The sequence below is a fragment of the Sinohyriopsis cumingii genome, chromosome 2 (assembly GCF_028554795.1).
Source record: "Sinohyriopsis cumingii isolate HCF-2022 chromosome 2, ASM2855479v2, whole genome shotgun sequence".
Lineage (NCBI taxonomy): Eukaryota > Metazoa > Mollusca > Bivalvia > Unionida > Unionidae > Sinohyriopsis > Sinohyriopsis cumingii.
In genome coordinates, this window is record NC_142962.1 from 105377826 (window position 1) to 105449914 (window position 72089).

The 72089-nt window shown below is 35.7% G+C and overlaps 1 protein-coding gene across 1 annotated transcript; it reads right to left on the minus strand.

The window, feature by feature from the left end:
* Positions 1 to 1359: 1359 nt before the first annotated feature.
* On the minus strand, positions 1360 to 33208 carry LOC149805547 (neo-calmodulin-like). Its single transcript, XM_089936400.1, has 5 exons — positions 32983 to 33208; positions 19957 to 19987; positions 19351 to 19494; positions 3714 to 3959; positions 1360 to 2166 (listed from the first exon to the last, which is right to left on the minus strand). The coding sequence occupies exons 1-5, from the start codon at positions 33025 to 33027 to the stop codon at positions 2126 to 2128; spliced, it is 507 nt and encodes a 168-aa protein (XP_089792526.1). The 5' UTR covers positions 33028 to 33208; the 3' UTR covers positions 1360 to 2125.
* Between the last annotated feature and the right edge of the window lie 38881 nt (positions 33209 to 72089).

Sequence of the window (72089 nt, forward strand, 5' to 3'; positions counted from 1 at the left end):
TCCTGTTAATCCTTTGATTTCCCAATACTGTAGAAAGCTATGTGTTTGCGCCCTTGATCAGCATTATTTTTTAAAAATAAAAATGATTTCAAATTATCAACAGTTACGCAGAAAATGAAGAATTAAAATTCTCCGTTTATTTGAGTGGACTCTTTATCTTATAACACCTTGACTTGTGCATTTCAATAATTGCCAGAGTAAAGAAGCGTGCAAGTAGATGAGCATATAGCTGTCTCAAAATGAAGCATCGATTCGTCACTCATGTATGTTATTTTTCCAATCAAAAACAGCATACATTTACACTGAAACCTCGGGTTTCTTTAATGGCTTTGACATTTATACGGAATTCAAAAATTGGAATAATATTTTCTGTGATTCAACAATAAACTGTTGACACATCAGTACAACGCTGACTATTACAGACGTCATCGCCTTCCATTTTGGATTTTCATCGGGATTTGAACTGTAATTCACTTATGACTTTTCATTGATATGATTTGAACTGTGATTCACTTAGGACTTTTCATTGATATGACTTGCGTTTTAATTCTTGGACTGGTTTTGGATTTATTTCACAAAAAATAAGTTCTTTTTTTCTTCATTTTTTTCACTTTTTATTCACGGGATATAAACTGTTTGTTAAATTTTACAAAGCTCGTTGTCTTCTCTCTTTTCTGTTACTTATTTTAAGAGCATAGACTCGTAACATGTATTACATGCAGGCAGATCATGGCAACGGTCTATTACATAGGGACAAATCAAGTCAATGATCTATTACATGGGGGTAGATTATGACAAAGGTCTATTGCACTGGGGGGGGGGGGGCAGATCATGGAAACGTTTATTTCCAGGAGGCAGATCAGAGGCAAAGGTCGGTTACATGGGGACAGATCATGATAAAGGTCTATTACATGGGCGCAGATCGTGACAAATGTTTATTTCAAGCAGGCGGATCATGACGAACGTCTTTTACATGGGGTAGATCACAGCTAGGCTGCAGATTATGCGGAATGTTACAAGATGGTTCGGGACTTATCTTGTCTATCCTACTGTTGAAGCCTTTGATAGGTAGGAACACAATAGCAATATTACAATTAAATGTACATTAATCTAAATTTTCCCTGCCTTCTCACCAGAGTTTCACAATGCTTGTATTCCATGGGCTCTGTTAGAGATCGAAATTATATAACTTTACACCTTAGATTAACGTACACAGGTTTGACATAAAAATATCAGATTACAAAAGTCAACATGATACCATATATATATATATATATATATATATATATATATATATATATATATATATATATATATATATATATATATATATATATATATACACACACACACATACATACACGAACACACCTGAGTAGGATTAGTATGTTTAAAACATATACATTCTAAGATACGTGTACGTTAACAAGTAAATACACAAATTATAAGGTTTAAATTAAAACCTCAGGCATGCATATGTCTGGAAAGAAACTAAATAGTGCGTATAAGCCAGATAACCACACAATAGTTGACAAAATACCTACATTCCACCTCTGTACCCTAAAATATTGTCCATTATTCAAACTCCGTTGGTTTAGGACAATACGTGATCCGTTAGGTAACGACACCTGGTTTACTTTCTGGCACTGATGACTTGCGTCAAACAAATGGTTAGACATCTGGCAGTTCTTACAACATAGCATGTATAAGCTGATTTTTTTAATAACTTCATTATTTAACTATATTAATAATGTGTGAAAGTTTTACTAAGTACCGAAACTATATATTAAATAAAGTGATATATTTTTATAACATGAAGCGTCGTCATCTAGAACATGCTGTGCCTAGTTGTTTCGGCTTGGATGATTCGTTCATTAATTTTGCTAATTAGTAGGCATGGTTAATTTGGCTTGACGATTCATTCATTAATATAAAATTACAGACTTTAGTGGAACATGTCGTTAGTTAGTCTCTGTTCAAGACAGGCTCGTTGTAAGTGCTGTAATATGCAGAATGAACAGACGCGATATAAAAAATATTCACAACGACCCAAAGATCAGCAGACACACCATGGTTGAAGCAACTTTTCGGAAGTGTCTTATTCCAGGGGATTCTGGGAAGTGTTTTATTCCAGGGGATACTTGGTGCACATCAACCGGACAAATTCTGAAAGAATCGAAATGGAAAGAGACATAAAACATCCGAGAACTTTGTTTATAAAAGATATTTCGAGGAATCACATACTGTATGTACTAATTTATAGATAGAATCAAAAGACAAAAATCCTGTTCTGTCCTTGCATAATGCACCTGCAGATCGGGGTTTAAGTTGTTTGTTTTACTTATTATTCATAACAAACTGCACAGACTCAGATCTACGGGCACGTTATGCGACGGCCAATCTGGGTCATCTGAGTAATGACGGTATATTGTAAAATAATGGTTTTGTCAGCGCTTGGTATTTCTTGCACGTCAAGTAAATCCTATTTGGATGGCGAATAACATAAAGCAAACGCCATTGTTCCTGCGACATAAGCAAGTCACGAGTGTAATGATTTTAAAGAGATATTATGCACTCCAGAGGGATATGTTATCCTTCATATGACGATAATATTGCGCAAAAGCGATACCAACTAAAAAAATGATTTTAAAAAAATGCTTAAAATGGTATCATCTTACAAAATCTATTTTCCACCAATGTTAAGAGACTCGACATGTACACAAAATCTCCGTCTAGAGATATTACTAAAAATAATTAAAAGAAATAATTTTTACCTATTTCTCTATACTTCGTTTAATTATTGGTCGTGATTCTTCGTACTATTTTTGCGATCAATTTCTTCCTTTCTTTCTTCTTGTGTATTTTGAAAAGCAACTGCCAAAGTGAATGCTATGTTGGAAGTATTTATGACAACTTCAAATGGCATGATATCACGAAAAATATTCCTACCATGTATGAAATAAAGGTTTAATAAATTCTGGATATGTTGAAGTAGGATTAACATTTATTTCTGAGGAAACTTGTTGTTGCTAGAGAGTTTGTTTTGGTCACCATATCGGTTGAACTCAGACCAAGTAGAATAAAGCGTTAGCCCAGTTTTAGTCATGGAGACGAAGTGTTGCGAGAGACGCCAGTCGGACATACTTGATACAGAGCACTGGTTCTCAAACTTTTTTTCTGCACGGACCACTTGAACATTTGCGGAGGGTCTCTGCGGACGACTTGATGATCTTTCTCAATGCTGATTGTACAATTAGCTAACTATTGTAAATCATTACACCAGAAATGAACTTGAAAAGGGTTTGAATACCTCGGATATAGAGCATGCTACGGACAACAACAAAAACTGTTCCAAGTTTGTTTAAGGAGTAAAAAAAAAAATACTGACAAACGGAAGATGGATGAAAAACAGTTAACGGACATACATTGGACGTATGTTAAAATACATTCACCTAGATGAGGCTGAAATGCCTATAATTAATGATGAAGTGCTAAAACAGTGTATATCTTTGATTTCTATATGCATTTATACAGTAACGGAGAAATTAATGGAGGAGTGATGGACGTATCTATGCTTGGATTGACAAATCCTTGATGGGTGGAATTTTTGGTTCTGGAAAGTATATGTGAATGCGTACATATAATCTTTAATGGTTGATTGATTGGTTGACTGATTGATCTATTTATCGATCAATCGATTGATTTACCGATACCTTCATAGTTCATTCTACCATCAAAGTCGACGTCCACTTCCTTGATCATTTCCTCTACCTCTGCTAGGGTCAGTTTCTCTCCCAAATTTACCATACATATTCGGAGTTCCTCTGCGTCAATATACCCATTGCCGTCCCTATCAAACATTCGGAATGCCTCTTTTAATGCCGTCTCATGATCTTCGTCCTCGAACTCTCGCCTTGCCATAACGTCCAGAAAGCTCTCAAAATCCAGCAGACCCGTATCTTCAATTACACAGAAGATTAGTGAATTTTCCAATCATAATCGATATCGAAATATGCTATCGATAAAAGGAATTAGTATATTCTTACAAATATTTATAAAACTTTAATCTGCAACACTTAATTGAATGAAATTGTCTTTATTGTTTCCTACGACACTTATTAGGCACGGTAAAAATGTCCTCGAGTAAGAAAATATGTTGTTATTTGCTATACAGTAGGCCAATTTAAAGTTTATGGTACAAGAATGTATCTTCTCGCATCCCTCACACCCACCCACCCCAAAAAGATATTTGTAACTTGATGATAATGCCATGGAAAGTGTGGAAATTTTTACACGAATGCTTTAAAATAAGTAGACCTAAATCGCCAAAGCAGTGTTCTGAAGAAGCTTTATTAAAATTTGAATTTGAAGACCGGTTTCATCGCAAATGTAGTAAGTAATCATATAGCAAGTAATGCGCCTTTTCGCGTTCGTTCCAAAATAGCGATTCATATTACAGAATCACGGAGTATCAAGGATCGTGTGCCGATTGTCAGGAATGTTAGTGATTATAATGGCAGGTAACGACCGATGCAGCAATGGTGTATGAACCCGAGTGTTAGCGTTTGTAATGGTGTCGACCGTTATATATATATATATATATATATATATATATATATATATATATATATATATATATATATATATATATATATATATATATATATATATATATATATATATATATAACGCGTTTTATGTGAAAGACAAGTGATAAGGTTTTGAATATTGAATTTCATTTGAGGAAGGATTATCTGTAATTGAATGGCATTAAATTTGTTGTTCATTTGAATTTCACCTTTTGTGTATTCAGTAATTTAACTGTCGGCATCGCTGACTGGGGGCTCGGAGCTTTGCATCTCTATCACTACTTCAATTTCTAACAAAAACGAGCCAGGGTGGGTCGTCTGTAACAATTAAAGATAATACTGGGAGCACTCCACCCCAACCTAAGGTACTCCACGACGAGACCCTTTTACAGTGGGCGCTTCGTCCGGGATCTGAATTAGAAATAAATATTATCTTTGCGATCTAAAGTTTATTTGTTAGGAAGTAGCAGTGAACAGTATGAGATATTTTCATCCTGTGTATTTGAATTTGTTCGAATTTTCATCTTGTGTATGTTATATTTTGATATTTGCATGCTTGGTTGATTTTGATTACTTGCAGTAATTGTGAAGCAAATATCGAACAAATATCTTACTGTGCGAAGTTAGTTGGGTCGGCAGGTAATTATTTGGTTAGAAACGTTAACATCTGTCAATTGTTTAGTAAGCTGAGACAAGGTATCACTTATAATAATAACATGGCTACTGAAAGACGGATGGTTAAGGAATTCCGTACCATGGCCGCGACAGATCTCGGCTACGAGGGAGATCGCCTATCGGCGTTTATAGAAGAACGAATAAAAGAATGGAAGGCTGGAAAAGCCGCCGAAGAAGAAACCAGAAAGAGATGGAGCTGGCCCGGATAGCGGCGGCCACAAAAGAACGAGAGCTCGCTCACGCTCTCGAAATGGGAAAGATATGGGTAGAAGCTAGGGCTAACGATAGGGACGACTCCCGTACGAGCCCTGGTGGAAGCGTACGACCATTCATCGACCACCGAATGGTGCAGATAAGTATTCCGCGATTCAATGACAAAGACGAGTCCATTGACAATTTCCTCGTGCAATTTGAGAAACTCGCGGCCTCTCACAAAATTCAGCCGCAACATTGGACGATCAACGTCTCAGCCTTTTTGCAAGATGCCGCTTGCGAAGTTTACCACAACTTAGCTACCGACGAGGCTGATGACTACGATGCGCTCAAGAAGCCCCTTCTTTGCAATTATCGGCTGACTGCCGAAACATACCGTAAACTGTTTCGGGACTCGATGAAAAAGACAACGGAGTCCCACTCTCAATTCCACACCCGCGTTCAAGGGTTAATTGAGAAGTGGATGAAGATGGCCGACGTCGAACGATCGTACTACGGGCTAGGCGAGGTCATACTCAAGGAGCATGTTTTCAGCACGTACCGTCACGAGCTGATAGTCTTTCTAACAGAGAGAGAACACCGGACGCTCAAAGAAATCTCTAGCATGGCGGAGTGGTATGAGCAGGCACACTCGAAGAGTGGAGGTTCCGGGGGCGCGGACCGAGCCCGACCCACTGAGTCGCGCCGTGTGTGGGAGGGGGAGCCGGCTGTCTGTAACCGTCCGGGCGACAGGAAGGTCGGAGGGGGATCCTCAGGCAAGGATACCACCCACAGACCCGGACAGGCCTCACCCACGAAAACCGGACTTGCAGGTCGGCGAGGGCTGCCGACGTGTTTCAACTGCAAGCGCCCGGGACATTTTGCCAGGAACTGTCCCAAGGGCAGGCAGACCCAGGTGAATGCCGTTGCTAGAAATGTGTGCGAGCCGGAGGCAAGCTGTAAACCAGCAAACCTTGCGTCCGCAACCGTCAACAGAGAAGGTGCGACCATCTTGTACGACGTTGGGTGTAGCGTTGCAGTCCTTGTCGACAAGAAATACCTGAAGCCTGAGGACTACACAGGGGAGTTAATTGAAGTCCAGTACGCAAACAGCACGCGTGACTCGGTGCCAGTGGCTGTTGTTGACCTCGATTCACCGTACGTGAAGGGGCAAATTGAAGCTGAGTGCTTGGCTGGGCTGTCACATAACGTCATACTGGGATGTCGTTATGTGTTGCCACAACCGAACCCCGAAACCTGCACACCGATGCCGTTGAGTGATGGGGAAGCCAGGTCCAAGAGTCGATAGATGAAACCGACTCCGATGGAAGTTACGTCGACACTGATCAGTAACGTACTTCCGGCCGAATTGAGGCAGCCTCAGCAGGAAAACGCAACTCTGGCGCAGTTGCACAAATCCTCTGCAGAGGAAACAGAGAAGGAAACTCCGAATGGCGCGGTGAAGTTTGCGTACAAGAAGGGGATCTTGTATCGCCACGCCCGGAAAGGCAGCGAACACTTTAAGCAAGTCGTCGTGCCGAAAGAGAAGTGAGCCGAAAGTGTTAAAACTCGCGCACGAAAGTCTCATGGGAGGGCACATGGGAATTGCCAAGATGCGTAACCGTCTTATCAAAGAATTTTACTGGCCGGGGGTCCAGGGAGATGTCAAGCGGTTCTGTCTCTCCTGTGACAAGTGTCAGAGAATGGCACCGAAAACGGATCATCGACACGTCCCCTTGTGGAGTACCCCCCCCCCCCTTCAAGATGAACCATTTCGACGCTTCGCGATGGACTTAATCGGACCGATAAAACTCGCGTCGTCGCACGGAAATCGGTATATTCTAAAGGTCATAGATTACGCTACACGCTATCCAGAGGACGTGGTGTTGCGTAATATTGATTCAGAAACCGTTGCGGTAGCGTTGTTTGGGATTTGGTCAAGAGTTGGAGTGCCTGACGGGATCCTGACCGATCAAGGGACACAATTCATGAGTCGCGTGATGGCAGAGGTAAACCGACTGATGTCGATTAAACACGTCACGACTACACCGTATCACCCCCAAAGTAACGGACTGGTCGAACGGTTTAACGGGAACTTGAAGAACACGCTCAAGAAGCTGTGCGAAGGCCTCCCCAAAGATTGGGATCCGTACATTTCTGCAATGCTTTTCGCATATCGGGAAGTACCCCAAGCGAGTTTAGGGTTTTCTCCCTTTGAACTCTTGTACGGAAGGACCGTACGTGGCCCAATCGCCGTACTGAGACAGCTGTGGACGGACGATCACGCTGTCGAAGAGGTACGTACTATCAATCAGTACGTCGCAGTTTTGCGAAACAAACTGAAGGAAGTTTGTTCACTCGCACAGGAGAAGCTCAAGCGAGCGAAGTCGCGTCAAGCGAAGTATTACAACAAGCGCGCAAAACCACGCCAGTATGACGTAGGCGACAAGGTATTGTTGCTGTTTCCCCAAGAACACAACAAGTTGCAAGTTTTTTGGAGGGGCCGTAAGTCGTAACCGGGAAAGTCGGAGGTCAAACCTATTGGATACGACTACCGACTAAGGAGAAGCTATACCATGCCAATCTCCCTAAGCAATACCGGGAAAGGGAGACCGCCAACGATTTTGTCACCGAGGACGCCGAAGGCGACACGGAAGGGGCGAATACTGTCCCAAGCTGTACGTTAACGAGGGCTGAGACCCCCTCGGACGTGGAGTGCGACCCTATGTTGACGACGGTACAGTGGGAAGAGATAAAGACGTTGCTGGCCGGGTATTCCGATGTGCTTACGGAAATACCTGGGAGAACGCCACTTGTCGAGTTCGGGTTAAGTTATTTGGACGGACGCGTGCGAGCACTCTTTCCAAAGCTAAAGGATACGCTTACATCCGACGCAGTTGTCCGCCTACTAGATCTGTCTAAAGACTTCGTGCTTCACATTGACGCATGCGACACGGGACTTGGAACAGTACTGTTAATAGGAGCACGAGGGAACGATTTTCCCTGTCGCGTACGGCAGTAGGAAATTGTCTGCTGCCGAGAAGAGCTACTCTGTATCGGAGAGGGAATGCCTCGGAATCGTGTTCGGAATATCACGGTTCGAGCGGTACTTGTATGGGCGCAAATTCATACTGGAAACTGACCACCAACCCCTTGCCTATCTCTCGCAGGCGAGATTGTCGAATGGACGTTTGATGCGATGGTCGCTGTTCTTACAGCAGTACCAGATGCAGATCAGATACGTGAAAGGAACAGAGAACGTAGGCGTTGATTTCATAAATAGGAGCGCTGAAATGGCATAGATCGCTCTGCAAATAACCGTATGTTGTGTGTATATTGGTGTCCGTAGTCAGCGTGTAGCGTGGCTATGATTTTTTCTTTTATTGCATGTATAACGCACATTTCCATTTGGAGCAAATTTGGGGGAATAAAATCGCGATTTTATTCTCAAGCGGGGGGTGGGTGTCACGTTATAAGTATGGAACAATAGCCAGATTGCATCATGTATATGCTAGACTCTGAGGCTAATTATTCGCTTCATAAATGTTGCGAGTGTAAGCCGACATCAAAAGGATGGGGGGGGGTGAGTCGTATATAACATGGCCATATGAACTTGTTACTGGCGCCTTATTCTGCTGAGTGCAATTCACAGGTAAGTGGCATGAATTGCCGTTGTTGGCTCAAAGGAATCTCAAGTGGGTGTCGTAAATCCACCCTTGACAGACTGCCGTGGAGGGGGAAATGTCTGCTAATTATGTAGACCATGGGTGAATCGACATCCGCACTGAATTGAACAAGTCGTGACCACCATTGGAATCGCAAGTTTAAATCTAGTGTCTTGAAACTAAACACCAGTAGTCGCTAAACCATCTTGCGTGAATTACATAAGGAAGTTATAAGCTACTCCGACGTCATTCGAAATTGGCGGGAAACATTGTTATTCTGGGAATTACAAAGGAGCTTCAGAAAGGATGCTTTTAGGGACCGGAGGAGCTGTAGGAGACAGAGAAGGGAAATACCCTGGTACAGTTGGTCTCGAGTCTCTGTGAGACAAGAAAAGGAGAAAACAGAAGTCGAAGAAGTGGAAGGTTAAAGGACGTGGTTGTTGGATTGAAGGGGTACTGGGTACCAGTCAAGAAATACTGCAGATGAGTAGAAACACAGGACAGGAGGAAAATCTATGACACTAAGTCAGATATGAAATAGGCCGTCACTTGTTCGAGTGAAAGACGAGTGATAGGGTTTTGAATATTGAATTTCATTTGAGGAAGGATTATTTGTAATTGAATGGCATTAAATGTGTTGTTCATTTGAATTTCACCTTTTGTGTATTCAGTGATTTAACTGTCGGCATCGCTGACTGGGGGCTTGGAGCTTTGCATCTCTATCACTATTTCAATTTCTAACAAAAACGAGCCAGGGTGGGTCTTCTGTAATAATTAAAGATAATACTGGGATATAAAGATATATATGAAAGAAATAAACTGACAACGAACAGTGAGAAATGAAACAAAAGGATCAACCTTCATAGATCTGATTGGATGACAAAGAAGCTGTACAGAAGTCCGGTCGCACTTTCATTGATATAACACTTACTGCAATTGCTCACAACCCCAACTGGAGTTCCCAAACCAGGAACGAAAAGGAATCTTACTGGATACGCCGCCTTAGAACATTGAAACCAAGCGGTTTAAAATAAGAAGAATAGATAAAGAAAACTATGCACAAAAAATTATATTTTGCTACCGACTAATTTTCTTTTAAATAATTCTCTAAATATGCTTATTAGCATATGACTAATGTAACAATGAAATATCCTGGATATAATCTGCGCTTACATAAATTTACATACAATAACAAATGTCCTTATTGCTCATCAATTTCTAGGTCAATTCAAATATTTTCCAGTATCAGCAACAAGCTAAAATAAACTAGTTGAAACATAATAAAGTTAAAGGTTGAATTCCTGTAGAAACAGCCTTGTAAAGTTTCGCAAACATAACCGTTTTTCTGTTTTATTTGTTTGTCTTGTCTATCTTTTGTATTTGTCTTTGAAAAAGACTCATTAAAGAGTCGAAAGCGGGTCGCTAGCTTTGTACTAGTTTCGCACTGTTCGTTGTCAGTTTAGTGCATTTATCTTAATCAATCCCTGACTCACGTGATTCCCTTGCTGGATCCAGTGTACTTGAAAGGATTGCTATTCGCCACATGGTTTGTATTCTTTACATATATATATATTTTATACCAAAATGTCCGCTATGCAAAATAGCATATACATATATATATATATATATATATATATATATATATATATATATATATATATATATATATATATATATATATATATATATATATATATTAGTCGGCATCATCTACTAAATATATAGTTTAACAAAATAGCCTGGATAATATGAAGGGACCAGAGGTTAATAAACTCCATTATTTACCTCCACTCGGCACAACATCTTACTGCAGTATGGGCGTCCAGAGAGACCTACCATTAAACAAAGGGCGACATTTAGGGTTCATATCGACATACATTGAAATAACTGCTGTCAAAAGGCATGGAACACTGGTAACCAGTTTGCTTCGACGAAGTTCTAATCCGTTCGAGATAGGATGGATACACGATCTACTTGTAGATACAGTGTAATAGCGTGGAACCAGATTTGCCGTCTCATAATGCAGCTGCATGTCTAGATCATCACATCACATTCAATACGGCAATGTATTGAGAGCAGCCACGGCTCTATACCAAGTCCAATCTAATTGCAAACAACAGTAACGCTGATCTGCTGTCGCATAATGCAGCGGCAGATCAGGATCGAAATTGTTTGTCCAAGAGATTATTCATAACAGACTACATAGATCCGGATCTGTTAACTCATTATGCGATGGCAAATCTGGGTGATAGCAATTTGCAGCTTGATCTGTCTTAAAAGGGAGTACAGACGGTCTATTAATTCCTCCTGCTTATGTTTGACAGAGAATGTGTTATGTACATGGACTATATAATCACTGAAGGGCGATTATTTATAATCCTTGACACCTTTGTATCTTCCAACCAAAGGAAAATGTTGGGGTTTAATTATATTCCTGTCAGCACAATTTATACTTAATCATTGTTCGTTGTCGTTTACGATATCGCTTTTCATAAGCCACATTTAGCTACGTTGGGATTTTTTCAAACCAATAACAGAAGAAATGTGTGAACGCGTGCAAAAGAATATATATATATATATATATATATATATATATATATATATATATATATATATATATATATATATATATATATATATATATATATATATATATATGAATGTGTGTGTGTGTGTGTGTGTGTGTGTTCCCATTTTTCTGGTGAATCTGAATATCAAACCAAAAGCGTTCTCGTGGTACTCTCGGCTAATGAAACAATTAAACAGCCCATGGCAGTGTGATGTTGGAACAAAATATCAGCAGCTATGTCGCTAATTACTGCATCGACACTTCCTTGGGGCACGTGAGAACTGATTTATTTCGAAATCCCTAATGCATCTAATTATTAAGGTGGGACCAGAAATTCGATGAGTCCGTATTTCTTAGTTATTGTCTTAGATATTGCAGTGTTTCTAGCTAAAACATGGAGACATACTGTTACATCCTTTGCGCTCACTGAAAACTCTTTGCATGATATTTTGAAAATTACGGCTAATATGATCATACATTCGGATTATATATTTTTGTTTTCTTTCTTAAGATTTGGATTCGTGTCAGGCACTCTCATGTTAAACAATTTGGAAGGTTTGTGTATCGATTCTATATGGATTCATTATTTTATTACACTGCAAACTTAACATCCTGTAAACCTTCTCGTTCAAGTGTCTTAATGTTTTACAAAATGTGCAACAATATATTATTTTTCTTACTTTTTCCTCCAATTTAACAAGAAAAGATAGTTACATCTTCAGTCAAATTTAAGCCATGTTTCATTGCAAGATCATAAACTAACCGTGATACTTGCCCCTCCATTAAAGTCGAGATAGCTGGCACGAGATACGAAGGTATGATTGAATCCATAATAGAATTATCTTTATTGCTTTTAATACCTCCCCCCTCCCTATTTTAAAAGCGACACAGACGTGAAATAGACAATTGTTGTAAGCAGCCTGTATACGAATGACAAAGTAATGTCCCTTATTTTTATCCTCTAGTTACATGTTTTCGACATGAATTACCCATATTACAGGTAGCACTGCAGGATGAAAACAGTGGTCTGGGTTTTGATTGCAGGTTTAACTACATTAATTTAATTACTTACATATTTCATTTATTTTATACTTTTTCGATGCATGACATGGACTATAAATTCAGATATACCAAGACTAAATTTTACTTGCACTAAGCATTAATTTATCCAAAATTCAACGCAGGCTATGTTGCATTTTCTGAAAATACAATGCAAGCAACATTTTCCACTATTGAACTAATCGTCTTGGAAAGTCAGAGAACAAATATGAATGATTTTTTTGGGGACTATAGTATGATATCATAACAGGTTATTTCTTCACGTAGTGTTGTGATACGTATACAATACTTGTTTTTAACAAAATGTGTTCGTCATTTCAGCTCGAGATATTGTGGAACTTGGTGTCGGCAAACATCATTAATCAAACTATCGTGGAGATTATTGGTCCTTGACTGTCTTCCAACGAAAAAAGTGTCATATATTTTATAAGGCGACACATGAATACTAGAACATATTTATTCATTTTTGTTTGCATGGTGGCAATGATTCTAAAGGACACACGGTACCGAAAAATGGGAACCAGCCTGGAAATTGGTGAACCTAAAATAGAGTATTTATGGGTTTCGCTGACCAGGATTGGTTAATAATGTAAGGAAAAATAATCTTTTGCGATTTTATTCTAGTTGAAGTGATTTTTTTAGAGACATTGTTTTATTGGTGGAATTTCAGTCCTTTAACAGTCTTGAGTTTGGAACACTCATTACTAAAATTAGCACCGGTCTCTTTGGTGCGGAATTGAAAGAACAATTGTCAAACACCTGCAGGTCCAGAAAATGCCGCGGCTGATATCCTTTCCTCTACACAGAAGCTGACATCCAGGTTTCATCTATACTGATAAATATAGGTTTGATCATGAGCACTCAAAAAGTTTAAGTTATTGAATTTTTTATATAATTGTGTTTGCATAGGTTTACTATGGGAACCGAATTAGTACCGTGAGTCCTAAAATAACCTGCTCCAGGTCTGAGTAGCCACTGGCATAGGACTTATCGTCACTTGGTGAATTTGTGTGGTTTCCTCGGGAGAAAGCTTCACATGAATTGATGCACAGCATTGTGTCTGCATTTAAACTCGGCCAATATAACGTTCGGCGTATCGTCTCCAATGTGATAAGTAATGTCATATGTTTTCCCCGCAGAGGAGAATAATGATTACATGCGAGAACTGTTTCGGTAAGTGTTACTTTTACACACATTCGTATATGTAAATTTGACACTTATTTTCAAATTTTCGCTTTCGTGTGGAATAGAATTCTCTCATTTATAAACTAAACCTAGTCACAAAATAGAACATCCAAACTTGCATCTGAATTATTTGGCAAATTCCCGTTTTTAGAAGATGAAATACGCCCATGTATTGAAGGTCCTTTATTTGTTCTGATCCGGGTTTTTTTATGGGTCGGTAGGTGCAAATTGTCGCCTATTTTCTAGTGCACATGTCTGCAACAATTTCGGTCATAAATTTTGCATGGAATTTTTTTACAAGGTTTACATATTTGTGGTGACTTATAGCTCAGCATATTTGTGTATATCTCCTAGTCTGAACACCTTATACAATTGATGTGTCAGAAGTAATGCTTGCCACCAACGCTGGTAAAAGTCGGACGTCTTGTCTGTGAATAATACTACTAAGCATACCTTCACTTTCATGCAGTAATTTTGTTCAGTTGAGTATTAGACATTTTCCTGCTTGCCAAGTGACTATCTCTGCAGTATACACTTTCCTGGCCAAGCATCCCTCTCTGTTGCGAGTCCGTTTGCAACTTTGCAATTTAAAGGGTTGTTATAGACGACGATATTCAACTATCTGAAGATAAACGAGTTTTTTCCTTTCATAAATTAAAAGCTTGTTCACGGCAGGGAGTCCGTTGAAACTCAGAGAGTCTTGAATGACACCGATAGGCTGCGTATCGTCGACATTGTGAGCCAATCTCATCCTTAAGGAAACTGCGTTGAAGGTCCGGAGATGAGAACAATGCTGGTTAAACACTCACATAACATTAAATTGTGTTATCTGTTATGGAAATGCATCAAAATCAATACAGCTACTGAGTTTTCTAAAGTTACTAAAACATGATACCTTTCATTATTTTTCTTAGCAAATTCCAGTCTGTTGCCCTTTATGGTCTGGTAGCTTCTTGCATAATACCCTGGTCTAGCATACCTGACACCATACCTTCTAATCCCACCATTTGTTTAGTAAACATCCATAATCTCTCTGCCAATTGTAACACGATTCCGGTCAACTTGTATTCGGCGTTTGAGAAGGCCACAACAACCCAATTTACCATCTTCCCATATGAAAGATCTGGATTTTCAGCCAAACTATGTCAACACATTTGTTCTGGTCATCATTAAGGTGGTCCTTCTAATTGTAATGGTATATTTAAGTTTTGTGCAAGGTTCCCTGTTTTGATTTGAAGTTTCGTTGTCAAGTCCCATTCCGGAGTAAACTCTGTCATTTTAAAAAAAAAAAATAAAAAATACCACCCCTTAAAGTCAAGTTAAAACTATAAAGCTAAGCTCTACGTATAAACTTTACTCCTAATGGACCATTGATTTCAAAGGCCGTATCAAGCCAGTTACACCATTAGGAAGTAACGAGTTTTTTATAATATGGTCAATGTTCCTACTTCGGATGGGAGGAAGGAGGGGGAGGGGAGGGGACAGTTAATTCCTATGATGAAGGTAGTTGAGTCGAATTAAACTAAACAGGCTGCTTCCACAGCCAAGAGTTGGTTCTATTATCATCATCAAGTCAAATATGTTAAATAGTTCAGCCAATCAAATTATTTTTTCACCAGTTTTGTCATACGATATGTTTGTATGATAAGACTGCATTATTTACCATTGTACAGAATGCTTCATTAAAACATTCATTAATTCAAAATTCCAGTGTGAATTAAGTAACCATATATACGTCATATATTTCCATCCGGTATGTTTTCCACAATAATGATGGAAGACAAAGAGGCACTAGCTTGTATATAGTAAATATTTCTCTATTAATGGCCTGCCGACTTTCCTTTTAATGAAACATTTATACGAGTGGTATATCAGAGATACTGCGTACATACTATGCATATATTTTATTTATATCACATATAAATACACATGCTTGCATTTCCAGCTCAGTTGAGATTGACAATAAGCAACTGTGTATTCAAGGAATGAATGGAGTGTGCACAACTCTGTCCTGTGTATCCGTATACAAAATGTAGTTCTTAACCCTTTGCAAATAATCGCAAGTTTCTTTGAATATTTTAAGTTGCTTCTTTTAGTTTCTGAACTTCTATTTTCATTTGTATTGGTTAAATAAATGTAAGGCACATTTACGATTAAAACAAGAAAAATGGTTTAAATGAAGAACGTAGAGCACTACAAATATAGCATGGCTAACTACTTGAACACTGAAGGCGATGGTTTTAGCATTGCGGCTAACATACTTAAAGGAGTTTGAAATTGAAAAATAGCCCGCTGCCTTACCAATCCACACAATGATGGAGAACGTTTAAGGGAGGGTAGAACGGCCAATCAACGTTTTAATATTAAACAATGTTTTACAACCTTATTAGTAGTTTTTATAAAACATGAAGACATAGTTAAAAATAAACAAAGCACCATATAGATAGATTACACCACGTGTATTCTTCAAATCTGGAGGGGCGATTGGAACTCTTCAAATCTTGAGGGGCGATTGGAACTCTTCAAATCTTGAGGGGCGATTGGAACTCTTCAAATCTTGAGGGGCGATTGGAACTTTATATCACTAGTACTGTGAACACTGTATCAAAATCTCATGGAACATTTACACCTAACTTACGAAGTCCCAGGTTATTGTTGGTTACTTGGTGCAAGTTTAGTTTTCCTTTTTCTCTCGATCTGTATCGACGTAATATCTCCCTTGTGCATGAGAGAGAGAGAGAGAGAGAGAGAGAGAGAGAGAGAGAGAGAGAAAGAAGTGAATTGATAAGAATTCGTTTCCAAATGTCTCACGATACACGTTGAGTGTATAAATCACAAGAAGGATTAGAGAGTATATATTTTTTTAATTTTTAATTTTATCTATTTATCGTACGTTCTTTCTTTCTTTCTTGCTACTAGAACGTATATTATAGTCCGTCATGGCTGCATCTAAGACGTTCCTGAAATTTGGAAATGTGATGGTACATGGACAAAGGCGGGAATGGTGAAGAATACCTTTTGGATCTCATTATCTTTACGACTTGTCCGCAAAATTTCCTAAATTTCCTCTCCAACCCACTAATATGATACTATGCAAGTACGTGAACATGTTTCTTCATGTTTTGCCTGAACTCGTGATGATACAGCGTATGGCAAATGCATGATTTATCTTTCTCTTTCTCAACCGGTTATATTATAATCTTTTTTTCTGTAAGAACAACTGTCCCTTGCTATCACTACCTGCAAAAACCTGTCAGTTCTATTTCCATTTTTATCTTATCACTCATCCACTGGTTTTTACCTGCCTTGTTAAAGCTAAGTTAGGATCCAACAGAACAAGAACACTCATAAATTGCTGTCTATATGTCATCACGACTGACTCGCCAAGATTATCGTTATGTGACGCAACCTAAGCCCCAGCACACGTGGCCTCTTTCATCAACCATGCTCCCGGAGTGATAAATGTGTTACGAAATTCGGGCAAAGTAAAATGCGGGTCTGTTCATTACCGACAAATAATTTTCTTTTTCTCTGAAACTGATTTTTTTTTAAAATCAAATTAAATGTTGTATGTAGAAAACATTGGTACAATGTGGTCCATGGTGGAGAAGGAAAATCAACTTTTAAGGGAAATCACCGATCCTAAAAGGGTGAAAATGGTCAAAGCTCGTACAGTTGATATGCAACTCAGCAGTTTACCACGGATATTTTTCTGCTCAGCCACAACCAAGAAAACATGTCTAAAGACGAAATTTTTCGCTAAGCATTGTCTATAGTATATGTAAGTAATTTCAATGTTATTTCTTGAGCGCGAAAGTGACATCATGACTCAAACGTAGATTCAAAAGCACTCGAACGTACACTAAAATGACTCACATGATTCAATAATCCTGTTATAGGGAACTTGTATCTAATTGGTTCAGCATCTTGCCACTTTAGTAATAGTATAAGCTTATATTAGAGCACGCGGATATTTAAAACAATTTGATAACAAGCAAGATCCATAGATAATAATGGGGTGATATTGTATCTGATTGGCTGAACCTGTTACCACTATAGAGGCCATAAGTTTTATTCAGTTTTGATAAAACATGGAATACAAATGAAAGAATTCCGATTTCACGTGAATCCCATGATGAGCGAGATTTATAAGTCAGAATGAAGGGATCATAAATAATGTGGCTTGTTTTGTTACTGCTGTTGAGACCATGTATAGACCGAGTTTGATCAAACTCGGTGAATTGGTTTAAACCATTGCGTTTTCAGATGAGTATAACTTTGAGCGAGATCCAATGATACAAATGAAGTAATCTTGCATGTAATTAGGATTCTATATCTACTCAGTCTTTGTGGCAGAAAATCACGTGGATACACCAATGTAACAGAAAACAAATTGCGCGAAAACGTAAATGTTATTTAAAGCTGCGTGGAAATATCAATGTGGCTGAAAGCTGGTAGAAACTTCAATGCGGCAGAAAACTGCTTGGAAACGTTAATGTGCAAGGAAACTGCGTTCTTATTTCATTGTGGCAGACTGCGTGGAAACTTCGATGCGGCAGAAAACCGACAACGTGGAATAATCAGTGGGGAAAAATTGAATGGAAAATTCATTGTTATACAAACGGGTGTGGAAACATCGATGTAGAAGAAAACTGCGTGGAAACATTAGTGTAGCAGAAACTAACTGCGTTGAACCTTCAATGCGGAACAAAACTGCGTGTAACCTTTAATGTGGCATAAAAATGGACGTAGATTTAAATATAGCAACAAACAAAAAACAAAAAATAAGGCATTAAAAAATCAGCAGGACAAACAACTGCGTGGAAATTGTGAAGTTTCAGAAAACTGTGAGTAAGCTTCAACACTACACACAAACGCTTGGAAATACCAATGAGGCAGAAAACTACATGAAAAGCCCAATATAACAAATTAAGGAGTTAAAACTTCAGCGTGTTCTACGATTAGCCTGTATGGTTCTTGATCGACCGATTCGCAAAATGGCGGAGAATGATGAAAACCATACCCCAAAAGGCTATTTAAAGTAATTTTAAAGCGATGGAAAAATATTTAGTTTAATACCATATAAAACTTCTTTTAAAAAAAAAAAGTTTATTTGCAAATGCCATGTTCACAGGGGACCCAGTGCGTAAATTCAAGGAGCCCCACCAAAATGATCCGAATCAGGCTCGCGTTTGCACAGGCCGTTCCTGTCTGTGTAAATTAACTTATGACATGAAAGTGTTGTAAAGCGTATATTGTAAGGCCCAAGAGTAACGTTGGGCGAAAAGTTTGGTCGTTGTTCCACAAATACTTCTCCATTCTGGATAAGTGCAAGAAAGAACCTAAACAAAGACCCCAAAATGTACCGAAATGAGAAATGGAAAGGAAAGCTCAATTGAGAAGTAAATGTTCTTACCTTCAGAATCTACCTCATCAATCATTTCCTGGATCTCGATTTCAGTAGGGTTGTTTCCGAGTGCTCTCAAGACCGCTCCCAGTTTTTGAGTGGATATCAGCCCGTCGTTGTCCTTGTCGTACATTTTGAACGCTTCCTTGAATTCTAAAAAAATGTGATTATACCGATAATACGTCAAGTTTAACTCACCATAGAACCCAGACCTTTCAACAGCGTATTTAAACTGAAATATACATCATTTTTACAGAGGATTATTGTCTTGTATTGTCATTGTATTTATAACAACTTCTAAATATATACACATGTCATTTCTATTCATTTAATCGTAGTATTAGAAACTAAAATCGTGAAAATTCCTCAGCATATTCACCGACAACCTTGAGACAAGCTAACTTGTTTACCAGATAAAATGCCGTTAATGCATTTTACCTAAAATATATTCCTTTAGAAGCTTCAGTCAACAGCTATGGTTTTAATTGGTCAAACTTTATCAAAAAAATCCATAAAAAGTCATATTAGTTTAAATGAACGGTACAATGATAATGATATAAATAATGTTTCATTTCGAATGCCCCATGTTGTAAATGGGTCTAATAATTTCCTTACCTCTTATTTTATCATCTGTAAGTTCGCCTAGCTGAAAAATAAAAAAAATAGAACACAAAATAGAAACAAATTATTATAAACAGTGACGTGTTTCATATTTGATTCTTACGGCAAATAAATACTAATTCGCACCCACAACGAACACATCCATAATGATCGTATCCACAATCATCACATCCATAATGATCACACACACAATGATCACACACACAATGATCACAACCAGAATGATTACACCCACAGTGGTCACATCCATAATGATCGCACCCACAATCATCACATCCATAATGATTACACACAATGATCACAACCAGAATGATCACACCCACAGTGGTCACATCCATAATGATCACACTCACGATGATCACACCCACAATGATTACATCTATAATGATACACCCACAATGATCATAATGATCACTACTAGAATTATCACACTCAGTGGTCACATCCATAATAATCACAATCACAATGAACACATCCATAATGATCACAACCACATTTATCATTCATAATTATTACACCCACAGTGATCACATCCATAATGATCACACCCACAATGAGCACAGCCATAATGATTACATATACAATGATAACATCCATAATAATAACACCCACAACGATCACATCCATAATGATTGCATCATTCGGGTATTAGTGCATCATTTCTAGATGTATTATCTAAACAAGATTATTTTTATTATGCCTTAGACTTTTAGAATTATTTTGATTAAATTGTTACATATATTTGATTTAATTTATATTTTATTTAAGTTGTGTTTGATCTGATTTGATTGTTTGCGGGTTTTGGACTCTTTTTATTCTCTTTACATATGAATATAATGTAATTTTGTTTACAATGAATTTTATATTTTCCAGAAAATTCAGTTTGATCTGAACGTTTCCATAAAAACCTAATAATAGAAACACTTGTTTCTATTTTTGACTTAGTTCCTGGCCTTGATTGAGGGTCAAGTAAACAACTTTTTTTCTAGGAGTAAAATGATTAGGAGCTGTGTGACTTACATGTTAACATGATCACGTCATCCTCTTTTTCGCAATTAGGCATTTCCGAAATTGCGAAATACGTAGTATTAATAGTGATGTTTAAAGAAAGAGATCTGAGAGTCCGGCTTTTAAACACTTGATGTCAAAAATTTTTGAGTTTTTGAGTTATATGTTAATTCTTCTTCTGATTACTTGGACTCTAAAAGATTAATTCGTTTCTCTGGAAATATTATTGTATTCATACAGAACTCTTGAACAAGGACATTTCTTGAAAATTTTATTTGGATTTCCAAAACCGGAGGATAAATTATTGTTTGTACAAGAAACTATAGACGTCAACACGGTGCAGGATATAGCATACGTCATCGCCTTCCATCTTGGATTATTCGTCAGGAATCGAACTTGGAATCATTAGAACATTTCAGTATTAGGACTTCAAAAATTTTATTCGTGGATTATTCTTGTATTATTTTGGGATTTGATTCTGAAAACGTAAGTTCCCATATTTTTTCATTATTACAGTATTTTTCCAGGGAAATAAATTATTTGTTATATATTTTAAAAGTTTGTTGTTTTCACTCTTTATTGTGTTACTGTTTATTCGAGCCTAAACACGTAACATAAGAAAATTCATTATCCGTCATTGTTCATCTTAACCTGTAAGCAACAAAAGCATGAGAGAAACTGATCGGCTTAAAACTTACCTGGGGTAGTTCGAGTGTCTGTAGAAGATTGCCACACGTTTCTTAATGTTTAACAAGTAATATATGCGAGATGAACTGTAACCATATGTGTTCATCTAGTGCCATGTCAAAAGCGACTATTACTGGTAATAATAACGCAGGACGATTTACCAAAATGGCGGAATCATCTGTTTCAAAAAGGAGGTAAACCTAACGGGAACTTCAGCATACACGCACCTTGACAAATTCAATAAATATATGTCATCAAAGCAACTCTCGGACATCGATGTTCGTAAAAATACCTAAATATTCCTACCTTCTTAATGCATATATTCCTGGTATTATACATCATTCTTCCTACTCTCAGTACTGAGATTCGGCCAGCAGTAGGCACCACGTAGAAGAACGGAAAGATAGACAAAACAATTCCAGGCTAACTGACTGGGCTAAAATGACAATAACCTCGAACCTAATCTCGACGTCCAAGACAAGGGCGCGCGCTAACACACACACATTCACTCACACACACACACACACACCCTATATATATATATATATATATATATATATATATATATATATATATATATATATATATATATATATATATATATATATATATATATATATATATATATATATATATATATATATATATATATATATATATATATATATATATCACGCTCATTTATTCAGATTTTAATGTAATGGACAGGGTTAGTCCTGCTATCAACACAATAAATAAAATTATTTTGTGATAACGTAGACGTGATTCAAAAGGGCTAACATTCAATTTGATGCATTATAAAAGATTTACATGTAATATTAGCTAAATTCCCAAGAAGACATTCTGGTAGGAAAAAATGTAGGCATGTATTTGTTTATAGATGGCGCGTTAGAATGCAATACGAGATGTTCTGTAAGAAAAGGAATGTATGGTGCTTTTGTTTATAGACGGAATGAAAGGAAAGGTTCGCTGAAATCTTGGTATTACGATTGGCTTGACAAGCATATGTTCCAGTTAAGCCTCCATTGCAAATAACTAAAGCAAATAAATAAAGCGTTCGGGATGCGAAAACATATCGGATGGATTCCTGAAAAAGTCATTATGTCTAAAAGGTTTTTGAATATATTCAATATATCAATGAACTTTTCTGTAAATATTTTGCAAGTGCGAAATGCTGGCAAACGATTTATGTCAGGAATTTCTACTGAATTAGAAGTGATGCAGTTTTCTTTCTAGTTTATTGTAATGGTGGTTACTAGGTGATTGGGAAGCATTGCTATGTTCAATTTATGTTTCAGAATCTTTTCTTACATTATAATTCTTGCAATATTATCTCCTGAAATCCATTCCTATAATTTCTTCATCACAATTAAATTTCAAATAAAATTCAATGTTTTGTTCTGGTCCACGGTTTTACGTTCTGAATAGTCTTTCAGGATACGAAGAGCTAAAATTCCTATATCATCATATTTGTTTCCACGTAGCTGCCACAATGTTTGTCTCGTTATTCAGGCAAAGCGGAAAGTCGATCTCATACGCATTTAGGGGTCAGGATGAAATTGAAATTAATAATAGGAGCTGGAACGGAATGTTATTAGTATCTAGTCGTAATGCACATATATTATTTCATCGGGACAAAAGGTCACTAGTATATTAACGATGATCTAGCCCTCAACCACGAGTGAAGAAACCAGTTCTTAGCGGAATATCATCGATCGAATATGCAAATATTTCAAATGAAATTGCATTAACATCGAAACATTTAATTTTATGATCAACACGAAGTTGTTTAACATTAATTCAATTAAAATATAATTTACATTTTAGCACAACATAATTCTTATATATTATATGAATGCCATATTTATGGTGATATATGTCTAGAATTTAACCTTAGATATTTATTTAATAGGAATTTCAATAAGCAGAATTTTTACGGTGGTAACAGTTCATACTAGCATAAATTTTCCAATGATATTGAACCATATTCGAAAAAGATCATAATTCGAAAAATTTGACAATTTGGTTGCTAACCTACGGTTAAACTTAACAGAATTATGAAGAAACCCATCCAAGAGGAGAGTAAATTCTAGACAATTTTGTTTAAATTGTTTTTATTGACCCCATATTTATAATAGTACTAATTATGTGACCATATGGGACCATGATGTAGGTACACTCATACAAGGTGTATGATGAATAGACCTTTTACAGCTTTAGTAGTCATGAACAAACACAGGTATACACAGGTATACGCCTGCTAATATTACTTTGCTTACTATCTGTTGGTCTGTCGTACTTTGGTTAATATATTGAAGCACAGAGTTCATATTAACAAGTCATACACATATTCATAAGTTTACATTTCTTTCATAAATATATGGGATTTTTGTAAAACCTTTTTAAAACATGTACGCGATCTATTATTAATTGTATAAAGGAATATATCAGGAAAAGCAAAAGAAGACTCGAAGTAGAGATGAACATAGGATATGTGGGCATTCATATACGTAAAATGGAGCATACATACTTTTTAGTCACAGTGATTAAATTGCTTTTTCAAAACTGATCTCAGTCACCTGATTCGAGTCAGTTACACAACAGTCTGTGACAAGTGTCATGTGACACCTGATTCGAGTCACAGTTACACAACAATCTGTGACACGTATCCGGTGACTTATAAGGTATATAATAAAGAAAAAATACCTTCGTCAGGTGAAAATTAAAACCCCTTTTTTCACAAAGCAGCAGACTGTGAACAAGTGATTATTCGGTAAATTGTTTGCATAATATCCATCAAACCAAAATTTTCTCCATTTGCAAATTTTGTACAGATTTTAATTTTTGAAATTAAAATGAAATTTAAGTAGCTTTATATAGTTTGACCAATTGGGTTTGTTGGAATAATATTTACGTTTATAAGAAAGTTGCACTGCTAAAAGAAAAAAAAATTTCTTACATCATCAGCCTGAGTTCTCTCTTTGATTCCAAAGATTACATTTTCCTGCAGAAAACAAGGTTATAGCTGTGGTATTCTTGATCTACAGATGGAATATTGTTTCAGCATGTAAGAAACACAGATAATAAATATCATCTTTGACAATTGTGACTGTTATAAGTAAAATAACTTGGCCAAGTATGTATATAAAGTCTTTAATTACATCCATTTAAGGTCTTGGCAATGTGTGATTTTATTTGAAGTATAAAATACGGATGCCAATCATGTTATTCTAAATTACTGATCTATGCATTTAATCTCCTTACTAAAGGAGTTGGTTTTTCTTCCTTTTCAAATAAATTGTAGATGAAACCTTTATATCCTTTATAGATTTGTTGGCAATGTGTTCCAAGACATGTATAACATATTTATGGAAACTACAATTCCAACTGAAATTAGATTTCTTTTTACAACATTTTATAGCTGTTAGTTTGCTTTTTAAATCCTGGGAAGTTAGCTCTAAGAGAGAATCTACTTTCGAAGCTGTAAAAAATGTATTATTCAGAACCACCTTCATTAATGCAATTACTTACATATATGAAGTCCATCCGTGATCATATTTATAAAATTACGTTCACCTTCTATTTTAACGCTGTATTATACAATACCTTCTTTTGCAAACAATATTCAGGTGAGATACGTTTCGCTGACTCAAGTAATTTTGAGCAAACGCCAAATCCGAAAGGGAATAAGATCCATGAACACAATCTGTTCCATATCCAGAAATGGTCAATATTTGGAACTGAAAGTTGCGATTGATTTTCTCCCTTTGGTTTATATTTTGCTTCATTCCACACAAACTTGTCAGAGAATGTATTAAGCAATAAAGTTACCTATTCAGGCTGATGCGGTAAACTTATTCAAATGTATTACTAAAGCAATTATTGGTTTTTTCTTTTTATGTGTATAATAATTCCATATTCTTTGCTATTAGTGATTTTTCAATTGTATATCAAACTAGGTTTTATGGCTATTTGGATAAGATGGAAGATACAAACAATAACGGAACAGTCCCCTAAAGCATATGGCTGACTGTATCAAAACTCTACATTCTTGTACACAATAGCTGATCGGATTTTGATTAAAAAGGAACTGAAAGGCTTTTCTTAAAGTTAATGTCAGATATCTGTTTTCCTCATTTAATGCCAGATATATGTCTTTTATTTAAAGAGAGATATCACTGTTAATCAGACACTAACAGATAAACATTCCTTGATCCTTATCCTATAGATAAAACACCTTGGTCTAAGAAAAAATTCAGAATAGTTTCATAAGTAGGCTGTCAAATGACATTTTTATATCATTATCGCACATAACTTTCCGTCTTTCTGTCCATCTCTCCCTCTGCGCTTGCATGTAAACAAGATTTTGCTATAGACAAAATAAGTGCTTAGACATATGATGCTCCAAATTTTAGTTTCACAAAAGGATAGTAACAGCGGATGATCAACGTTTAGGAATAGCTTCAATGTCTTATGTTTTCCATTTTTGGTATCTTGCTTGAAATGCGTGTTTCGTTTGTGCTAATAACTACCTCTAAACTTTTTGAGAAATAGATTCTAGAATGGTTAAACTCTGTCAGCATGGGATTCCAGCCCGAGTCAAAGCTGAGTTCGATAACGAATTTTTAAATTGTAAAAAAGTCAGAAGTCGCAAGGACCTAAGTCCGAGCCTTATTGTGAGTGGTTTAATGTTTTAACGACAGTTTGTTTGGTAATGTCTGCATTACAAACGTGCATGTGAGTGCGTGGGCGTTATCTTATTATACACAATGAATTCATCCTGCAGTTTGTCTGGACACTTAAAGTGAAAAGTATCATGTAAAACCACACGTCAATTATTTTTGTTTGCTTTAGCATATTATTATCCATTGAATGTAATATTGTCTGGTACCGTGTGGTTTGCAAATATTCCTTGTTAATGCACATAACCGTTCTATTTGATTTGCAAAAACACTTTATTGGTGATAGCGAACATGTGTGCTTCGTTAAACTGTTTTATCCCTTACCATTGGGTTCAAGTTAGTGTATCCAATTTCTTTCCAATGTAATATTCTTATTTTAAAATTAAGCTTTATACCTGTATAATAATTCCCCCCCCCCCCCGATCTTCATCGGTCAACCCATTTCTTCTTTGTCAAGTGTTTAGGGCACACAGAGAACACAAACATTCCTGAAGATTCATAAATCTTTAGTCATGATTTCTTCTACACGTCTGTATGATATATTCGATATGTTTCCTACTTCTCAGACAGTAAAACGTGTCGTCCTTCGCATATACTTCCAGCGAATCGACTTTTATCTTTTGAAAGAGATGTCCTTTGTCTATCTTTTTTCATGCTATTGTGCAGTCTTTCTACCATCACCAAAACGTTTCGTCTATAAACTGATTTCTAATGGCATCCGAGTGGGATTTTATCTGTGTAAACGAGTTTCCTAATTTTGCATACAAGTGTATAGCCGATTTCTGTTCTAAAACGGTTTCATTTATCATTATTCAATCTAGTCTACATATATAAAATCGAAAAAGATGACGTTAGTAAATGGGCAAAGTTATAAACTTAAAAATGATGTCACGTCCTAAATTGGGGTGTTTTTGTTTATATACGGGATAATTTGCATGACTTTGGTTTTGCTTTGTTTAGAAGAATTTGCAGTTGTTGGATAATTTTTTTATGAATCTTTATAGTCATAGGACATACTAGCAGCAGACTGGCACAATTAGCAAAGTCATACCTTTAAAAAGAACTAACTTTGGAACAAACAGGCGGAGGATCCGTGGGACGGAACCCCAAAACGGGTCCTAGAGGGCGTAACCCACTAAAGCTCTTGCATTTTAAGCCTATACTTTGTAAAACTTTAACCGTCTAACTGTCAAGAAAACTTGCTCTTGGAAACGTTCTGGTTGTTTCGCGCTCAGATTTATGAACCGCCCCTATCAAAATATGCATGCACGTACTTGGTTCCTGATATCTTCATGTAGACTCGTGGATTTCTATGGAACAACCTCAGGCTATTGTCGAATTATAGGTGCTTCGTCAGTAATGAAATAAGGCCTTAGAAAGTATAAAGTAGATTCGTCGTCATCATAGTCCTACAGGTTGCACAAATACTCACGAAAGCGAAGGAAAGGTATCGAGCATGGATCGGTATTTGCCCTCTTTTGATCTTCCACCAAATAGGTTCATAACGCAAAGGACGCCTTCCTCTGAAGTGTTTGAAGTGTTTGGCTGTTCTTATCAAAGATGAGTGCATTAGCTATTTTGAACTGCATAAGAATAGCCTCAAAATAATATCACAATACTGCGATTTTATAATATCATAACGTCTAGTACGAACGCATTAAAGACGAAGACTAGAATAAGATTAAGTGGAGACAAAATACATTGACTTTAACAGTGATTGCCATGAATCTGCTTCACAAGTCAGACTATCCACATCTCTTTCTCTCAGACTGAGCAACACTATTACGTCTTATCCACCATATTGTATGGCATTCGTTATAAATCTGGCAGTCTGGCACCCTGCCTTCCTGACTAACTTCATAATATAGTGAAGAACGGCAAGGTTCTAGATCAATGGTAAATGGGCACTGTTACGAAATACCTGATATGACACGTCTGATATGTCATAGACGCCCGGATAATCAAGGTGACACATTTGGTACACCATAGCTTTTAATTTCTTAACTCTTTTAATGATGTGCGCATGGTAACGAATACGCTCGGGTCGTCTGCGCACACGTGCGAATTACCATACCAGGCTACATGTTTTAGGCAATAGGTACATATTACAGAGAGGGTCATTTATATAACACTTGTATTTTTAGAATTTAGTACCTAACCTTTTCCAAAATAAAGTTCTTAGTGTTCCTGACTAGGGACATTTCTTTCGTAAACAACAGAATGTACAGCTAAACTTTTCTCAATGATAGAGGATTAAATAGCCAGATTATTATTAATGTAAACATGATTACAACGAATGTGAGTTAAAATGTCTTTATTCTGACCCTGGACATTTCTAGAATGGAAGTTTCTATTAAGTGACACTGTACTTGCAGAAAATGGTAATTGTGATCTAGGTCAAGTAGAGGATTTATAGTCTTGTTTTTATAAAAATGACTCACTGTTGCATTAACATCTTGTAGTAGAATCAGTCTTATTGTTGTGCTAAGTTTTTCATTTGCAAATTATTATGCACTGGAAATACAAATTGCACATCAATAATATAATTTGACTGGAGCATTAATTTGGAATTATAGTGAATTCAGACAAGAACATATTTTGATTATATTAATGTGCTACATCAAATACTCTTAGCACATCGCCACTATCCAGGCAACTGGCAAATTAACACATTCCAGGCTACAGGAACATCAACACATTCAATGTAAGAACAGTTTTGGAATACCACCTGAATTTAATTGGAACTTTATACATCTGGACTTGTGATAGAACTTTTAGGACCATTTGGGATTTAATTCACAATACTGTAAGTTATTTTTAAAATTTTCACTTTTGTATTCTAGGGAAGTAAAAACAATTGTTGAATTTTACAAAACTTGTTATTTTTCGCTCTTTTCTGTTATTTAGTTTAAGAATATAGAGTCCGAACAATATGCATTAAAAAAAAAGTTCACGTGGCACATCCTAGGCAAATGCTGATAGCATAGCCCATTAGAGGTTAGAAACTGTGTATGCAGAAAAAAATCGACGGTGGATGTTTCGTTAAATAAAGTAAATCGCTATGGTAGTAGAATTTGAAATATATACAATCATACAGGATTTCCGAATTTCGAAAATTTACCGAAATGTCTGGCAAGATTTTCAACACTAATATTTAAAACTTGAGTTCAAAATTGTCTCTTGTGCCCCAAACAAATTTGAACTTTACAAGCCATATGAAATCTGTGTATTTCATACTTTGGAAACAAATAATTCGTGTTATTCTACAAATGTGCTAGAACTGCCTTTTCTTGCTGGCAGGGAATCGCTAATTCTGGTTAATTATTTATCACGCCTTGAAATTCTTTATTCTTACAGATGAAGAATTTCTAAAGATTATTCAAATAATCCTGAAAATTATTAATAGACTGTTATTTTCTATGCATATGTCATTTTGCAACACGATCTGGCAGTCTTAAATGACGCTAATAGTCATCAGAGACAAAGAATTAACACCAAGCGAATCATATCTTCGAATGAAAGCAAAAATCGAAATAGCAAATCCTGATTGGTTGAACCCAATGACGAAATACTGGTAAAATTATAGATGCACATCAAGAAAGACAATATCGAGTTCATTGAGTCTTTGTTCGAATGCGGTTTAGGTAAATCACTGTCTATTATACACACAGTTTGATACACGACCCCGAAATCACATATGGCAACAATTAATCTATCCAACATTTGCCAAACTCATATCTGTAAAACGTCTTCTTACAAGTGAAGAACGAATGCACTAGTGTATACTTATTAGAAACATAAGCCCAGACAAGATAAAGTCCTAATTTATGTCAAACAAGAATATATTGCCATTAAAACAACAACAACAACAAATTTTAAAAAATGCTGTATTGACGAAATTTCAGATGATATATCCTTAACATTAAATGTGATGTATGATTATATGGTCATACAGTCCTCATATCGATGTTATAGCTATATGTTTGACAGAAAAAGGTTAGCACATTTTGTTTCTATCTCTCTACATCAAGCCCACTGCCTCCATACATCAAACCCCCTTCTTCCATACATCAAGCCCTCGACCTCATTACATCAAGCCCCGACCTCTCTAAATTAAGCCACCTCTCTCTCTCTCTCTCCATCAAGTTCCCGACCTTTCTACATCAAGCCTCCAGCTTATCCCACTCGCTCCCTACACTAGCCCTGGACTTCTCAAGGAAACGATACGGACATATTTCGTTTTCATGTAGATCTTTGGTCGATATGCAACAATGTAAGAGCAAAACTAACAGAGAAAAACACATCACAGTCCCTTTACTCGTAAGCTTTACGACTCCTGAACGATTCTGAAAACTTCAATAACGTAAATAACATTTCATTAATGCGTAAGCTTTACGAATCGTGGACGATGTTGAAAACTTCAAGAACTTGACTAACAACTTTACGCGTAAGCTTTAATACTTGTGGTGCTTTGTGTAAACTACGGTAACTTGAATAACAGTCCCTTTACTCGTAAGCGTTATATATATATATATATATATATATATATATATATATATATATATATATATATATATATATATATATGTGTGTGTGTGTGTGTGTGCGAGAGAGAGAGATGACAACAATCTTTTTTGTCTGTAAAGTTGAGATTAACTTCTTTAATTTTTTATTAGGTGTGATTCTGTAACTGTGCAAACTGATTTTGTCAGCTCCTGCACACGAATGTAAGATATCGTGATAATAGAAATTACGGGGCTAGCACGTAGAAACAGATGTTTAAGAATCAGAGGACAAAAGTGAAATCTTTCCACGTGTTAATCCTGTGATACATGTGAATAGAGGGTGCAGTACGTTTGGTAACAAAATTCTTTTCTTCTTCTGTACAGTATGAGACTGTACAGTGTGTCACTGTAATATGTGTGCGTGTGTGCGTGTGTACAGTGTCTGTACAGTGTCTCTGTATGGGGGAGAGATATTAGAAGTTAATTATTGAAAAGTAAAAGGTATTGTGCAGGCATTGTACGTGTTCCTATAATAAACAGTATCAATACAATTCACCTTTAATGTTCTTTCGGCCATGTTATTCCTACACTTCCTCGCTGTCATGAAAAGTCTAATGTGATCATTGTTTACATGTAAGAATAAAATGGACTTCATCTGTAACGTCTGAAGTATCACAGTTCTTACCTGTCCTACAGTTATTTTCACTGTCGATTTAATGATCGTTTCTACCTGAAAATTATGTGCTGGAATTCTGGTATTAAAAAGCAGACTTTTTAATTTGAGTTTAATTGGTTTACTCAAACAATACTGTATGTTATAGCTAATAATTAACTGATTTGGGTAAAATATTAACTGTTGGAGTAAAATATGAATTGTTGGAGTAAATTTTTAACTGTTTGAGTAAAAATTAATTGTTCGAGTAAAATATTTAACGTTTGAGTAAAATAATAATTGTTGGAGTAAAATAATAACTGTTCGAGTAAAATATTAATTGTTGGAGAAAATATTAACTGTTTGAGTAAAATATTAACTGTTGGAGTAAAATATCTTTGTGCGAATTATTGCAGAAAGAGTGCGTTCAGTGGCGTCGCTAGGAGGGTGAGGGGGGGGGGGGGTGCGGACCGCACCGGGTGACACCATCTCAGAGGGGTGACACCAAAATGAAAAATTGCAAATTTTACAGAGCACACACTGCTCGGTCTAGTCGGATTTCATAAGCGGATAACCGATCTTAGTTAAATACATGACTATCAGCCACAGGGTGCCACCATGCAGACTGCAGAGCGCCTGGTGCTTATTTGAATGAGATTCAGAGCTGGTCGGAGCAAAATTTGGAGTTATTTTAAGAAGAAGAAATCCATGGTGGAAGTCTGGATGGGTGACACCATGAGTTTACCGCACTGGGTGACACCAACCCTAGCGACGCCGCTGATGCGTTTCATGTATTATCAAACCACAAACGCAGCTTAACATTACAGATTAAAGTTTGTTCATTTAAATATGTATTGACTGTTCCAAACATACTTTAATCAAAGATTATTTTGTCTTTTTTCAATATTTTACACCATTTATTAAACAATTCTCAATTTATATCTACACCAATCGTATAAAATACAGCTGTAAATTCAAAAGCTTTATTCCGTATTAAATAATTGTAATTTTTGTCCATAATTAAAAGTATCAACCAAGTTCTGAGTATCATTTCAATTAAATTTTAACATTTTTTGTGCACACATCAAAGTATGTTTATAAGTACTTGAATAAGTTGTGTTTGATTACTTAATTTCAGGTAAAGGATCGAATCCACAAACATCACAGGCATAAATGACACTTTCAGAATAGGTGTCTAGATGGTGGTATTCCTAGGTTACTTAACATTAGACAAAAATGACACACAAAATATATGTTGATGTTACATAAAATAGCGTCTAAATACAGAGAAGTATTTCTGGAACGGAAAGGAAAACATTGTAAATGTCAATCAAAGTAAACTCCTTTTATGTCGCCAAAAATCGACTCCACAGAAGTTTAACTTTTAAATGCGTTTATCAAGATTTTGTTTCATACTGTATTATAATCATAAAATTGCCACAGAAAGGTGTAAAACAAACATAAACTGACACGTTGCTCTACTTACTCTTTTCACCTTGTCTTTCGTAGTGGCCATATTTTTTCCTAGCATTTTTATCCCTTTATCTTCTGTTAGTCCTAGGATGTATCCATAAATTTGTCTTTTAGCTTATTTCAGTCCGTAAGACAATGATCCATTTAAGCAGTAGAAACTGGATCAACGCGTACTGCAGAGATTCGCACTGTTGTTTACCTCTACCATTTGAACAAGCACAACTGTACACGACCATTCACAAACAGCACCGTGGATAACCGTTTTCGACGGGAATACAATGGCTACGAGTGGAAACACCGCGCAGAATGCTTTCAAGCATGTTGCCAAATGCCCGTCAAGGTAAGTTTAACCTGTCTTCTCTTGCAAGCTCTAAATTTTGAAGAAACGTTGTTCCACATCGAGCACTCAAGCCCCTCTGGTCTCAAAAGTAGTAGTTCCTTTAAAATGCATTGTTATTTTAACAATTACTTCCACGCAGTATGCACAAATGTCACACGAATTCCATATTTTATCAACTTTTTCCTTTAATTATGCATTAATAACTGTCTTTTACAACCAATAAAACATATATCATACACGTAAACATTATTTTCATAGTAATTGCTGGGACAAAGAAACACCGTGTTTGCATTCGTCGAAGAAAATAATCCAGAGCTCTTCAGAGAGTTAGGTAAAGCGAGTAGTAAGTACATCGGGCAAAGGAGATTCAAGGAGAAGAAAAAGAGAAGGAATTTGAAACAAGCAATGCTATTTTATGTTTTAAAAAATTACAAAGAAAAAAAAGAAGTTTACTTGGGAATGAAATCGATTTAGTACGAAGAGTAGATTGAATGACGGAGCCAGTTTGGACAGCAAACAATTGAAGTTTGATAACTGACCTTTTATACAACAAGCACTCCTGTATTGATAAAAGTACACACAAAATGACATGTCAGTTCTAGCCAGAAGTCATATAATAGATCAACAAACTCCTGTAAGGATACAATAATAAACCAAAACAATTTTCCCCCAGAAGACATAAAATAGGTATCCAAATAACATAAATCATTGCGTAGCACTGTATAGTAATGAAACCTTGCGATTGCAATATTTAACTATCAAGAGACACTAACTATTTGCATTACAAAAATTGGGACGGGATAAATGTGACCTCAAAGCTACTTGAGTGGAATAGCAACATTCGTGAGAACAAAGGGTTAATTTGATATTTTAAACACACACACACACACACACACACACACACACACACACATATATATATATATATATATATATATATATATATATATATATATATATATATATATATATATATATATATATATATATATATATATATATATATATATATATATATATATATAGTTTGATAAAGGTTGCAGATTAAAAGTTAACATTCAATGATATCAAGATATTTTAAATAGTGAGAAATGAAATAAGAATTAATTACGGATTTAACGTGGGTGAATGCACAAAATTGAATTGGGCTAAATGTACGGTACACATGAAAGAGCATTTAATTACGTCAATTCACACGAATTCAAAACAATAGAGGTACAATTTATGGACAGAAAGTTCAATTTACAACGACAAAATATTGACTGAGTATATCGAGTATTAGAGTCAACCGTACGAATATAATAATTTGGTACAATATCTAAAATCATTCATTGTTTTGAAAGGATTGAAGAAAAGCTGCAGATTGCTCAAGAAATGTACATGTTTTTTTTTTTACAGTTGAGCAGTTGGCTCTTTGATAACATCTAAAGACGATTTGACAAGCATCAAGTAATCTACAGATGTTCTATGCCTTTCAGATGACAAGCTTAAATATAAAAACAGAACATCGCTATATTAAAAGTGGACTATGCAGACCAAGAGAAAAAACAGTATTTAAGACATGCTTGCAACTACATTTAAAGTCCCTTATTGTATTACACAAATATCAATCTGTTGTAGGAACACATTTAAAAGACAATACAATACTCTCAGTTGAAAGAATGCTTAACTGAATAGTCAACCCACACACTGCACACACAAAAGAGATCAAATTTTCACTCTTTCTAAAAGACTTTATATCAGTGGGAAGCCAGTGTCTAACAGACATTGCTAACATTAAGCAATTCAAAACCACAATGATGGATACAAATATATTTTGACAGTGATATATGTTTTCTCAAAATACGCATGGGCTGAAGCGGTAAAAACGAATAAGGGGATGCCATGGACATTGCTTTAAAACACTCTAAGACAAAAGCCTGCATAGAGACAGTCTGATAAGAGAAAAGAGTTTAATAATCTGCAAACTAAAGTCCTGGAAAAGGAAAATACCGAATATATATCCAAGACCAAAAGGCATATATACTTGATAGGTACAACATAACCCATACAACTAGAATGTAGAAGCATTTCACTCAAATGAAACTATAAAATAGGTTATTTTACCGAGGATAAGCGAAGGCACAATAACAACCATCATAGATCTATTGACATGACTCCGGTTGAAGCAAGTAAGGAATATAGTCAGTTAAGTTATCCAATAACTGATACATCTAGAATGAATGAATTTAATATTAACAAAACAGTTAGAATTTAGGAAATATTTCAATAACGATACAATTTTAGGCGAGGAAGTCCTCTGCAAATTGGATGACTTCCTGTTTTTTATTTTAGTGTTATTGTATTCATACACCATGGGATTTGTCGAAAACATTGCAATTTCGATAGCATTGTCAATACAATTATTGATAGTAGTGAAAAAAGAAAAACAAAGATCACTAAAATAAAATAAGATCGATTTGCTAGACATTTTTGATAATCATTTAGCTGTTTATGTAGTGTTCTAGTCGTAGAACACTGCATACATATGTGCAGTCACTACCATAGAACTCTGGTGTTGTATATGGGAAAGGAAATAGAATGTCGCATTAATGTCTGAAATTGGGAACGATTATCATGAATAATGTTTGTATTGTATATACTCGCTTATGAGTAGAACCCGACAGCGAAAAACATAAAGACCCTGATCGGTCATATACGTCGGATGATTAGGGTCTATGTTGTTTGTTCAACTGAGTACTCCTTGCAAACTGCATAAGCCCAGATCTGCCGGTGCATTATGCAGATCTAGGTGTGTGCAGATTACAGCTGAACCGGATTCATATACGAATATATATGGTACATATTACCGCACTGCAATCAAAGCACACGTGTTAAAGAAGTATGAAAGAGAAATCCATGCCCCACTATATATTATAAAGTAAACATAAATAATCTTTGAATTCTGCTTTATTCTAACTAGTCAAATAATAAATTGAATTGCCTTTGAAGCTTTTGCAATAAGTTTAAAGAACACAAAGTTATAGACTTAATGATGAGAGCTTTGTAGTAACCCAAAGAAAATTGAAATTACATTTTCATTGCAGTTTTGATTTATCTATACAAATGTGCCAATAAATCATACAGACACATATCCACATAGCTACATACATACATACATACATACATACATACATACATACATACATACATACATACATACATACATACATACATTTACAAATTGAGAATTAGACATCTATGAACGCAGAAAAGCATGGACAGAAACAGACAGCTAGATAGAAAAAGCGTAAATGCAGATTTGCAGTATTCTGCATGAGGTAACTTTTCTTGTCTTTTTCCTGCATAAAATCGTGATAAAAAACGTTGCCTTGCCGTAAGTGATATAGCATGAACATTTACACACCTGTCGGCCATATGTAAAGGTGAAATATTCTGAGCTCGAGTTCCCTCCATTTTGGATACTAAGTCAGCACACGATCGGCATGATTGTGGAATTTGATGTATGTTGTCATTGTCAGACTAGTCAACTGGAATACCGTTACATTCCCATGGGGTTTCCAATAATTTGGTGGTCTTCTCGGGCACCAAAGATCTGAAACTGTCAGCGATTTCCTGGTGCTGCCAGTTATAAATTGCACGTGACCGGGGACTTGTGTAGATTCCAAGGGGGAAAACATATTTATGAGAGCTAAATAGGTCGAAGTTCTTGAGAACCCATCAATATTTCGCTAAACAACTTAGAACATATACAGTGCATTTCTTGACTCTGTCGACCATGAAACGGTGGAACCGAATATGAAGACAACGGTGAATCATCTAAGTCTTGTAAATCAAACCTTACTGGTAAGACTATTTTCACACTAGACTTATCTAAGTACTCGCTGTGTAGAAGTATTGTAAACAAAGATTAAAATAATTGTTCTTGACAAGTATGTTTGACCTGTTGGTAATAAAAATATGATACTTTTGTCTATTTAAAGCAGAAACATTTCCACTGTCTATCAAATGCGAAACGGTGATATATATTACTGAAATTACCATAGGTTTTCAGCTTAAAGCTTAAGATAAGGTTTAAAACTCGAAATCCGATATAATTCATGGTGAACATCTAGTAAGGTAAAATTCGAAATCCGATGTGATTCTTAAAGTACATCTTGTACGGTGAAACTAAAAGCCCGATATGATTTTTGCAGGACATGTAGAACGGAGAAACTCAAAAATTCGATATGATTCATGGTGTACATCTATTACGGTGAAACTCAAATTCCGACATGATTCTTGAAGTACATCGATTACGGTGAAACTCAAAAATCAGACATGATTCTTGAAGTACATCTATAACGGTGAAGCTCAAAATGCGACATGATTTTTGGAGTAAATCTATAGCGGTGAAACTCAAATTCCGATGTGATTTTCAGAGTACATCTATAACGGTGAAACTCAAAATCTGACATGATTCTTGAAGTACACGTACATCTATAACGGTGAAACTAAAAACTCCGATATCATTCATGGAGTACATCTAGTACGGTGAAACTCAAAATCCGAGATGATTCTTGAAGTACATCTATAACGGTAAAACTCAAAATCCGAAATGATTTATGTAGTAGATCTACAACGGTGAAACTCAAAATCTGACATGATTTTTGGAGTACATCTATAACGGTGAAACTCAAAATCCGATATGATTTGATTCTTGCAGTACATCTAGAACGGCGAAATTCGAAATTTGATATGACTCTTAGTTTACATCTATAACGGTGAAACTAAAAATCCGACATGATTCTTTAAGTATATCTATGACGGTGAAACTAAAAATCCGACATGATACTTAAAGTACATCTATAACGATGAAACTGAAAATCCGACATGATTTTTTAAGTACATGTACATCTATAACGCTGAAACTCAAATTCCTATATCATTCATGGTGTTCATCTAGTAGGTGAAACTCAAAATCCGACATGATTCTTCAAGTACATATATAACGGTGAAACTAAAAATCCGACATGATTTATGGAGTACATCTATAACGGTGAAACTCAAAGTCTGACATTATTTTTGGAGTGTATCTATAACGGTGAAACTCAAAATCCGACATGATTCTTCAAGTACATCTATAACGATGAAACTAAAAATCTGACATGATTTATGGAGTACATCTATAACGGTGAAACTCAAAGTCTGACATTATTTTTGGAGTATATCTATAACGATGACACTCAAAATCCGACATGATTCTTCAAGTACATCTATAACGATGAAACTAAAAATCTGACATGATTTATGGAGTACATCTATAACGGTGAAACTCAAAGTCTGACATATTTTTGGAGTATATCTATAACGGTGAAAGTCAAAATTCGACATGATATTTGCAATACATTCAGAACAGTGAAAGTTATTAGACTATTAGAGATAATAGAGTTAATAAAATGCTGAAAGTTCCACAAATCGTACATGATTGTAATGAAAATTTCTAGAACATTGAATTCAAGCTTGAGTCTCGTGTTCAAAATGTTGACTTTATTATTATGTACAGACTTTTCGTGAACAATCAGAATAGAGAATTTAAAAGTTCAGCAGAAGCGAATTGAGAGCAAACCTGCTACTGAGTTTTACTCACAGTAAACTCAACCTTTTTGCGGCCTTGCAATTTTTGCAGATTATTGCATGATTGATGCAAAATAACATTTTTGTAAGGAGATATGCACATTTTTTTCCCTTCAGTTTCTAATGCCCATTGTTTCTGTTCGGCTAAACGTTTTGCATCATTATCAACTTTGTTTCAATTCTGGCAGGTAGCATAATATAATAATCCTTTTGATTCTGTCAATCGTGGTCTTTAAAACTTTAATGCATTTTCACTGAATTTCTAGCTTCTCTCATTGAATCGAATCCTTGCGTGGTTGTCATCTTTGGTTTTGAAATTTGTATTTTGTAATATCATGTTACATATTAAGTGCTGCTAATGTATTGATGTCAGCAATTCTTTAAATGGTATCATAAGATCATTTCATAGACAGATGTAACTTACAAAATAATATTCTAATAACAAATTCATATCGCCGTTCCAGTCAACAATACAAAACAATATCTTGAGGAACTAAAATAGTGTTATGTTTGGAGGAATACTAATGTAAGAGACTATTCAAGACAGGGAAAATAGCAAATAATGAAGTTAATAATCAGGTTCTTTTGTATCTGAACGTCGTAACGGTAACAAATATATTGACAGCTGGCATGGTTACTCGTTTTGCAACTGCCTCTTTAAAGATAACGGCTTCTCCGTAAATATTAATTTAAACATTTATTTATCCGATTTCCTGACTTGTTTTGTTTCAATTATAACTTCTTTTTTGTAATCTATATTTCCTGTTTTTAAATGTGTGGCCGTTATTATGATGGTATTTAACACTGATAATACGAATCCTAATCATAATAGTAAAACTCCTATAACGTATCACATTCCATCTCATGTCATGCAATTATCCATCAGATCTATTAGTAACTTATTTAAACTATCGGTGAGCACTACTTTGATTGTTGTCACTACTCAGATGATTACTTTAGACATTGATTTCATATTGCAAAGTTTGCTAATCTTGCACTAACGAACATTTAATAATATTTTCTTTATACGTCCATTTTGAAAAACATTCTTTATCATAAATATCCTGCCAAATATTTCAATGATTTACCGAAACATTGCTTGATTATTTTCTGCTGCACTTGCAATTGATTCCTTGCTATTAACCCTTGAACATAACATTCCAAACAAATTTATTCTCATTTATTGATTTAATTTTGATATTCCTTCTTCGGGTCATAATTTGTGTGTGTGTGTGTGTGTGTGATTTAGATTTTTAACGTAGCTTGAACAATTTTTCAGTCATATCGCTACGATATCTGCAATGTGACAGTGCATAGTGATGTTTAGCACTGGCCGCAAACATGTAGCATGATGTCCCACCCAGTCACATTATCTTGACACCAGGCCGACCTGTCCTAACACTAACCTCTTAATGCTGAGCGCCAAGAGAGGCGGCTGTTAGTACCATTTTAAAAAGTCTTTGGTATGACTCGGTCGGGGTTCGAACCAGCGACCTCCCGCATCAGAAGCAGACGCTCTACCAATAGGCCAACGGAGCGATCCATAATTTGCTGTTAGGTAGAAGAAAACATGTCTATTTATTACTCTTATCAAAAGTGCTTCTTACATTATTGAATTATTAAATGTTTGGAATGCATACTTCACTTTAAAATATTAAAGTCTCTAGTCCGGCTTTAATTCCTCATTAGTTAATGTGCTATCTTTATCCGTATGTGATAAATGTGACCATTTTGTGTTCATTACGTTAGTGTCACTATATAATTCTATTTCTTCCTGAATATTTAAAGTCTGAATTTTGTGATTTCTTAAAAAAATTAAATATATTTGTTAATTTTTAAACCTTGTAATAATACCAATATTATTTGCATTAAATATTTTTGTCACTAGCGTTCAGACAGTATTCAGACACACTCTCCGTCTTCTAGCTTTTATATATATATATATATATATATATATATATATATATATATATATATATATATATATATATATATATATATATATATATATGTATGGATGAATTTTAAGATAATTTTTGTTCTTTCTGCATAAGATATATCTGGTAGGATTTCTCGTGTTCTTTATTATGTCCTTGCTTGAGTGTAATTAATTGGGCATGTTAACGTTCTTGATTGGGTATGTTAATATGTTAATTGGGTACGTTACTATTGTTAATTGGGTCCTGTCAATGTTCTTAAATGGACATGCTTGGGTTCATTCTTATTCTTAATTAGGTCCTGTTATTGTCCTAATTGGGTGTTATAATGGTGTTATACCTGGACATGGATATCGTTCTTGAGCTGAAAGTAGCTGAAATCTTTTATCTATTTAATTATTTCTTATTGTTAGACTGTTATTAATTGTTGAATAGTTGTTTGAAACAATCTATAAATATTTTTTGCCCGATTGTGGCTCTAATTTGCTGTTTTAGGGATATCAAATTTTAGTTATCTGTATGGTAGCTGTGAATTGTTCTGCATTTTACAATATCCAAAATGCAAGGAACTTTTTTTGAAACATCGAACACTGTGAAAAAAGACATTAGTCCAGATGCATCACTAATAATCAAATTATAACCAGCGATGACCATCTGATAACCACTGATAACCATATGATAACCACTGACAACAATCTGATAACCACTGAGGCATCACTTATAACCATAGGGCTACTTCTTGCGCTTATTTTGAATTGTTCATGAATAAATGGAAACTTCGGCCACTAAACACTAAACTCGATAAGTTCGTTGTATAGGCAGCATTTTAAATAATAGCCAAAATTAAACATTCTCCAAAACCACTTGCACTAATTGGATGCAAGTTTCGTTCTCCTAGAATGATTTCGATCTTCGTGGTAGGTAGGGATAGGGGGCGGCTAGGGAGTATATGGGGCGGTCTTTTATTGCATAAAAACAGTACATTACATTTGACAAATGTTTCAGTTTTTAATGAAGCTTGCTAATTAAATTTAACATTTTAATCAGTAAATGAATGTATTTTCTTTTAATATTAATGGGCAAAATATATGCTACTGTAAGAATGATGTGATGCTCGAGGAATCAGCGTACGTTCTCTTGTACAAGGCTCGCACAACTGCGAAAAATGCAGACCCTGGTCTGCCAGTGTATCCTGTGTCGGTATAATTAGGTCCATACTGTTCACTCTACTTCACATTTTAAGCGAGCAATTACCAACTGAATTGGGAAATGTGGTATGTACTCAGATCGAATTTTAAGGTACAAGACAGCTCTAGTTTAAAATATGTATCGTTTAGTAAGTAGTTATTGCAAATCTCTAGAACAGGGGTGGAAAGTAAAAAAGTAAAGTTGAGCAAGAAGGGCTAAGGTACTTCTCCAGCTGATATTTCTTCAACGTGGTATCAAAGAATTCCAGGCCAACAGGGAGTTTTGATACACTCTACCAACCCGCGATGATACCCATACTCTGTATCATTGGGCTTTCACTTCATGCTGTGTTTATTTGTACGTATGTGAATTTAATGCATGTTATGGTCTGGAAGGGCAAGTTAAGTTGGCAACCCACTTTTATGGGTTTGCAGCATGAACATGAGCAACACATCAAGTATGTTGGGGCATAGCATTGCATCAAATACAGTATTATTGGCTTACCAGTTCTTAACATTAATGGATTCGTATGATGGAAAACAAATGAACCAAGTGGCTCAAAGCATTTATCTTAGCATCAACGGGAAACTGTTCTTCATTCTATCTCAGGAATGGTTTAACCATTTGTTCAGTATAGGGTATGGATTATAATAAAGATTCTTTTCGTTTAACAACGTAACGTTACAGTTTAGTTACAATGTGCAGAGTGGAAAGATGAAAGCAAGAACGTTCACCAAATATGTTAGTGTCACAAGATAGATCAGTCATGAAATATCATCAAACATTCCGTCAAAGTCTAAATGATCAGGAATTTAGCAGCAAAATGACTTTCGAATAAATGGCAACTTCTTGTACCGGTATCAGTTTTAACAGACATTTGAGAAGAGAAGAAAAAACAACATTCCCACCACGTTCTCCTGCTTGGGTCGACCATTTCCCATTTCATTTTCGGTATGTGTGGAGATTACTAGGACTGCTTGGGATTCAATTGTCTAAGAATGATTTTGTTTTGGGGTGCTTTTACTTAAAGATCATATTTTTGCTCTAATGAAATGAATATAATTATTTTTTTCTTCTAAAAATCACAGCAAGATAATTTTTCAAGCCATCTGGGGACTGGATTTTTAAAAGAAATGCAGGAAACACCCAACACCGAATATTACATGCTCATTCCGTAAGACAGTAGCTATTACATTGCAGTGTCTCGTGTGATAGCAGACTCTACACTAGTGTGTGCACTTGCATGATCTAACTCATGCAGAGTATGTTCCACTTGACTCTTACATTGTCTGGTTCGCAGATTTATAAACAATACAGGAATGTCACCGTATCTGTAATGGAGTAAATATCAGAGTGGGACAAAAGTACATAAAACCGTACCAGTCATGCAATTACCAATTTAGACCATATGTGTGTGTGGGTGTGTGTGTGTGTGTGTGATTCAGATTTTTTACGTAGCTTTAGCAATTTTTCAGTCATATCGCTACGATGTCTGCAGTGTGACAGTTTATAGTGATGTCCAGCACTAGGGCATCATACCTCAGACATGTCGTATCATGTCCCACCCAGTCACATTATTCTGACACCTGGCCGACCCGTCCTAACACTAACCTCTTAAAGCTGAGCGCCAAGCGAGGCTGCACCTAGTTTCATTTTTATAAGTCTTTGGTATGGTTAGAACCCGCGATCTCCCTCATCCGAGGCGGACGCTCTAACCACTTATGTTAAAAATGCAAAACAACTCTAATTTATTAAGGTTACTTCAACTGTTGTCTGATGTTCAGAAAAAAAGTAAAAAGACACGTTAATGAAAAAGAAGGAATACAGTAGGTCAGGAGGAGAAACTGCAAGCGATGCATATATTTGTTATTCTTTCTGCTACTTGTATATCGTAGATAAAATTAGTGGAGAGGGCAGACTTGCTAATAATTTATGCTCTTTCAGTTCCCCGTGGGAACATCTTGCTATAATTAGTTCTATTGAGAGAATACATTCTAGTCTATACATCTTATTTCTTGAGGAATTTTGAAATTAAACTGTTATTCTTTGTCATGTAAAATTTAGAAAGATTGTAGATTTGTGAGATTTCAATCAGCCCTTCATATTCAAGTTATTTGTTGGTTCACTTTCAGTTTGATTGTGATATTTATTAGTCAAAATTATGTAGTTTCATGCTTTCGAGTTTCTTGACTTGTCGCCAACAATAATTTATTGAGGTGTGAAGTTAATATATAATCTGGTTCTTTGCTAAACATACTCAGAAAGGGTTGACAAATTAGAATGATTACATTCCACGAACCAAATGTTTAATGTACCTCTCCGGTGGCCCAAGTGGTTAGAGCGTCAGATTCGTGTGAGGGAGATCGCGTTGTTCGAATCCCGTCTAAGTCATACCAAAGACTTATAAAAATGGTAATAACAGCTGCCTCACTTTGCCGTCAGCATTAAACTATTAGTGTTGAGACCAGTGTAAGGACTGGTCGGCCGAGTGTCACGATAATGTGACTGGGTGAGACATGATACTACATGACTGAGACATGATGCGCCATTGCTAGGCATTACTATTAACTGACACAATGCAGATAGCGATATTTCTGAAAAATAAGTGTTAAGACTACATTAAAAATCCAAATCACACACACACACACACACACACACACACACACACACACCACTTCGTAGGTTGTTTTGGATTATGCTAAGTACACTATACTGAAATAATTGCATTTCTGAGTGTTAGCGTGTTTGAATACATTTTTGTAAATTAGTTTCCATATCGCTGGGTTGCGGTCATGGCTGAAGCATGTACGACGCTTGGTATTGCAGCAGAAGATATTGAAGTTGTAGCAGTTAATTGTTGAGTGGTGTGTGCGTGTGTGTGTTTGTGTGTGTGTGTAATTTGGACTAGTACCATTTTATAAGTCTGTATGACTTAGCCGGGGTTCGAACCCGCGACTTTCCGCATCTAAAAAGTTCGGCCAAATTGATAATTGGTAAGAATTTTGGGAACACATATGCTTTATAATGTCCATGTTTTTATAGTAGTTAGGTTCTGTAACACAGGTTATAGAAAAGATGAATTAGAAGTAGGATGGACGCGTAGGTAACTATCTGAGCAGGTCGAGTTTCTCCACTCCCATTTTGTCCGGTTTTGCCACTCCACTTCTCCCCTTTTTGTCAACCATAAAGAACGGGCTTTTTGTTTTTATTTTCTTTTTATTTATTACTACCCCGGTTGGGGTGGGGTATGACCCGTCTAAATTAAATTTATATCTTAAAGCTCGGCGAGTACTGGTCCATCCCTAATTTGAAAATAGTAAGATAATTTGGTGCAATGTACATGCAATAGTGTATATCAAATGTGTACACACCTGTTGTAGCCGACTGATCGGTTCTCATACTGCACATCCTAAAATAAGTCTTAGCCAGTTCAAAATGAGCCACGCGAAGTTAAGCATACCCCAGTTTAAAATTAGCCAATCATTGAAAGTTACGACCAGGATCAAGTCCATGTTTGTCGTCATGAATAAGAAATTAGAAAAAAACTCATGGGATGTATGCTTCAAGAGTTTGTGGCAAATGCACTCGATAATATAAACAACCTATTCTACATGAATTTAAAATCAGCAGTTGCCAACCAAATGTAAGGAAACAGACCGAAAAATTAAGGTACTAGAAAGAAAATTTATCAACATATCGATACTATGAATTCACTGGAGGAAAGCAAGCGAAAGCTCATCGAAGAGCAGAAAAATCTATAACAACGCCCCCACTCACCACGGTAGTTTAAATAACTGTCTCACAAGGAAACGGAAACAATGGTAACGAAGAAACAACGTTAGTAATCAGAACAGTGAACGTTTACAGTGATATCACTTTCAGAAGAAAAATTTGAAACTCACAACAAAATCGAAACTTTGTGAATAAAAGTAAACAGTTCCAATATTATGGACATTTAAGGACAGATCAAAGATGTAATATGTGTGGTGAAACAAGCCATCATGTCACTGATCGTAGGCCTAAGGGTAAGGGATTTAGATATTGGGTATGTTCTGAGATAGCCAGAAAGACAAAGCGCATGATTCAGGTCAATAGGACACAGGCAATGATGCCATTGCCATTGTTTCCGTCAGTGGCATACACAGCTTTATCCCAGACTCTTGTTAACGGAAAAATCCTAAAGGCTGTGTGGTAAATACAGATCTCACTTATATAAACAAATTCACTATCTTAACTTACCTATGTTGTGAATGCAACAAATCTGCCTGGTGATGTAATTATTCCTCTAGCAGTAAAGACGAAAGCACAACCAGCATTTATTCCATGAATAAGCAGGCTGTAAATACAGTCAATATAGGTCAAATAAATATTCAAGGCAGCAGAGGGAAAATATATCAGGTTGAACTCGTATTAACTTCTCCCGACATCAATTTACATTTGCTTGGCATATCAAAAACAAAACTGACTGAAAGTCAAACTAATAATTTTCTCTACATTAATCGATATGACACACCTGTTGGCAGAGACAGGAAGGTAGCAGATGGAGGACTCCTAGAATGTGTCAAAAACGGTACAGTTTACTAAAGAAGGATGGATCTTGAATCCGAAAAAGTTGAATCAATATGGATTCAGATCACTCCAGAAAAAGCCAAACCCATTTTATTGGATTTCGTGTATAGGCATTCATCATCAAATATTGACTGGAATGAAGATTTCGAATTTCTAATATAGAAAGTTATAAACGAAAAGAAAGAATTTTACATATTAAGTGACATAAATAGGGACCTCCAAAATGAACAAGTAAAGAAATATTGGCTGATTTTTTTTAACCTTAGGGATTTCACAATCAGTTAATGAACCCACTATTGTAACATCCAATTCAAAAGCACTTGTAGACCATATATACACTAATACTAAAGAAAATGTTTCAAGAATTTGTGTTCCAAAATTGGTTTAAGTGACCATTTTACAATAGTTCTCAAAAGAAAACATAACAATGTAGAAGAAAAGAATGTTCATAAATCTATCACATATAGGTCCTTTAAACGCTTTAATAACGAAAGTTTCTTAAATGATTTAGAGCAAATCCCCTGGGATACTACCAAAATGTTTGATGATACCAAATTTATTTTAAGCATTTGGTCAGGTCTGGTTTTGAAGTTGTTAATAAAAATGCACCTTTGAAGACACATAGAGCTAAGTATGATCATGAACCTGGCTGTGTAACTACAGACATTTTAGATGCCATAAAGAGACGAGACCACTTAAATTTTGTAGGTAATGAAGATGAGTACAAAATCTGGAGAAATAAAGAAAGCAAAATGATAAAACAAGCTAAGAGAAACCACTACCGAAAACTTTTTGATGACAAAAAAAAAGCAACCCTAGAAATATCTGGAAAATTTTAAGGAATCTGGAGCAGGAAGGAACAAAAAATAAGATATATATATCATTCATAATTAATGATGGAAACCATGTACATGATCCATATGACACTGCAAATATCTTCAATGAATTTTTTGTAAACATTGGGTCCAAGATTACAGGACAAAACAAAAGTTGGACTCTGATCATTCAGAACTAAAAGGTTTTTGTTCCAAAACATTTCCAAATGATACTAAATTTGAAATCCCGGAAATAAGTTCTTGGTTTGTTTTGAATCACCTAAAACAAATTCATGTTTCTAAATCTACAGGACTTGACATGACTTCTTAAAGCATCTGCATCAACCATTGCTGGTAGTATTACCTTTTTATGTAATCACAGTTTGAGAACAAGTCAATTTCCCCAATCTTGGAAAACTGCCAGAGTATTACCACTACATAAAGCTTAATCAAAGAGAACATGAATAGTTACAATCTGACTAAAATCCAATTTAAACTGTCCTAGGTGTATCAAAACTCGCAGTGGAGTTCTGATTTGAATCCGATTGTGAATAATTATATATCAATATCAATTCTTCCATCCCTTTCCAAATTACTAGAAAAGCATGCAAAAATTTATGAACTATCTGAATGATCACAATGTATCTACTTCATGAAAATCAATCTGGCTTTCGAAAAGATCATGCTTGTAAAACTGGTAAGTGGCTGAAAGCCTTAGATGAAGGAAAGTTAGATGGTTCTGTAATGATTGATTTTAGAAATACTTTCGGCTGAGTAGATCATGAAATTCTTCTTAAAAAGTTAAACATCTATCAATGTACTCCTGAGTGGTTCACATCCTACTTAAGCAATAGCTCTCAACCGATAACAATAAACGGACACATATCTGAAACTAAAATGATAAATTGTGGAGTGCCACAAGGTTATGTCTTGTAGCCCTTATTATTTATTTTGTTCATACATGACCTAACCCTAAAAATAGGAGTTTCAGTCTCATCAACTGACATGTATGCTGATGACACTGCTATGTTTGATGCTCAAAGAAACCAACCTGAAGTTGAAGACAGCCTTGGAACTGCTCTCAACAGACTTCAAATATGGACAAAACAAAGGTCTTGTTAATAAATACACGGCAGAAAAGAGCAGGATTGCAAACTGATATGATGCATACTCTCTGTGATAACACCGAACTGAAACTGATGTGTTGAGATTGAATTCTTGGAATATTTGTAGAAAATAACTTGCAATGCTCTCATCACATAAATTATATTTCAGAGAAAATAAACTCTTATCTTTGGCTTTCGTATTGGTAACTAATTGAACCACCCTCTGAAAATAACGTCTATATTATTTTCTTCTTCTTTTTGTTCTTCTTCTTCTTCTTCTTCTTCTTCTTCTTCTTATTATTATTATTATTATTATTATTATTATTATGTAAAATCAACGGAATCAAAGAATAAAGATCAAAAGATACAATTCTTACGGTCATCAGTACTCTGAGAGATGTAGTAAACATTTTGATTGATGCTTTTGAGATTCAAAACGCAATCAGAATTCCAAAAAAGAACTTTTAAATAAAATGGAATCGGCCAAATTATCACAAAACTTAAATACTGAATAACGAGGGACTTAGTGATGAAAAAACTAAAACGAAGATGAAGGACAGGAATAAGAAATCAAAGAGCACTACTTCAACAGAGGTCAAAATTAACTTGTTCGCAAAGCTATGGATGTATGAAAATATGGATGTTGCTTGGTTATACGGTGGAAGAATAGACGCCAAAAAAAAGAAACTCTGGCAAGGACAGAATCCTCTTTGATCAAATAGTATTGGTGGATGAACTTCTTAGTGCCAAACGAACTTTCGTTCAGAAGATCAAATATAATAAACCCATACCCTCGTCGCGGATCGAACTTATGCCGAAAAATTACAATACATTGAAATGTAAATGATCACGGGAAAGGATTAGATGGTCGGAGAGACCCCAAGAATGAAAAGAATCAGAATAAATTTTTACAACAGGTAGGCATTTCAAAAGACCCCGTACGGAATTCCTGAAATGGAGAAACGTTAAGAGGTGAAGGTCGTTCGTTATACTTTGAAGGTATACCATCATGTCGCTGGTGGAGCTTTCGTGTTTAGAGGACCACATTTTCAAAATGGAAGATACTTTAATATATATCACAAAGAGCATTTTGATGCCATGATAATCATCGCATATGTTCCTTGATACAGTTACTATTGTAAGACATGTCAATATTGATTAAGACTTCGGGAAAGATGTCGGGGGTGTTTAGCTTCCAGGCCAGGCATTCCTGAAAAACGAAAAAAATTCCATCCTCGATTTCTAGACGAACATTTGTCAGTCCCATTTCTCACTAACAACATGGCATGAAACAAATTTAACAAAACAGAAACATATCTGCGAATTATTGACAGTCTGTTATACTTGTGGACAGCATGTTAGAATGAATACCCAGCAGGTTTATGTTTGTTCAAGGACAAAAAGATGCGGTTTTTGTAACCTAGTCATAGACTTCGAGCGTCAATGTTGCATTAAAAATCATTACAGTAAACTAGAAGAAGAAACAGAATAAGATCAGAGCAAGAACAAATACAAACAAGTGGATTTTATCTTTGAATACTCACAAGATACTGGAAAGCACATCCCTAATTTTAACGTTTAATTCATCATTGTCCCAATTATAGAAAGATTTAAGGAGGACGAGAAAAGGTCTTCGCGTCTCTGGTATATTTTGCTGTTTTAGGCAGAATGGATGTTAGATCCTACCGACGACACTTGGAAAGAAGAGTAAATATAACGTGAAGGTGTTGCCTTTTATATACTGCAGTAATAACTCACACTTTCTCAGGAGGAAGCCAAACTCGTTTACAAAACTGGGAAATGTACAGTTTACAGGTTCTATGAGTTATTTAGCCAAACGTTTAAGTAGAATGCCTAAAACCTTTGATTATTTTCCACACCTTTTTGATACCGAAGTCAAAAATATGTTGAGTCCCTGCAGTAGCCTTAGTTCGCCACCAGTACCCTGACAGTATGCACACACAACAACGAGACGTATTTCACAGATGGTACCAGCTGCATTCGTCAGAACCTTTTAACCTACAAGAAGAAATGCTGAAATATTAAAGATCTGACATACTAAGTCGTACGATGATCTTGTGAACATTTCGACAGTTATTTTACCAAGGAATCGATCCCATCAAAGAACTTTCTACCATTGATAAATGGTGTGAATTAGCCTACCTGAGAACAAATTAACTATCATACCCCCTCAGTCTTATTTCTCTGTCAGCCATCGAATCTCCATTAAAGTTTTACGCTGGCTTTAGTACTTATGTGAAACTCAGTACAAGTGGGTATACCATGGAACTCTTTCTGTGGATGGTTGGGGTTTACACGCATCCATCAGATGGTGTTCGAATTCCATATATGTTTTATTCAGGAGCGCTCTATTTGTTTTTGCCAGCGAGAACTGAAAAGCCTTTCTGAGACTTAATGATGGAAGAAGAATTAATGGTGTTACGCATGCTTAATTGGTTTTGTGTACTTGACCTTTGTCCGTAATTGAGGGTAGCGGTTTGGCTTCCCTGACTATTCTCATGTTTTCTGTCATGTTTGCGAGTTATAAAGAAGTTGTTTACTGATATTTTGAGTTCAGCGTCTAGATTGATTGCAAACTTAGAATGTTCTGAGAGCTATGTTGGTCAATTTAATGTCTTGGGTTTAAAATAAGATTGTGATAAATAAAAGTATTAATTCCTATTTTAGTGACCGTCCGTGGAATCACTATTAATTGTATTCATAGAAATCATTCATTATTTAAATTATTGCAATTGCGCATTGATGTTTTGGACAAAACAATCATTTTGGGAATAGTGTGAATTCATTCAAAGATATTCTAGATTATATCATTGTGATACATCAAGACTGTTGGCACATTAACATATTCAAGATTATTGATATATCAGCACATTCAATACTGAAATTGATTCAGAACACTCTATACATTTGCATTTGAGATAGAACCTTTAGGAGTTTGGGGGATTTAATTCACAATACTGTAAATTCCCTTTAAATGTTCACTTTATATTCAAGAGAAATACGTTATTTGTTTAATTTTTAAAAAGTTATTGGTTTCGCTTTTTTATTTTACATTGTTTGATGCCACATAGTCTTAATACGAGAGCAAACATACCAACGAATCTTGATTTGGAACGTCAGGGAAGTGGTATAAACCAGCTAGTGTAGAAGTTTCCAAAACGATCCAGAACGTTGACACATTGCCGAAATTTACGACGCGTTGGATATCGAAACCGTTAAATCCACACGACAGCTTGATGCTAGTATGAACTAATGCGACACAATTGTTGTACGAAATGAAAGAATATGAAAAAAAGCGAATCATTTTAATTACATAGATGTGTGTTCCTTGTATTCATCGGTGTGCAAATATGTTCCATACCATTTTGGCCATGATGTAGAACACATTCGTCAATACAAACGTTTACTCAAAATAAAATGTCACTCCCGACGGACCTATACCATCCTGTCTTACCCGTCATTGCCAAGGGAAGTTGATGTTTACTTTATGTTGTAAGTATGCTGAAACGTGTAATGTAGACCAACTTTGTCGCCGCAACATTCAAGAATGCGCTTTGACAGGAGCTTGGGTGAATGTGGATTTGTTTTTTGATCTGGATCGTGGACAACGCTTGTTAGAGGTTTGGCACTTTCTTACCACATAACAATATCGAAAGGACCGCGATTTGAGTTCAGCTATTTCTTTCAGTCTACGTACACGATTTTTTAAAACTGAAACTAAAAGCTATAGGATACCGTTCTATTTGTCTGACTGCAGGATAGAAAGACAAATTCAAAGAATGGTACTGAATTCAAGAAGACACTACTCTGGAACACATGGAAAAAATAACGGAAGACGATTGTCTACCAATCTTGTTGAATAGTGTATGAGGCAATTTGGCGCAACACCCGATATTAGCCAAGACGGAATACTTATATCTACAATCCCTACGTTCAAAAAGTGGACAACAAAAGAAAACATATGAAACACATGAAAATCATCCGTAAAGATTTGATCTAGGTGAATTAAATAAAGTGACAAAGTTTGCAAAGCCACCCCAAGCTCATTCTGACGAGTTTTGAAATGTCACCTTTGCGGCGTACATGATAGCTAATGTCCTATCAAAATTGCATAACGCCTTAGAACGTAGGGATTGTATCAACAAGGTTGGTAGACAATCGTCTTCCTTTATTTTTTCCATGTGTTCCAGAGTAGTGTCTTCTTGAATTCAGTACCATTCTTTGAATTTGTCTTTCTATCCTGCAGTCAGACAAATAGAACGGCTTTCGCCCGTGTTGCCTTGGCACGCTTGCAGATCCTAGCCTCCCGCGTCTACCCAGAATCCCGGTGTGGATTTCGAGCCGGCAGGTCAACTGTAGACATGATCTTCTCACTACGTCAGCTGCAGGAGAAGTGTCGCGAGCAGCGGATGCCCCTCTACATTGCCTTCATAGACCTGACGAAGGCGTTTGACATGGTTAGTCGGAGTGGACTCTTCAGACTCCTGCAGAAGATCGGCTGCCCCCCACGTCTGCTTGCTGTCATTATGTCGTTCCACGAGAACATGCACAGCACAGTGTGCTTCAATGGCGCAACATCTGAAGCATTCCCAGTCGTTAGCGGAGTCAAACAAGGCTGTGTCCTTGCACCGACGCTCTTTGCCATCTTCTTCTCCATGCTTCTCCAGTACGCATTCAAGGACTGCAGCGAGGGAGTGTACATCCATACCAGGGCTGACGGCAAGCTGTTCAACATCGCCCGTCTCCGTGCTAAGACTAAAGTCACAGAGGTACTCATCCGTGAATTGCTCTTTGCCGACGATGCAGCCTTGACATCACACACGGAAGATGGACTTCAGCAGCTGGTATGCTGCCTCTCCCATGCATGTAAGGAATTTGGACTGACCATCAGTTTGAAGAAAACAAATGTCATGGCACAGGACACAGACTCCCCTCCCTCTGTCTCCATCGATGGGTACAATTTGGAAGTTGTCGAGAACTTCACATACCTCGGGTCTAACATCTCCAGCTCACTCTCCATTGATTCTGAGGTGGGCGGCAGGATTGCCAAGGCAGCAGCAGTGATGGCCAGACTTAACCAGAGGGTCTGGAACAACCCCAACCTCACAGAGAAGACCAAACTGCGTGTCTACCAAGCGTGCGTGCTCAGCTCACTTCTCTACAGCAGCGAAACATGGACCACCTATGCAAGACACGAGAGGAAACTCAACAGCTTCCACCTGAGATGTCTGCGGCGCATTCTGCACATCCAGTGGCAGAACAAAGTACCCAACACAGAGGTTCTAGAACGCGCCAACATGAACAGCATGTTCTCCATACTCAGCGACAGGCGCCTTCGCTGGCTCGGCCATGTCAAGAGAATGGACCCAGGTCGCATTCCCAAGGACCTGTTATATGGGGAGTTAGCAGAAGGTGCACGACCAACTGGACGACCACATCTGCGCTACAAAGATGTTTGCAAGAAGGATATGAAGACAGCAAACATCAATGTCAACGACTGGGAGAGCTGTGCAAACAACCGTTCCAGCTGGCGTCTAGCTGTCAGGCAGGGAGTTCAAAACGCAGAGGAAAAGAGAAGAATAAAGCAAGCTGAAAAGAGAGCTAAAAAGAAGGATAAGCAAAAGCGTACTTTGGAGCTATGCCATTGTCTCTCGTAGACGGACGGATGCCAAGAAAGAACGTTTAGGAGCTGATGTTCTTTAGTTACAAACAGACAGTTTTATGTACATCAATCTCCCACGAATCAATTACCCAGACATGGAAGATGATCGTTTATGTGATGAATAATCCAGTTATTGTAGAGTTTACTAGTGGTGGCACCAAATATCACAAATAGGAATACATGCCAATATTGGCAAGTGCCGAGTCAAAGGACTGACACTGAACTATCAATTCAGTCAAGTAGTCAACTTTGACGTCTTGAAAGAACCCTCATAGTGCTGGCAAGATCAAGGCTTTCGCGTGAAAACGTTGGATCCACACAAAATTGTACCTCGGCAAAATCACCAAATCAGCATTCTACCTTAAGAAAAGAGTCCATTAAAGTATCGACCAGAAACGAGTGAGAGTTCGATACCACAAAACTTTACCGTACGGACACGCCGATCTCCACTATAAAACAGGGGAGAGTTTGAAGAAGCATCGGGGAAGGTGAACATACCACTTGCTTTAAAATCCATTTATGAAAATAAAACTTTATACGAAACAAAATGAAAAATATAAGGTCAATAACACAAAACCGAAGCCTCTAACCAAAACCGAGAGTTTCTCAAATTGGGTTAGCTCGTGTTGTTACTTCATCTTTGTCGTTCGTGTGCTTCAAAAATTTGTATTGGTTTTGTTTACCAGCCGTGACAATTATTTGTGATCGCACCATCCCTGCTGCTATCTCTTTATCCGAAGATTTTATCAAGACCTATACAATATCGCGATTGAGGATCATGTACATTTATCGGATAAATCCGTGTAAGGTCAATTGTGCTTTTGAAAAGAAGTTTTTGAACTTAATCATGTCCATGTTCCCACCACACCAAGTCTGATGAATATTTCTTAATGTATGTGTATCACCTCCATTAAACACAATTAAAATATTACAGTTACCGGTATCTGATCACTTTAGGTATTTGTGTATATCACTGAGTAACATTTATAACATCTGTGTTTTTATGTCGAGAAAATATCCGAGCTGGATTTGATTGTTTGTCCAGAAATACATTATCGTATACTACGAGATTATTAATAAATCCATCGAGGTCATCTACAGATGACGCTTCATCAATCTTGGTGATAAAATCAATTATATCAATACCATCCTTGTCCAACAATTTCGCATTTTCAATAAAATCTTTAACCACAACGTAGCATCTCTGATCATCGACGGATGGTGCCACTAAACATAACTTATCCCACTTGAGCCATTTCATTATCAACTGAAGCAGTAATTGTGTTTTACCTGATCCAGATGGACCTAATATTATCATTCTGATGGAATTCGGTATTGCTGAAATATGTTTTACTGGCTCTTGCTTTCGTGTCGCTGACAAATGAAAGATATCTGTGTTGCAGAAATATAATAAATAATATAAATTTATATTGTAATCGATACAGAGCATCACCCCAACAAGTGAATTAACAACAATAACAACAAACAATATAAAGCATGCACTTACAGGCAAATGTGTAAATATGCTACAAACAATATACATTTATCTCCCTGACACAGTTAGGACACAAAGTGTCTGATGGTGAAATAGCCGTTTCATTGGGAACATTACCAGGAACTCCATGGGCTAAGTATCCAGGAGAAAAACATCTTCCTGGAAATAATTATTGTGGTCCGGGAACTCGGCTTCATATCCGACTTGACGAGCTAGATCAACCAAGACATAGAGAGTATCCAATAACTGCAATTGATCAAGCATGTCACGTTCATGATGTAGCATATAAAAATGAGGATTTACAAAAACGACATATTGCGGATGTGAAGTTGATTCACTCGTTAAATTCCATAAAAAATAAATATTTCAGAAAATTAATAGCTAATTAGTTGGGAAGATCTGCGATGAAAGGTAAACTAGTATTAAGGACCGGTAATTAATCAATAGATTATTATTATTTCAATGGAATCGATTTAGTATAGCCCAAGGTGATATTGCAGGGATAGAGCAGTGATTAGTAACCTCGCTGATGCAGCAAATGTTGCACGTTCGGTTGCTGCAAATTGTTTAGCACAACAGGCAATATGCAAATTTATTAACCACCACCTAACACATTTCAGGATGCACATTTTGATGTCAGCACTCCTAATGAAGTTCATCAAGCAGATATTTTATTTTTACCATAAGATACTATTAAAATTGGTAGACGTCAATCACGTACATACAAATACACGTTAACCGTCGTTGACATTGTTAGTAGGTATAAAGAAGCAGAACCACTATCAACTAAAGCAGCAACTGAAGTAGCATCTGCGTTTGAACGAATTTATCAACGAAGATCCGGACCACAGGATGGTCTACGGTGGCCACAGTTACTACAGGTTGACCCTGGCAAGGAATTTCTTGGTGCAGTATCATCTCTGATGAAAAAAACATAATGTCAAAATGAGACGAAGACATGCCGCAATTCATCATGATATGGCAACTGCAGAACGATTTAACACTTGCTGAGTGATTGTTTGGATATCAATATGTGAATGAAGCAAGTCAGAAAGATATTAGATCTCGTGAATGGATTGCAAAACTTCCAAGTGTAATGTCTGCGTTAAATAATGAAATTACTCGTGCAATTACTAAGAAACCCACCAACCCATTACAAAAAGAACATACCCGTACAACGACATGACTTTTCAAAACAACCATTACTAGATAATGCGACTAAGGTATTTATATAAACCTGGTGAACTTGAAGGTGGTAATAAAGAGCAACTGATCCTATTTTGACTATTACGACTCATAAAATTTACAGCATGTTACGATCCACGGATAGACCTGCAATCTACATATTTGATTCAACTGCTCCTTAATTTCTGAAGACACAATATTGCCACCGCATTCACTTTTGTAAACTGAAGACACAATATTGCCACCGCATTCACTTTTGTAAACTAGCGCCTAGACATCGATTATATTCAAGACAGGTGAGCATCACATTCTCTCGTGTGTGACCAACATTACTATTAATTCTATCTACGATAAATTGTCTGGGATTATTATTTGAAAATTGCCACAACATTAAAACTTACACATCGATTATTTTGTTGTTGTTTCAGCGTCATTGTAAATTCAATATCTAGATCAAAGTCACGTTTATTTATTTTTGTCACATTGTTTATAACCAACTAATTTTTGTCTTACTACATCATTCTCAATAACATTATCGTTCTTACCAGCAGTTTCTGTAAAGTCTATAATAACTCTACGCAGCTGAGATATTCTTGTGACTTGAGACACTACGAGATAAACTAAATTTGACCATTCGATCCGATCATCAACAATCCGAATATTAATATTAGAAAGAGTTAAACCTTGAGATGAATGAATCGTTATAGCATATCCGAGAGTCCACGGAGTTTCGTCAATCGTTAACACGCTCTCAACAACACTGACAGGAACCAAAGCAATATCATTTATCACAAGATTTTGTTTCTTTGATGATCCTGGTATGTCGACTTCAATATTCTGCTGGTCGATAACATAATGGTACAGGTAGATTTGACAAATTTTCTTTATGTAATATAAATAATTGGTGTTGAAGTGTATCACGAACTATCTTTCTACTTGCAACTATCAAATCATCTGGTCTCCATAAATTCCAAAAATTGTTAATAGGAGTTTCAGAAATCATTTCGCGCATTATTTCACACTGAATTGTATTTGGTTGTAGTCTGATTAATTTCGTAAACACTCGTAAGTCTGGATCAAGTGCTCTATGATCATCATTTATTTCCTCATAAAAATCTACAAAATTCCTCAGCCATGTATGTGGAGACAATGCAACAAAAGGTAGCCGTTGACCATGATCGCCGCGTAGGATTACATCAGCATTTATTTTATCAACAACCAACCAAAAAATATTTTTAACGTTTCTAGCGGCGTTATACATATTTCATCCTAGATAATAATATTTTGGAATATATTTTTCACCTATTCGTTCAGGAGTTCATTTATCTCCCTTCCATAGAAAGAAGCTGTGATACGTACGAGATTTAACTCCTCGTTCGTTCATTTCTCTGGCAAGTCCATGTGTAGGTGTTAAAACAAACATATCAACAGAGTTTGAAGAACTGTTACGAAATAATTTGATCGCACTTCTTGTTTTACCAGAACATCACGGTCCATTAAGATCAACAGTCTTATGTTTATCTACATAATCATATACCGATGATGCTGATGATAATTTTGATATTTTATTATTTTTGTAATACATGTTTTTGATATTAACGTTGGCAGATTCAGAATAACTAAGTATCTTTTCTTGTTTTATTCACCATTCGCCGCATGGTGCATAAGCGACTATATGCAATTGTTCTAACAATCATGCATGTTTTTATTAATATAAAATGAATCTGTAGCGACTCTAACCGCGGCATCAGAAAATCTGTTTATTGTCGATAATAAATTTATCGAAACATACGCAAACATTGAAGATCTTAAATGAGTATATTGCGGTGACTCACCATCAATATAACTCACAAGTGTACCTAATTTAGTTCCATTTGTCAACAAAGACTGTTTCTCGACTTTTAAACATGTTTCTCTTCGTTGTATCGGTAATTGTGAAATCCAGTTCAGCATCATCTATAATTAATCTTATACAATGTCGTTCATTATCATATGATCCTCCTTGATCAATTTTGCCAATCATTTTTCTGCCAAGATCTTTTGCGATTCTCAAATCAGTTTTATCCGGATTTTCATCATCATAATATTTCTTTTGATTTAGTAACCAATCTTGTTTTGGCGGACTAGATGATATAATTTCTTCTGTTACTGTTAACAATAATAGTATTCTTACATCAAGAATATACCGTAGTAATACTGTTGGTGCCCATATTTTTTCTAAAAGTGGTTGCCAAACCAGAAATAACAAATTGAATGAAGATTTTCTGCGATCTTAAATGACTCGATACAAGCTAATCCAGTCAGGTGAAAATCTGGTAATGATCCGTTTAACGATACTCTGGTCATCTTGTTTGTTGGATGTCCAAATCGCTCAAAATATTTCGAACACTCTTCCATACCTAGAAAACATTCGGAATAACATGCAACCATATCAAATGATATAACATCCTTATAATCGTATCTGGCATTCCATAATCCACCGTGTCTGTATTCGACACAACTTGACATTATATTATCAAGAAAATCAAGCCTCAAAGGCATACACGAATTTTTATCTCTAGCAAAATGAGCCGTGACTGATGGAATCGTAAAACAATTACTGAGCAACATTTCATGATCGTTAGTGTATTTTGACGCAAGATCTTTTATTTCTTCGTGGAGAAATTCCGTACGATAAATATCTCCATTAGGTCAGACAAATAGATCATAGTTTCCATCATCGTCAATCTGAATTAACCATAATGATACGGGATCATTCTTCCTTATTTTGTTAATAAAATAGAATACATCACCATTATGAAATTTAACAGTTCGATTCCGTGGAAATATTTTTATAGCATTAGTCCACGCATGCGCATTATGATCAATATTTTGAATCAAAGATCCTTTCAATTTGTATTTCGATTCGTACGAAATCTCTCCTGTTAATGCTTTTACTCTTATTGGGAATTTCAATTTCTTCACTAATGCTACAACATCATGTATCGTAGCTCCTTCATCCTTGACTGATTCATCTCTTTTTTATGACTTAGATCGGTTAAACCATTTCCACGTATCGCGTTTGTAAAATGTTCCATTACTTGTTCGGCTACACAATTTATTTTAGAAAATTTCAATGGTTTGAGATCATAAACGCTGGGTTTATCGTGCAGCGGATATATTGCATAAACAACTGGGGTCACAGGATACGCTCTTTCATGATACGATTCTTCAATACCTGTCAAAATTCAAGGTCTGGAATATTTTTTAACGTAACAATATTTCCAGTGTGAAGACGGACACGGTCATGTTTGTTACGGATGATCCAAGTATCGTCTAATCCCATAATAAATGTTACTCTGAGAAAATATATTTGATTATGGAGACAATTTATAATCGTCACCGCTTCCTGGTCATTCATTGTAGCATCAACAAAACTTTCATTGTTAATAATTCTTAATGTTGACCACACGTGAGAAGCGCCATTTTTGCTGAATTTTTTCATAGCATCACGAATACTTTTAATCAGATTTTCCGTCTGATCAACCCGAGCTGGCCTCCGCAAGTCAAGGTTTTTTTCTATAAAGATAGAATCTAGATTCAGAAGTTTCAATTTTAGATAATCTCTCAAATTCTTTCATAGTATAATTAAGACAAGTGTATATTTAAATTTATATATATATATATATATATATATATATATATATATATATATATATATATATATATATATATATATATATATATATATATATATATATATATATATATATATATATATATATATATATATATATATATATATATTGTTTTAAACAAAGAATAAATGCAAATGGCTGATGATAGTTTCTACAACTCATTGTAATAAAGCCTGCCTAAACGAATTCTCTGGACTTCACTTACAAAGTGTACAAAGAAGGACATATGAAACAAAACCGTGTTTGAAGTGTGGTGTTCGGGTTACAAGAGAGGCGCAGATGCGTGTGCAATGTGGTGTTAAAAAAACTACAGAGAGTTGAAAAGATATTATGATTAAAAAAATAACAATGACAATAATGACAAATAATATTAGACAAAATGGAGCAAAGTGACTTTGTAAAGCATCGTATCATCAGGATTTACGAGGCATCTCGTGATGGTATCATTAAACTCATGCAACAAGCTATGTTCTAATCCTTGGCTACGGTCAAATACAAAGAAGTTGAACAATTCGTCTCACTTTCACACGCGATTGAAAAAATTAGATCAAAATTAGGTCACAAACACGAAAGAAAAAAGATTAACAGCACGCACGTAAGGCAGTTGAGAAAGATTCTATCTGATCATGAAAGCACTGTCAGTGGCCGCAGTGAAAGTGAAAGCTATGCAGAGAGTGTTTCAACTTTGTCTGGTTTAACGGAATGTGAAAATGAAAACAACGACAAAGTTGCTAGTGATGGTAAAAGTGGTAATATAATATATTTATTTTGATTCAGATTTATTTTTATTCCGTTAATTATATTTATTCTGATTCAGTCCTACAATTATTATTGTAAGGACTAAATACCCCAACTAATTATAAAATTAGTCCTATAATTATTAATTTAAGTACTAACTTTCCCAACAAATTCGATTATCAGTGAAAAATAAGACTTGTCTTTTCATTCGGATTATAATATTTATTCTGATTCTGATAATAATATTATGTTTTTATTCTGATAATTAAGATTTATTAATGATGTTCATTGTCTTATACAAATCTGAGATTTTGATGAAATTTAGTTAAAATTTATCGTTTTTTCATTGATTTTAGTCGATTTGTTAATAGAAAATCTTTTGAATTACTGATTCTCGAAGGGTCTATCCACAGGCAGTTCTCTAAGTCATTTTAGGATTTATTGATAATTTTGTTAACACTGTTCATCCTTTTTTAGAAATTTAATCAGAATCAGATTTTAAAAAGGCATTACTTCAGACTGTGTTTAATGAGAATTTATCAAGAAATCATCAAAATCAATTAGAAAAGTGTTTAAGGTTTAGCCCTTCGAGAATCAGTAATTTAACATATTTACAAAAATCATTCGATAATAATAATACTACTACTACTAATAATAATAATAATAATAATAATAATAATAATAATAATAATAATAATAATAATAATAATTAGTCTGACAATACTATTTATTATGTAATTTTCTGTTTCTAGCAGGATTTTAACAATTACAAGTACCATATACCCTATCAAAAATTTTACTAATTTTCATTAGTTTTAGTAACATTCTATCCCATCAATTATAAAAACTGACTGATTTTCGTTAGGTTGAATATCATATACCGAGGTCTGAACGAGAATCAGTAAAAATAAATATATATTATTTGCCCTGATTATGAACCAGGATTGTAAATCAATCACTAACGTGAAGATCTATGATCTCACATACAAATTTATATTCATATTTTGATGTCTAAAATCAAGCAAGTGTCCAGATTGGTCAGTAAGTTTGAAATGTATCATTAATGATAGCGGATTATCACATCGCAAATAGACCGAATTAATAGGTTTTTCAACAATAAAATACCGAGGAGGCACTTGATACGTAAATGTATACAGAATATATCCTTGCTGAGCCTGATTTGATTTTTCAAGGCCTATTTGATAACTGCCGTCAATTGCATCACATAAAATATTTACTGCAATTTTAATGCTATTTTAACAATTCCTGGTGAAATATGCCTGCCGCCACAGTACGGATCATTGTTATGTTTGGGAATATTTGCTGGTGGGGCTATTTTTCTCCATGACTCAACAATGTTTGGAAAGTTTTCGTTCATAATATCATTGACTTACATTTTTAGTTCATTGGTTATAAATTATGATATTAAGAATGTTAGTAATTCTGCTTCACTTATTTTATAATATTCAGGAAATAATTGTTTATGGGGTTTGCTCGTATATATATATATATATATATATATATATATATATATATATATATATATATATATATATATATATATATATATATATATATATATATATATCGTCCGAAGATTAAAGCCTCAGTAATAACTAAACTGACATACTCAGTGTCTGATATAATTTGATTAAGATGTTGTATTGTTTCAATAATTTGTTGTTTTACGTCCTTATTGTAGTATTTTAGGACACTAGTAAATCAATTTCGTAGAGTATTAAATATAATTTGATGTTCATTTTTAATTCCTTTAGCACCTAAATTAATAATTTCTTCGTTAGGATTTTCAGAAAAATTAAATAAATCTTCTGGTAGGATAGAAGGAACTCCAACAACATTTTTGCTAGTGGGTAAAAGTTTTGATTGGCCAGATGCTTTTTCATCAAATTCACAATGACGTTATCCACTATTCCATATGTTCTTGTCTGCAAAAAAATCGTCGCGATGTGGTTCTGGTGGTCCTTGATGAACAGGCGGAATTACTGCCCATCTAACACACCTGTGATTGACGATTGATAAATATATGGAGCATACTGTTGCGAATTTCTTTATATCTCAGCTGATTATGTTGGTTCGTGAACCGTGATAGCTACTTTAGATTTAATTCTTCTTTGTAATTCATCGTTGATTTGTTCGTTTTGAGAATTACCAGTGGGTATGCTGACAACTTGCCAATGGGGAGATCCATCTTGTTTATTTTTATTTGCAAATACCAGTTAATTATTTGATTGCAATCCACCGAATGATTTCGATCTGATATTTGGCCAGCTGTAATATATTCGTAATTGTGCTAGCTCTATTTCTTTCGCTGGAATTGCAGTTGGAATGTTAACACTTAATTCAGGATTAGTTGAGCTTGATTTTTTGACGGAGTTGTATTAACGACCATCTGCTTAAATAACCCGCTCGGGGTGTACATTATTATTATTATTATTATTATTATTATTATTATTACTATCATTATTATTATTAGTATTATTATTATTATTTTATTATCATTATTTAAATGAGAAGTAGATTCCATCGTAGTCATTACATCTTTGTAAATTCAAATCATCTGTTTAAATTCAAGATCTGATATTATTCTATCTCCATGACTCGATGATAACAACGATGATAACTTAGAATATGCCAGCGTCCATGCGTGTAATTTTATTATATACTCATGCATTTCTGTAATTGTACATGTACATATATTTAGCGATGATATTAAGAAGACCAGCAATTGTTGTTGCAGCTGAAACACAAATTGTCACAACTGCCGGCGAAGTCATTGTTATTGTTGATAGCAATAAACCTGTTCCAGCGATAACATCAGACGCCGAATACACAATTATGTCAACAACAACTACACGTCTGCAATAGTTTTTTTCTTTTACTGTATACTCGTCAATGATATTTTTCAGTTTGGTTTGCTATTCACGTGCCTGATTATATCAAAAACGTTAAACATTTATTGAAAGACTCATTATATTTTAATTGGGTGGGAATTTAGCGACTAATTCAAGACACCAATAATAATTCAATCCGAGTTTGTTCTTTTGGGGGTTCCACAACAAATGTTTCCTTGTCGTTTTGATCCAACATTACTAACATATAACCAGGAGATCCAGCTGACGGAGTCGGGAGTCAATAACACCGTGAAATTGTGATATATATCGTAAATATTGTAACGCCAAGTACTGAGAGCCTGTATATACCGATAACCTCAGCGCGATGTTTAATGGATTTACTGAGTAGTAACCATAATGATTGTCCAGATGCTACTGTATATACAACACTGTCTGTAAAAAAATTATGTCGGAGAGGTTAATATCGATGGCTGGTGGACTTCCAAACAATTCATTAATATTTCTATTTATGTTTCAACGAAAACTCATAAACGTAAATGATTAAAATATTCAGGTCTAAAAAAGATAATTTCAATATTGACTGAAACTAACGAGTTCATCATTTGAAGGATGAATTTCTTCGTTACAGCGTCATTGTCTGATTCTGGTTCTCCATGATCAGTGATTTTATTATTGGACATATTGAGAGAACCAGTCATTGCATCACTGAAGTTTTGTACTCGATCAAGTATATTATCTAATATCGTTGACATAATAACACCAGGTTTAATTTTTCGATTACTTTCAAACACAGCTATGCTAATTTCAGTTACTCCATTAATTTTAACGATACTATCTTTCAATGAAAGATTGCTTTTTAGTTTTCCTTGCTTATCCTGAAATACAACTACTTTGTTTGTCGTTTGAATCTACATTTGCAAGACTTAATAATTTAGATATTTCGTCACTAATCTGTTTCCTCACATTTTCATAGGTTATTCCTTCGGTTTTTTTTAAAGAAGAAGATCTTCCATAAATATCAACCATTATACTTTAAGATCTGTTTAAAACGACGGACCGTCTACTTGTATACTCGAGCACTACTTTATGAGATGGTATTGTTGACGATGACACAGCATCGAGTACAGCAATTACATCACGCCGCATATTGGCGGATCGGTTATTGTCTATGTTGGTAATGTTGAATACCAGACTGGAATTTTTATTGAGTTTACGTAATTTAAAAATTCTTTCGGTGGAGCCAACCAATACAAATAATTAAAAAAAAAACCAATTACACGTGGATCAAATGCGTATGCCACCCAATGAGTACAAGGACCGGAACTTTTATAGAGATTAATAATGCCTCTTTCAAAATGATTTGGTTGTTTTGGTAATTGATCACGCATAAAACACCTCTGAAGGTTTTTTTTAAATATTTAATCTTTCAGCAATATTAAGTAAATAAAGATCTGACATAGGAAGAATCCGCGAAGTCTTTCTGGAAGTCTCAGACATTTTTCGTACCAATGAGGGGTTCCTGGCAATCTGAGATCCTTTCTCTTGTTTTCAGAAGTCTTTATTGTTTTTCCTGTTGCTATCTTTAATGCCATAGCAGCAGCCGTTCCAACAACACTAAATGCTGCTTTTTTTTCTAACAGCTGCAGTCGCAGTGGATGTTAATGATGGTATAGCTGAAAGCAGTGGAAATATACTGCCTGTTTTAACTACGTCTTTAATGGTATCCGCAGAAAGATCAAGTTTAAAACCGGTAGTTGACCGTTTGGATTTTTGAAGTGCTTGAGCTGACGTTCAGTTTATTTTAATTTAGTTTGACCACCTCTGATCTGATCTTTTTTTAGTGTTATTTTTGTTCCCGAATTCTTTTGTGATACTGATTGTAGCTTTTAAATCTGACCAGGTATCATACTGACACTAACTTGATTATATGACATTATAATATCAGGAGCGATTTATTTACATGTTTTCTACTGGAGCATCTCATTCGTTCACCAACACCTTCATGTAGCGCTGCTTTATCTGGAAAAAAAAAACAACTGTGATTGCTCTGTAATTAACGCTATCACCTGTGTTTACGCGAGCTCGAAAGCGTATATCAACGACAGATTGTCTAATTAAATCCAGGTGTTCCAGCGAAAAGTAATAAATCGGATACAGTGTTGTAAAATCCGGCTGTGATACTTGAAGACAGGAATCAACATTTTCACCACGTCCCATAGAAGCCATCAAGCAATGGTATGCACGTGAAACATAATTTTGATCAAAATTTAATAATACTTCTTCAGATGGTTCTTGATGTCCCTTTATCCTTCAAAGAAACTTCACTAACACCGATTTTGTCAAATATCATTGGACTATGTTCCTGAGAGTTTAATCGTGTAACATTTTTAAAAGCAATAAATATATGTCGTGGTGCAGAAACACCTTGCTGTGATGCTATATGCCATTTAAATAAACTATCAACTACACTTTGAACACTTACTGTAGTCATCGTTAACCATGATAATGCTGATTTACCACCTGAATAAAAAAAAGAAGAAAGTAATTTGTGTTCTTCAGCAAGCGATGGAATCATTACCGGAATCCACAATGAAAGTTTATATAATACAACTTTACCAACAGCAACAGCGCCACCCTGACACTAAATAACATCATTATCATCCACCTTTCTCACAAGTACAATTGTATATTTGGCTGCAACAATAGCTTTTTTAACATTTCTACAAAATCTAAACATATGTGATAATAGAATTGAGCATGAAAATCTTCTACGTTCACCTTTCAACAATAATCGACAAGTTCTGAATCCTAAATTGAAATGTGGGTTGGGCCTTAATATCAATAAAGCATCAGCGTGTCTTTCTATTCAAGCTGGATGTGTATTAGCTGCAGTGTCCCGTGCTGTTTGTACCTCTAAATGTTGTCTGTCATATGGATGGTCCAAATTATCATTGGCAAACATCATTGACGGACGAGCTGAGCTAGTATATTCATCTCGTATAATATCTTACTAGACCTAATATCGTTGTGGCAATGTCAACACTATCCTGAATGGATTTAATCTCTTATCCATCAATAATGTATATAGCACTTCTAAATAACGCCATGACGCCATTATTAACAAAACCAGCTATGATACCAGGTCCGTATGGTATATTAGCGACGACGTCTGATTACAAGGTCTCCTTCTACTTCAATAAATGTTTCAGCGGATAAGGCATATTTACTTGTACCTTAAACTGGTAATTATATTCGAACACGCTGATTTGGCTGTCGTGCTTCATAAGAATAATACTGGTAATCACGCACAGATTCATCTTTGAGAACTGGTGTGTTCATGTCAAGCGCTGGATAGGATATACCCTTGAACATTTTAGTATATTTTTTATCGTCTAAAACGATGATCAGGTAATGATATCAGACTTGTGTTTATATTTTCTGCTTCAACAACCAACTCTGCTAGTTTTTGATTTGCTTCTTGATTTAATATTTTCCTGACATTTACAGGCATAACTTCAGTGCTTGGTTGCGGTTTTCGCTGTATTAATCGTGTTAGTCTCTCCCTGATTGCTCATAACGCTTTACTAGCAACATCACCTACAGCACCAACACCTTCATCACGAACAACGTCATTAGGTTTCATTCCCAGTTGCTTTGCAATAGGTATTGCTTTCGGGGCTATCCTTTTATAAAGAACCTTAACAACATCGCCGAGTCCATCTCCGTAGGTAACTTTATATATTGGTAATTGCGAATTTATCACCTTGACCATTACAGGTCCACGTTGAGCATTATGTATAATCATCCTATTGTTTGTCACTGATCTAATTGTATACTCTCAATCACTGTGATAATATTCAAATATTTCATCGATAAGAGACCGATAAACATTAATGTCCATGATACCTCCTGTAAATAATCGTTGAAAAATATCAGCTGTTTCATTAATAATTTCTCTGGAATTATTACCGGCTTGTTTTCCGCCAATCATAATTTCTAATCGTTCAACGTTGGCAAAAACGATGTTTGGAGAAGAAGTAATAAAACCGCATATTGAGTTTTAAAAAAACACTTCATTTGGCGCTGGGGTATCATCATCATCTTTATTAATTAGTAGTCGTCTTTGTTGTCGTTCTTGTTGCCATTGTTGTATTTGTCCTCGTTCTTGTATTTGTTCTGCTTGTTGTTGTTTATATATTTGTTGTTGCTGTAACTTTTCATAATCATTTATTTTTAATAAATTCATCATATAATTTATCATCATCTTTAATTTTTCCCTTTATAATTGCGTAAAAGATAGATCCATTTATACCAGATATTACGATTTATATAATTATTAGCAAACTCGGGTTTCAAAAATTCCCTTCTTTTATCAAAATTACGTACGCTTACGCAGCTATGTTTTCAATACCTTCATTTCTTTTTCCTTTAATTTCATCAATAATATTTTGGGTAAATTTATTAGCTATTTTATTTCTCCCTCTTGCCTCCTTCTGTTTTGATTATGATATTGGTTTATAAGACAAAACATTACCTATTTCAGCAAGAGTTGGTCAATACCCTCAGGTATTTTTTGTGGTTCAAGTTGAGCATCAGCTTTTTTATCTGGGAGTTCTTTTAGATTATTTTTTGTTTTTTTAGTTGTTTTGGCAGTTTGTTCTAATATAGGAAGAAGACTTTCGGTAGCCCTTGTAACTGGTTTAAAAAATTGTTCTGAACTTACAGCAAACTTCCACCTGAGAATCTTGACGTTCTTGTAATTTTTTCTGACAGAATCACGAACTGGATGATATTTTTTTAATTGCCTCTAATCGCTTTCGAGCTAATCTAGTTGTGCGAGATTCCATTTATTTATATGATTATGATTTAATTACTCACACATTACAGTAGCAGGGACGGTGCGACCACAAATAAGTATAACGGTCAGTAAACAAAACTTATACAAATTTAAAAAAAAAAACACGACCCACAACGATGAAGTAACAAAATGAGCTAACCCAATTAGAGAAACTCGGTTTTGGTTAGAGGCTTCGGTTTTGTGTTACTGACCTCATATTTTTCATTTGTTTTCGTATGAAGTTTTATTTTCCTAAAAAGAGTTTAAACCAAGTGCTCTGTTCACCCTCCCTGCTGCTAAAGAAAAGCACTTATTGCAAATGCAAATGACGACCTAGAAAGATGACTAATGCAACACAAAAACAGAGTGAGGGACCCGATATGGACTCTAACACATTTCAACGATAATGACGAATTTCACAATGCAACGAAATGAAGAACCACTGAGGACTACACGTTCAACATTTATCGAGTGTAATATTGGGCCGTGCGACCAGAGCGATGCCGTACCCTAAGCCATCAGCGATGCAGTACAACCTTGCAGCTCCTCTACTACCTAAAACGATGTTGCTCGTGTGGCATGCCGCTGTACTATCGAAAGTGATTCAGCACAACCCTTTTGCTTTATTGGCAAAATTAGTACCCTACGTGTAAACCTATGGATCGCATCCATGCACTCGCAAACAACTTTAGATATCGTTAGCTCATCAAGATGTACGAATCAAAGAAGAATACACGTTTCCTGTGGTTCTGCCTGACTATTGTGACTTTAAAAGTCAACTCAAGATGTTCAAACAATGGCCCAGATATCTCGATGGATTACCCAGCGCCAAAACTTCAACCAGAAACGGATAGGTCTACCGGCGACAAGGAGTCCTAGCACGTTATTTCAGTTCTGGTGGGAATGTCCACGAATGTGTACACAAAGATCAATCTTTCCTGGAACATGCTAGATGGTGTGCATGCTGTCACTGACCTTCTTGCGTAGGGTATGCTTATATTCCACATGGATACTTACGAAGAGAGAATTTGAAGCTTTGCCTCCTGAGATATAAGAAAACATTTACAGACACTTTGTTCAGATTCATGTGATACGCAAGAAATCTTTGCATTCTTTACTACATAGACGTTTTCAACGGTGGTATTTGAAAACTATAAAAGGATTGATTTTTTTAAAATGTTCTGTGGTCCGACATTGATTAACTACCCACGACCCAGACTATATTTTATGCCACAACTTCTGCTTACAATGTGGCAGTGGTATTCATAATAAATAAAATATTGCCTCAATAAGAGATTTTATCACGGTGTGTGGTGTGTGAGTTAGAGACAGATCTAATTTACCGACCTATACCATATGTCAAGAGAATGGCTATTTCGTCAAAAAGATAGAGTCCAGTGAAGGACAAATATAAAACGTGCCATGCCATTCCTTTTTTCCGCAGTGTTGCAGCAAATTCCATGGAAGAAGTAAATGACGTTGTTTAGGACTTAGTGGATAACATGCACAAGTATTATTTCCATATATGATCCCTCATTCTTCTCCATTTGTGCACTGCTATTACCAGTTCCTCCCTGGACTTGTAGTATTCTTCCTGTGTTTCGTGTTCTTCTAGCGCTATTGCTAAGATAGTTTCAATCTATATTTTCACTTCTGGAGTTTCTTTCACTGAATATGCGCATTATTCTTTTCTTTTGTCAGTGACACACAATGCATTCGGCACAGTGAGCTACCTCTTGCATCCAAGCATCAAAGCCAATAGTTGTCCAGTCACATATATTTGTCCAGTAGTAAATTTGCTGGTGTAACCATCTAGCTGTACATTGTGTTTGGTAATTGTACAACATGGTTAAATTATAACGAATGTCTTCTCACTGAAGTAAGTAACTTGTCACCCCCATTATTATCAATACTGTCTATTTGTGCACAGGTAATTTTTTCTTGGCTATGTCTTTGTAGTATATACTTTTCATAAATATCACTGGACAACAAATTTTTACAAAAGTCATGTTACTGAAATAAAATTAGTCAATTCTTATCAATTTTTATGTGCTGAACACGAATATGACAGTCAAATTGCAAAATTGGCTCTAGTTTTTTTGTAATCTGCAAGAAATTAATGTTTACATAACGAAATGCATTCCAATAGTAAAAGGTCAACTGTAATAGCCTACCTATAAAAAATCAAGTCATTGACTACATCTTAGATTTCTTCGCCTGTCTCTTGTACAGCTGTTCGGGAGCATCTCTGAGGAGTGTCCAGCAGTAGTCAGCCAGCATTGTAGTGGACCATTTTCCCTGGTATCTTTGTTCCATTGTTGCGATATCTTGATGAAAACGTTCGCCGTGTTCATCACTAACAATACCACAGTTGCTAGGAAAGAAATCCAAATGGGAATGAAGGAAGTGAATCTTTAGAGACATATTGCAGCCAAGTTTCTTATACTTACGCTACTGGAATAGATGGAAGAATGTTTCCATTGTGCAAAAGCACAGCCTTGAGACTCAGTTTCGAAGAGTCCACAAATAGTCTCCATTCTTGTGGGTCATGAGTGATTTTTAAAGCATTCATGAGGCCCTCAATATCGGAACAGAATATCAGATTACTTTCCTTTCTGAAGAAAGGCTCCAATTGCTGGTGGCGCTTTCGATATGCAGTAATTGTGACATCTTCTTCTAGAAGATTCCATTGTTGGAGTCTTGATCCTAGCAATTCTGCCTTGTTCTTTGATAAGTCCAAATCACGAATCAGGTCATTTAGTTCTTCCTGTGTTATTCTGTGTGGGGTTGATGATGCACCACAGTGAAAATCTGGATCACTGCATGCTGATGGACCAGGAGAAGAACAGGTAGACTCACCTTTGTCTTCGTCAGATGAATCAAGAGAATATTCTGCTGGAGGTTCTGGAATAGGAAGTCCCTCACCATGTGGAACTGGTCTCAATGCAGACGGAATGTTTGGGTAGACTATTCTCGACTTCTTTCGCTTCGTTATTCCGCCGGAAAGAGGAGGAACCAAGCAGAAGTAACAGTCATTTAGGTGGTTGCTTGGCTCTCTCCA

Coding starts and splice junctions, on each gene's coding strand:
- LOC149805547 (XM_089936400.1), bottom strand. CDS start 33,027: ATGCTAGGAAAAAATATGGCCACTACGAAAGACAAGGTGAAAAGA. Junction 19,495..19,956: donor TACAGATGATAAAATAAGAG/GTAAGGAAATTA, acceptor ACATTTTTTTAG/AATTCAAGGAAGCGTTCAAA. Junction 3,960..19,350: donor TGATGAGGTAGATTCTGAAG/GTAAGAACATTT, acceptor GTGTAATTGAAG/ATACGGGTCTGCTGGATTTT.